General features: G+C 41.9%; 1 protein-coding gene across 2 annotated transcripts; it reads left to right on the top strand.

Annotated features, from left to right (window-relative positions):
• Positions 1-24885: 24885 nt before the first annotated feature.
• On the top strand, positions 24886-71802 carry LOC134571754 (palmitoleoyl-protein carboxylesterase notum2-like). Of its 2 annotated transcripts, none has more exons than XM_063430327.1 (12): positions 24886-25091; positions 32664-33021; positions 33184-33236; positions 33986-34081; positions 56075-56135; positions 56802-56860; positions 57892-57991; positions 60559-60750; positions 62569-62669; positions 62970-63117; positions 68379-68426; positions 70887-71802. In XM_063430327.1, the coding sequence occupies exons 2-12, from the start codon at positions 32711-32713 to the stop codon at positions 71188-71190; spliced, it is 1473 nt and encodes a 490-aa protein (XP_063286397.1). In that variant the 5' UTR covers positions 24886-25091; positions 32664-32710; the 3' UTR covers positions 71191-71802. The 2 variants fall into 2 exon arrangements, with proteins under 2 accessions (XP_063286397.1, XP_063286396.1); XM_063430326.1 differs by having other exon boundaries at positions 24887-25091; positions 32689-33021.
• The last annotated feature ends 287 nt before the right edge of the window (positions 71803-72089 follow it).

The raw sequence follows: 72089 nt of genomic DNA, 5'->3' as shown, positions 1-72089 counted from the left end.
ACATTTTCGTAGCTATATCCAAGGTGAGAAAATAATTGTAGAAACAGCTCACCAACCTCTACAGTATCTGCAGAGTGAAAGAATTAGAGACGGTAATCTCTCTAACAGTCGGATTACTGCATGGACTCTATCCTTACAGGGATGGCCGTTAGAAGTCCGTTATAAACATAATAAGAGAAGCCCAGTTGCCCAAGGTTTAGCAGAATTACATGACTGTACTGCTCCATCTCTGGATGATAATGACTTCCTAGAAGAGCAATTGCTATCCCCTTATAAAGTTTATGACGAGGAATACTGTCGACCACTACCGTGGGTATACATTGATGGTTGTTCATATCACCACGTCGCTGGTGCTGAACGGAAGTTAGTTGCAGGTATCGGAATCGCCTGGATAGGTGATTATCCCAATGTATCTATAGGATACAATATTGGTCCCAAAAGCAGTCAGATAGCCGAACTCTGTGCAGTATATAAGACCATTCAAAAGGCAATAGAATATGGCATCAAATAATTTGTTATCATAACTGATTCCAACTATGTTTGCAACAGTTTCGTCGAATATCTGCCTAGCTGGAAACGTAACCAAATGCTGAAAAGCAATAACAAACCTGTTAAACATGGGAAATTGTTTTGTAAAATCGATGAGTTGGTTAAGGAACATGGTTTAACCATATATTGGAAGAAAACCAAAGGCCATTCTAAAATAGAAGTTATTGACAAGGATGGTAATGACTTAGCCGATTCACTGGCAAAACAAGCAGCCATCAATGGTGAAACCCTAAACATTGATGATCTTATGGGTTCAATTCATGTTGAAGCCATAACTAGACAACAGGCTAGGGATAATGCCGACTTAAATGTCGTGCAATGGAGTCAAGAAGCTCCTAGTGAGGACCTGATTACCAGTCAGAAGAATGATCCTGTCATAGGCATATTCTATAAACATATAGAAGATCCTACTGCCAATCCCATCACAGATGAGGATTGCAAAGATAATGAAGATTTACGAATCTTGATGAGATATAAAGTCCAATTTAGTATCATGGATGGGTTGCTGGTCAGAACTTCTAAACATGGTATTCAACAATGGGTAGTCCCAACTGTATACCGAGGGTTAATGCTCCAACACGCACATGATGCACCTACATCTGGGCATCGTGGTGATAAGATCACATATGAGATATTGCATGATTATGCATATTGGCCACACATGTTAAGAGATGTTAAGACATACTGTCAGGGATGCTTGATTTGTCCGCAATATCAACCCCAAGGTCCAACCCATCGTGCACCACTTCAGAAGAAGGGGGTGTCATTACCCTGGTCTGATATTCAAATTTACTGTATAGGTCCTGTAACAAGATCTTCAAGAGGTAACAAATACATGTTAACCGTTACATGTATGTACACAAAGTAGATAGAGTGTTTGCCTTGTAAAGAGAACACGAGTACCGTGTGCGCCACTTTGTTGATTAACCATGTCTTTTCCAGGTTCGGTCTGCCTCAAAGAATTGAGTCAGACAGGGGTAGTCATTTTACCAGTGAAGTAATGGCTAAGATGTGGGACATTCTAGGTGTTAAACGAAAGCTACATATTGCATACCGCGCTGCGTCTAGCAGGGAGGGGTTCGGGGGGGGGGGGGGGGGTAGAGCGATATAACCAGTCTATCGTTAATATTCTGAAGAAGTATGTTAAGGAGTCTGGTAAAGACTGGGACATTAAATTGCCCCTAGTTTTAATGGCGATTAGAGCTACACCTAGCACTGCTACCAAATTGTCACCTTTTGAATTGATGACAGGAAGAAAGATGGTTTTACCACAGCATTTACTATATCGTACTTCGGATCATAACTTGATCAATGCTGCCACTACGCATCAGTATATCGAAGATTTGCACAAGCATTTACAGCATGCGTTTGCTTTTGCACAAAATAATCTAGAAAAAAGCAGCGACAGGGGTTAAGACCTAGTACGATTTAAAAACCACGAAAAAGGAATATGAGATCACAGATCAAGTCTATCTGTATAACTTTGCGTGAAATCAGGTCAAGGAAAATAAATTTTTACCTTCTTGGAAAGGGCCATATATCATCATTGACAAAATTTCCCCAGTAGCGTACAAGATAAAAATTCCTAAGGATGGTGATTTTATTGAAAAGTGGGTTCACATTAACCAGCTGCGTGCTTCTCATCCTAAATCTCAATTAAGGATTATAGGTGTGGATTCGGATGCAGAAGGGTGAACGACTAACCTGGATGAATGCTTGATTCACGTGGTATCGTATGATGTGAAATGTTGTGATGTGCCATGATCTCATGTACGTTAATGTCATTAACCATTTCCTTGCCATCCAATAACTCCATTTTCTAAGCAGGTTACTAGATTGTTTAACTGCCATAGGCATATTGCTGAGGAGTCAGTAATAAATGTAGTGAGGGATGAAGTTATAAAAATAGAATTAGAGAGAATACATATGTTGATGAATCGTAATAATGTGTTGTCCTAGACCAAGTGATGTCACACTGTTATAAGTTTGTATGCTTAACAAACCTTGAATCATTAGTAGATAAGTCTGAAACGAGATCCTGATCCTTGACTGTCGAAAGATGTCCAAGAAGGATGTGGCGTGTTTCTGGATCGTACTGCTCCTGTGCCAAGAGCTACGGACCGACCCGATCGCAGAGATGGGACCATCCTCTGGCATCCTGATTCAAGAGACACCAGGGTTCATCTTGACAGAGAAGAGGATCCTGACCCGACGTGTGTTCGTCAGCTTGGACCCCAAGATTTCCATCGAGAAGGCGTACAACATTTCATCGATGCAGCTTCCTGAGTTACAGACTTGGTACCAGATGCACCTCCAAAGAGCACAGGAACGTGTGCGAAACATCTTGGAGCAAGCCCGGAAACCATTTGTATCCACTTCTATTTCGATGAGCAACCGACCCAAAAGGTTCCTCACCGCTATAATTGTTGCATTAGTTTGTGCCACTGTCGGTGCAGTTGTCACAACTGGAATGTCTGCAGCCAACTCTATTACTGTCCAAAAGCTGAATATGGAAATCTATGCGCTAAAGCAACACATTAACGATATTCATCAGGTGATAAAACAGTAAAGAACACTTCTCCAAGACGTGTTAACTATTGTGGAAGACACAGTTGTTACAACAAATTTGCATTCAGAGTTAATTGCCAAATCCACTGAATTGCACCAAAGTCATGACTTATTTAAGCGTGAACTTCTATTTCTGCATGACCCAATATTGTTCCACACACTTGCTTTTCTTGACGAAGTGCAAACTGGAATGATCGAATTGGCAGGGGGACGCATACCTCTGTATTTTGTATCCAAGGATATTGTTCATGCGATGCTTGCCAATGTGGATGGAGAAACAATTGAGCCTATGCAATTAAATCTGGCTTTTGAGATGGGGAGCGCTATACCTCTCTTAATTGACCCGGAACGTATGGAGATTTGCTTTTTATTGGCCATACCATATGTAACTCCTAAAAACATTTTTCAAATGAAAACAATTTACAACGTTGGTACATAGAAGGAAAATATCCATGTAAAAGTCCAAACCCCAGATGTTTTGGCTTTTCAACCGTGGATACCAGATTGATATTCAATACCCATTTTGAATGACTGTGAAAAATTCAAAGACAATAATTTCCAATGTGATGGAAAACCTTTTGTGTACGATTCTACCAATGCTTTGTGTGGGATTGAGTACCTTAAACATGGCTCTGAAACATGTCAAGTAACTATGTCAAAAACCGACAGTAATGAGATAGTACATGTTATCTTAGTAAAAGATAAATGGTTGGTAAGCACGTGTTTTAAAAACATGAGTGTTTTTCGCAGGGACCAGGTGACTAATAAAGTAATTGCCTTACCAGCACCTGTCTCACTGATCAAGGTACCCCACGACTCTTGTATCACCATCGGTGACGTTACGCTATACCCGGTGTACACTGACGTCATTGAAAGTGCTATTGAGATGGTGGATCCCTTCCAGAATCTAGAGATACCTCTAGATCCTAATCTAAAGTTCTTGCTGGACCATAAGCCCAACCATACTATCCAAATGTCAATCAGGAAAGATAACATTTCTGTGGACACATTTAAATACTCTGAGTTAGATACTGACCTTATTGCTCGTGTTGACTGGTTCATCCATGTTAAGATTGTTATTGGGTGTGCTATGATAATAATGATATTATGGTTGATTGTACTAAGTGTAAAGTTCAAAACACTTACAGGTACAAAAATATACAAAAATGTTTATTCCACGCACGGGCCTACGTTAGAAATTATGTGATTGCACAATGTCTGGTAACTTCCGTAGTGCTTATTCATAAGCTAAATTAATTTTTGCTATGAAATGCACAAAAGGGGGGTTATGTCAGGGTATTTATATCGGCAGACATTTTTTGCTATGATAGAAATTAAAATGTATATTGTCAGAGTCACTCTGAACAGAGCAGACTCCATTTTGTTATTTTCAAGCTAACAAAAGACACAAGATTTCTATCCCTTCTGTAAAACTAACTACTGAGCTGGGAGCTTAGGAATGTTTGTATATACAAATCAAGTGATAAGAAATGAGAATGGGGGATGGACAGACTGTCTAAATGCTAATGGAATAGAATAAATTCTAATCCCAGACATTTGTGACAGAGAAGATTAAATAAATTAATTTTACTTTCGATATTGTATAAGGTCCCATTGTAATTTAGAGGTGAAACTTAGTTTACGAACTGTCATATTAGAAATTATAGCAGAATTTGCCAGATACATAGTCTGAAGAAAGCACAAAGAAACTCTTTGAACTGACAGAAAATTTAAGTTATAGATAACCATAAAGAATTACGTCAAAATAGCTACCAGGAAAAGTTAACTTTTTCCTGGATAGGAATGTTTAGTGGGACGAGACTGCCCTCTATAGACCAAATACCGTATATACTCGAGTATAAGCCGAGTTTTTCAGCCCATTTTTTGGGCTGAAAAACCCCAACTCGGCTTATACTCGAGTCAAGGTCTGTATTATGGCAATTTGCATTGCCATAATACAGACTGGGGGGAGAGGGGGGCTGGCAGAGCTGTAACTTACCTTCACAGCAGCTCCTGTCAGCTCTCTCCTCCTCCGCGCCGTCCGTTCAGCACCTCGGTCAGCTCCCAGTGTAAGTCTCGCGAGAGCCGCGGCTCTCGCGAGACTTACACTGTGAGCTGACAGAAGGAGCTGCACGGACGGCGCAGAGGAGGAGAGAGCTGACAGGAGCTGCTGTGAAGGTAAGTTACAGCTCTGCCAGCCCCCCTCTCCCCCCACTGAACTGCCACTGGACCACCAGGGAAGGAGAGCCCCCCTCCCTGCCATATATCAAGCAGGGAGGGGGGACGAAAAAAAAAAAAGAAATAAAATAATAAAAAAAATAATAATAATAAAAAAAAAGGGGTATAAGGACCACTATGGGAGGGGGGGGGGGTATAAGGACCACTATGGGAGGGGGGGGGGTATAAGGACCACTATGGGAGGGGGGGGGGGTATAAGGACCACTATGGGAGGGGGGGGGGGTATAAGGACCACTATGGGAGGGAGGGGGTGGGTTAAGGACCACTATGGGAGGGAGGGGGGTATAAGGACCACTATGGGAGGGGGTGGGATAAGGACCACTATGGGAGGGAGGGGGGTATAAGGACCATTATGGGAGGGAGGGGGGGGTATATGGACCACTATGGGAGGGATGGGGGGGGATAAGGAACACTATGGGAGGGAGAAGGGGGATAAGGACCACTATGAGAGGGAGGGGGTGGGATAAGGACCACTATGGGAGGGGAGGGGGAAGTAAGGACCACTAGGGGAGGGGAGGGTAAGGACCACTGGGGGAGGGGTGAGTCAGGACCACTGGGGGGGGGAGTGAAGGAACACGGGGGTGGGGAGGTAAGGACCACTGAGGGAGGAGGAGGGGAAGTCAGGACATATGGGGGGGGGAGGGGGCGGCAAAATTTTTTTTGCCTACGGCGGCAAATATCCTTGCACCGGCCCTGCACACACTGCATTCACACACTGCATTCATGCACACACACACTGCATTCATGCACACACACACTGCATTCATGCACACACACACTGCATTCATGCACACACACACTGCACTCATGCACACACACACTGCACTCATACACACACGCTGCACTCATACACACACACATACGCACACACTGCATTCATTATACACACACTGTAAATAAATATTCAATTAATAAATTTTTTTTAGGATCTAATTTTATTTAGAAATTTACCAGTAGCTGCTGCATTTCCCACCCTAGTCTTATACTCGAGTCAATAAGTTTTCCCAGTTTTTTGGGATAAAATTAGGGGCCTCGGCTTATATTCGGGTCGGCTTATACTCGAGTATATACGGTACTTAAATTTCTATCTAGAAGGTAACCACACCTCCAGTTTTCTATTGGTCTAGGACCTAGTGACGAACAGAGAATTTTTCCCTTTAAAAAAAAGTTAAGACAAAGGGAAGGGAGAGAGAAGCGAAGGAAGCAAAGGAGTAAGCAAGGGGAGAAGAAAGACAAGGAGTCAGAAAGAAGCGAGTCAGAGCGAGAAAGAGACCCATGACAAACATTCCTTGACACTTAGCTACTTGAGAACATCTGATGAGAACATCTCTTCAACTGGTAATTATACTCATTTCATTTAATTAATCTATATTAATTAAAAATTTTCTAATAGCATGATATATGGCTGGATAAATCACGATCAGATTTCGATATTTAGAAATCTTAGTTATCTAAGAAGTATATAGTTATAACCATTCCAGTCTGCAGATGGAATTAGAATAATTATGTATTTATGTGATTTATCACATGTTAGCATATCGTGATATTTATCCAGGTGTATTGATTTGCTCTAAAATAAGATAAAATATCTGCTTAGGCAAGTTAAAATTCTGCTTATAGAACATGGTAGATTACTCTTATTGGATGGTTCCAGGAAATGACCAATGAACTGGTTTAAATGTTATTTTATTTAAAATTACATGAGAATAGATCTTAATTACCTAGGAGGTGTAGCCAGCATTGAAAGGGTTATTCTAACTGTTAGCTAAGTTTTATGGCCTTATGCTGCAAGCTGTGTGAAAGAAAGTTTCTCTGTGAAGCCCATCATAAATCTTGTCTTGACAATTGGCTGTTGCCATTGGAATGTGTATTGCCATTGTATTGCATACTCATGTTATACTGAATATTCATTGATTATTATCACGCATGTTACATATTATTATTATTTAATTTGTCACAATAAATTGTATCTATTTTTATAACAAATTGTGATTTTATTTATATGGAATACATTTCACTTACACGATAACGATCTTTGGGATCTGAAAATTGAAATAGTGGGCAATTCTCAACTGTTTACTATTAGTATCCCATAAATATCCCCACAAAACATGACGTCCTAATGCTTAAGTGTCCTGCTACCTATTGTGGTTTCCACCCCCAACCCCCATGTGATGGTTTGACACCTGAGTATTACTTACCTTTCAGCCCCCGTTGCGTGGCAGTCTGATGACAAGTGAGTTATTGGACACAAAGTGAGAACCTAGATCTGCTTGAATTTTACTACAACAGCAGACCCAATGAGAGAGGCTACATGAAACGTATGTGGGAACTATGGATGAATAAGAGACCTTCATCTACCCTAACACCAAAACAGCTGGTTACACAATGTTTGAACATCATCACGAGGAAGCTGGTGTCACAACTGGAATTAGATGAACTACACAAAACATGATACATGAGCCATGAGGAGGAAGACTTGCAGGAGGTTGCCAACCTGAATCCCTGCTCCAAGATGGTATAACAAAAGAAATAAGAAAGATGATCTTTGAAAAGCTAGCAGACAAGACTACCAATGGTAAGCTGCCACCAGACAGTATGCTAGTTGCAGTTAATGAGGCACTGTCCACAATCCCAGCCCACACCATCACAAAGACCAACAGGTCTTATAACATCACGAAAAAGGAAAATGAGAAGGTGGGCAAATACCAAGGACTGAAAGAAGAGCTAGAAAGGATGTGGAAAGTAAAGGCAGTAGTAGTCCCAGTTGTGATAGGAGCAAGTGGGGCTGTGACTCCCAAGTTGGGGTAGTGGCTTCAATAGATACCAGTTGGGACATCTGGGATCATTGTCCAGAAGAGTGCAGTTATAGGAACAGCTAAGATACTGCTGTTCCGACTCCCAGGTCTCTGGTATAGGACCTGAGAATGAGGAATAAATATACCACCCAGGAGGGGTGAGAAAATAATTTTATAGATAATAAAAGTAATTGTAAATTTTCAACCGTTGAATTCAATATCAAGTCACTTCTAGAATGCTACAAATTTACCTAAAATTACATCAATCCCACACTTTTGTGTATGTATATATATATATATATATATAAATTCATTTTTATTGTGAATGTCACAAATATGCATATACAAAATTAAGTCAGAAGACAAATATCAATGAGGGAATGACAGTGTACAGATTTTAACATCAAAATAGAAGTGCGGTGGTCATGAATACATGTACAGAAAATGACCAGAACACTTTTGTATATTTACATATTTATTTAATATCAGTTCTACATAGTGTCATTTATGGACAATATTTCTAAAACCAAATGTCCTAAACATGGCTGTTTCTTATAAAAAATAGTTTTACAACTATCTGCTTATTGTGTAACAGATGTTACCCTTTTGCCGAGTTAATTCAAAACAGTTACAACCAGTTTTGTTACCTTGAATCTGCGAATAGCTTTCAGACTACGAGATCTGACAAATGGAAAACAGTTGGTTTGGAGTCATAAAAAAACTGTTTAAGAAATTAAAATCAAATGGCGCGACTCATTTAATTAGAAAAGGTCATTTCTGAGATTACAGATGTTTCGGAATAACCTTTTAAAAAAATGTATAACTGTAATTATGGATTTTAAATACTGAACAGAGGTAGAGCTTGGTATTCTAATCCTTAAGGCAATATTTTGTATGGAAGTCTCTTTATAATTATGCCTGGGATAATGGGGTGACTCGTCTCCTGCTCAGAATGTAGACCTGTCCCTCTTACTTTGGGGTAACTCTGTTTACTGATCTAGGAGGTATTATTCCCTCTGTCCAAACCTTCTTCCAGACAGGTATTAGCTTTTCTGCCAAGACATCACCCAACACTGTATTTACAAAAAAACACTATTGGCTCATAGTTGAGTAAGCTCTTAGCAAACAGGTCCAGATTATCTTTTGGCCACAATCTCTTCCTGAAGACCTTTAGGGCAATCGACCCTGCCTTCTGCGGTACCAGAGCCTTATTGAGGCCAAGACAGAGCTATGACAGAAGGCACCACCTGTGTATCTGAGCATCCTGTCTGGTTTTACCGGGCTAGATAGGAGAGTAATAGTGTCAGCTTCAAATGCACAGGTGTAGAGCTCTTTAAGACCGGACCTGGCTAATCAAAAGTAACTCTCACACTGATGTTTGATGTCACACAACAGTGTCCCGAACAGTTCGCCGGGAACTATTCGCCGGCGAACATAGCTTGTTCGCGGTCGCCGCGGCGGGCGAACATATGCGATGTTCGGTCCGCCCCCTATTCGTCATCATTGAGTAAACTTTGACCCTGTACCTCACAGTCAGCAGACACATTCCAGCCAATCAGCAGCAGACCTTCCCTCCCAGACCCTCCCACCTCCATGACGAATAGGGGGCGGACTGAACATCGCATATGTTCGCCCGCCGCGGTGACCGCGAACAAGCTATGTTCACTGGCGAACAGTTCCCGGTGAACTGTTCGTTACATCTCTACTGCCCAGTATAGGGTATATATACTTTCTTGATTGTCCTTGTTTTCTTGCCCTGTTACGGTTTTTGTTACTCTACAGTGCGTCTTTACTGTATAGTGGAATTCCTGTTTATTGCTCAGCTTGTTTGACTATTCTTGTTCTCTGTTATCCTGACCTTGACTTGCCTTTCCATTCAGTGTACTTCTGTTATCCTTGGCCTTGGCATGTTTACATTTACTCTGTGTACACTTGCAGACATTCTGTTATTTTATACTCTGTGCCAGCCCAGCCACTCTAAGTCTGTTACACATACAGGTGTCTCTAATCCTCACTACTTACCTAGTTAATCCAATCATAGTCTATTCTGTGTCTGCAATGCCCTAATTGTCTGGCCATTGGTTTCATACTCACCAGAAGCCTTTCGTGTCACGTTCTCTATGCTCCGTAGCAGTGGTTTCCAATGATTGGCTACCAGAGAGTACCCAGTGAGGTGATGCAAACATATTTATCTCCTGAAAAACCTTATAAAAGGACTGCAATGGACCACATTGTAATGGCCTGAAGGATACCTCTGCACTGGGAGGATTTATAGCTATTCCACATCCACCAGATGCTTTAAGGATGCTTTATCAAAGTGTGAGTTTGGTCCTTGTGCTGTTACAGCATGCTCTGCTCCCTATATAGCCGCTGCAAAGAATGTGTCCCGGCAAGGTTTTGTCAGATGGCAATCCATAGATCGTTCTGCTTGGAAAAGTATTACATGAATGCTCTAAACACAAAAATGTACTCCAGTGTGAGAGTTTGTTTTTTCTTTCATTTTATAAATCTGATTTTAAAAAGTGCACTTTTCTAAATTAACCTTGATACACCCCAGACTGTCAATCACAAAACCGGCCCTGCTACTTCTTGGTACTTTAGCCCAGTGGAGCTAAACTCAAGAGGCAGGAAATTTCCTAGAGCCCCTGCCTTGTAAAGACTTCTCACTGAGCTGTAATATACCTCACTGAAAAATACAAAAATGCACCAAGTGGCCATACGGCCATAAATATTCACTTTAAAAATGTTAGTAAATTAACTTAGTACAATATTCAGATATTTTTCCATATAATTACATGTATAAACAGAAAAAGAAACATATACATAGTGCAATAAATTTAACAAGGCAGAATCACTGCTTCAATACTGAATAAAATAATTTACTCCTAACAGAGCCTTCAGTCTGGCTCTGGAGAAAAACCCTTAAGTTTCTAGATGGGCCACAGTATTTCCTTCAATTTGCACTCTGTTAGTCAGGATAAATGGAAACAATACGCTATTAAGAAATCAATTTAATAAATGTAATCAAAACGTACATAGTACCTTACCTTTAAAAGGGAATTTGGATCCATATCAGCGGTGAACTGCCTTTTGTGTTCCGTAAACAAGATCACACCATTTGTGCCAAGAACGACCTCACCGAAGTCTAACGAAATGCCAACCTGAATGGCACTAACATTACTTCAGTTGTATTATTTTTGTCTTTTAGTTTAGAGTGAATTTTCTTTATAGTTTTGTTACAAATCTGTCTACGCAAGCAGATGTTAAATCAGTGTCATATTGCTTATTTCTATGTTTTTTTTGCCTTTGATGCTGATCCACATACTATAGTGCTATTGCTGCAAGAATGCGATCTCAATAAAAATTTAGTCATATTAGGGATGTGCATGGGCAAAAAATTTGGTTCGGCACTTCTGAAATTCAGGACTTTCGGGAATTCGGCAATTCGATTCAGTTCGGCACCTCGGAAATTCGGCAATTCAGCAGTTCCGACATTCGGAAGCATCCGCATGTCCGAATTGCCAAAATTCTGTCCTTTTGAAGAGCTGGCTTATAGCAGTGCCCTGCAGATCCAAACTAGAGAGTCCAACCATTGAAGAACGATTTCACTCCTTACTATGGGATGGGGTTGGTAAGGCACTCTTAGCCCCATAACCGCTACCACAGTGGTAATGGTGCTTGGAGTGTTCCTTTAATTAAATAATGCTCCTTGTATTTACTGAAAGTCCATCATCCAGTGTTTTGTTGACTGAGTTACCTTTAATTCATCTACTAATGTCTCTAGCCTTTTATTGCAAGGGTGGGGAACGTCCGGCCCCGGGCCAGATAAGGCCTGTAACGGATCACCTGGCACCCCGACGGTGAAATGTCTGTGTGTTATGTGTAAATGTGACTTTATGTATTTTAAAGTGTTTTATGTTGTTTTGCAACCATGTGGTTAATGGAGTCTGCCTTTAGTCCTGGGTAATTGGATTACTTCTCCAATTAACTCCAGGGCAGAAGGGAGGAAACCAGGGTGCATTGTGGGGATGTTTTTCTGCCAGCCAGAAAGGAACAAAAGATACTTTTAGTAACTTTTGAACCCCTGGTCGGATTCATGCCATTTTTTAATATGTTGTTCCCCTGAATGGATTGATTGTGGATATGTATTTTTATGTGAATGTGATGTATGGTTTTAAAGTTATGAAAGTTGTGTAAAAGTATATTTTACACTGTATGCATAATGGGATTGTCACACTAAGGGGAGGGGATGTGTGGGAGGTAACATCTATGTCATTGGTTCTTTTATGCCTCCCCCTGGGTGTGGCCTGTATGTGTGAGTTGGAAATAAAAGCCAGGCTGGATGAGCCAGTCCAGAGTTCCTGTTTTACCCTCAAAGTGATGTGTCGTCTCATTATTGGGGGAAGGATTTATTGTATGCTGTTCCAGTTGACTGCTAGGAGTACAAGCCTATTCGTATGGTTCCTATTCAATGGTCTACGGCATTCATACGCTTGGGAGAATTTAAAGGTTTTCTCGGATTCGGTGATTGTGGTGTCTGCCAGAGTGCTTGGAGTCCTCAGGAAGCACTAGGAGCATCCATTAACGGAGGTACCAAGTCGGGGTGCCAGGTGATCCGTTACATTGGTGGCAGCGGTGGGATGGTGTCCTAGTGCGAGGTAAAGCAGCTCGGAGACACAGTTCGTTTGGATTACAAATTGAGGGCAACGCTAGCAGTCGTGCAGCACCCCTGGGAGCAGACAAGTATGGAAGGTTCGGGCTCTGGAGATGATTGGCTGGCCGAGGTGAGGCAGCGAGTGGCCGAGTATGGGGATGATATACCCATGGAGACACGCCGGGTGATCTGGAACCAGGTCATGGCCGAGCGAAACACAAGGCTGGACCGAGAATTCCGGCTGGCGAAAGAGAGGAAGTATGCTCAGCAGCAGGAGCGTTACAGCAGCCGAGTAGAGGCTGCATCCAAGGAGGTTAGCCGTCTTTCCCTGAGGCGGCGGGAGGAACCCGAAGTGGGGGTCCTCATAGACTGGTCCTGTGAGGAACCACAACAGGCAGGTAGAGATGGGACCAAGGTCTCTCCACCGGGCCCACCGGGATGCTGGGCAGCCGGCCCAGATCCCCAGCAGCAGCCAGAGTTGTCAGGTGGGGAAGCAGGTGGCCCTTACTCACAAATTTTGAGGGGCCTCACGGATTGGTCCTGGGAAGACCCACAGATGGCAGGTGGAGATGGGACTGCGGTCTCTCTACCGGCCCTACAGGGATGCTGGGCAGTCGGCCCAGATCCCCAGCGGCAGGTTACAGTTCAGAGAGAGGAGCTTGTTACACCCTCTCTCCAGCGGCAGCCTAACCCACCAAGGGGAGACCGTAAGCCCCACACCAGTGCAGATGGGACCGTGGTCTCTGCGCCCAAGTTACAGGGAGCTGAAGGAGCCGTCCTCCCTCCCAGCGGCAGTGTGATTTGTTGGGAATTGGGAGCCCGGTCTCCATTCCCCAGCGGCAGAGTATCCAGCAGGGAATAGAGAGCCCAGCCCCCTTTCCCCCACAGCAGGACTCTGTGCTGGGAGGAGAGACAGTCGGTCTCCCTCCGCAGAGACGGGAAGTATGCATGGGAGAGGAGATTGTTACCACCTCTCCCCAGCGGCGGATCATTAATGTACAGGGAATAGAGAGCCCAGTCTCCATTCCCCAGCGGCAGAGTGTTCTAATGGGAGAGGAGCTGGTTACCACCTCTCCCCAGCGGCAGCTCAATGTACCAGGGGGAGACTGTAAGCCCCACACCTGTGCAGATGGGACCGTGGTCTCTGCACTTCCAGCACAGGGGGTAGGGACGGTCGGTCCTGCCCCCCCACAACAGGGCTGTTTAGCCAAAGGGGAGACAGTCTGTCTCCAGCAGCAGAGCTGTGTAACTAAAGGGGAGACAGTCGGTCTCCAGCAGCAGAGTTGTGTAACTCAAGGGGAGACAGTCGGTCTCCAGCAGCAGAGCGGTGTATTTAAAGGGGAGACAGTCGGTCTCCAGCAGCAGAGCGGTGTATTTAAAGGGGAGACAGTCTGTCTCCAGCAGCAGAGCTGTGTAACTAAAGGGGAGACAGTCGGTCTCCAGCAGCAGAGCTGTGTAACTCAAGGGGAGACAGTCGGTCTCCAGCAGCAGAGCGGTGTAACTCAAGGGGAGACAGTTGGTCTCCAGCAGCAGAGCGGTGTATTTAAAGGGGAGACAGTCGGTCTCCAGCAACCAGGCTCCAACCAGACTACTCCCGTGGTAGTGCTGGCAACAGGACAGAGTACCGCTGGTCTCTGCCCCCTCAGCAACCTACCAAGGCAGCCTACCAGTCCCCCACACAGCCGTGGTGAGGCACCTGAACATGGACAAGATTCTCCCTCACCCAGGTGTAGTAACTGTTTATTGTGGGTGGGCTGCTCTGCTGTTTCTGTCTTGTGGGTGGGCTGCTGGACTAACAAGGGCACTGACCGGCAGGAGGTCAAGTACCCTGTTAGTCTGGGGGGTAAAGGGGAGAAGTGTGGCGAAACCGACCTCGCCACGTGTCCTTGGAGGGGGCTGATTGCCCGCCTCTTGCCTTTGGACTATGGACCAGACTTTATGGGAATGTGATACCCCAGATAGCCATACCATGGAGCCTATTCATATAATGAAAGACTATGGGAAAGACTTTAGCTCCATGGCAATTGTACTGTATGAGTAGGATCTGCGCGCTATTCGGTAGTTTTGTGCGTGCAGATCCCAGCTATCTGGGGATAGGTGAAATGTCTGTGTGTTATGTGTAAATGTGACTTTATGTATTTTAAAGTGTTTTATGTTGTTTTGCAACCATGTGGTTAATGGAGTCTGCCTTTAGTCCTGGGTAATTGGATTACTTCTCCAATTAACTCCAGGGCAGAAGGGAGGAAACCAGGGTGCATTGTGGGGATGTTTTTCTGCCAGCCAGAAAGGAACAAAAGATACTTTTAGTAACTTTTGAACCCCTGGTCGGATTCATGCCATTTTTTAATATGTTGTTCCCCTGAATGGATTGATTGTGGATATGTATTTTTATGTGAATGTGATGTATGGTTTTAAAGTTATGAAAGTTGTGTAAAAGTATATTTTACACTGTATGCATAATGGGATTGTCACACTAAGGGGAGGGGATGTGTGGGAGGTAACATCTATGTCATTGGTTCTTTTATGCCTCCCCCTGGGTGTGGCCTGTATGTGTGAGTTGGAAATAAAAGCCAGGCTGGATGAGCCAGTCCAGAGTTCCTGTTTTACCCTCAAAGTGATGTGTCGTCTCATTATTGGGGGGAAGGATTTATTGCATGCTGTTCCAGTTGACTGCTAGGAGTACAAGCCTATTCGTATGGTTCCTATTCAATGGTCTACAGCATTCATATGCTTGGGAGAATTCAAAAGGTTTCTCGGATTCGGTGATTATGGTGTCTGCCAGAGTGCTTGGAGTCCTCAGGAAGCACTAGGAGCATCCATTAACGGAGGTACCAAGTCGGGGTGCCAGGTGATCCGTTACAAGGCCCATGAAATCATTTGGACAGGCCAGTGGAGAGCCGGCCTCCGGGCAGCTTGTTAAGCAAGAGGGAGGGAGCTAGGACCTGGAAGCCTGCTAGACAGGAGGAGGACCAAGAAGACTGTGATCCTCCCGCGAACATACAAGTCGGAGCGTTGTGCGTTACCATGACAACACTCCGACAGTGTTTTGCTCGCGGGGAGAAAATAGTGAAGTCAGCCTGCAGCTGGAGGAGTTGCAGGCTAAAGTGCACGCGAAACCACTGGACCACCAGGGATTGCAGTGATATGTCCCCTCCTTCCAGGCCAGAGGTAAGAAGGAGGGGGAGAGGGTAGGGTGCATATCGATTTTCTCCCTGATCCCCCACCACAATATAGACCCCTGACACACACTAGACCATCTGACACACACACTGCACCCCCCCACACACAGAACTTCTCACACAAACACACTGCAACCCCTCACACACAGAACCCCTCACACAAAGACAATTCACCCCTCACACACACACAGAACCCCTCACACAAACACAAAGCCCCCACACACAGCACTCCTCACACAAACACATGTAATGCACCCCTCAAACACACACAGAACCCCTCACACACACACAACCCCTCACACAAACACACAGCATCCCTCACACACACTGCACCCCTCACACACACACTGCACCCCTCACACAAACACAGCATTCCTCATACACTACACCCCCTCACACACATACTGCACCCCCTCACACACACACACACACTGCACCCCTCACACACTTTGGACCACTCGCACAGCATTCCTCACACTCACTACATCCTCTAACACACATACTGCACCCCCTACACATCCCTCACACAAATACACTACACCCCACACATAGAACCTCTCGCACAAACACACTGCACCCCCCACAGCACGTCTAACACACACAGAACACCTCACACAAACACACTGCACCCCCTCACACACACACAGCACCCCTCACACACACACACACACACTCTGCACCACACACACACACTCTGCACCCTTGACACACACACTGCATGCCACACACTCTGCACCCCTCACACACACACACACTGAACACCACACACACACACACTACACCCCTCACACACACTAAACCCCTCATACACACACACTGAATCCCTCACACACACACACACACACACACACACACACACACACACACACACACACACACACACACACTGAAAGTTGCAACATCATCAATGCCAGCTTACATTACACCAAGAGAAGCAGTTCCAGCCATCACATTAGGAGTGAGTTAATTAAATGTTTGACACACTGCACCCCTCACACACAACAAAACAACAATCCATCATGGGACTTTTACTCAACTGATTTATGTAATTATGTATAACATGTATTTCCCTTTCATTTATTTGTGAAGGTGATTTGGGAACTTTTACAATTATTTTACTTTCTTTTGGGAACCCAAACAGACCCCGTAAAGTGTCAAGGAGGTTAAAACAAGTCAGACGGCAAAACTTGATTTTTTTTATCATCCCTTCAAGTCAGCTTGCATACCAGGTCACACGAGTCTCATTCATCTCAACATATGACATTCAGCCAGGAAGAGGCAAGCAGCGGGTGATGTCATGGGGTATAGGGATAAGAGTGCACATACGGAGGGCTATGTTTTCAAAGCAGAGCAAAGCTGTTAGGCACCTCTTGGCTTAGAACAGCTTCATATATATTGACCTATGTGTTTTAAATGCTGCCAAAAATGACATTCTTCTAATTCCAATGTGACATTGACAAAGGTCTGACAGTACTTGATGCAGCTGCTCCCAATGTAGCTATCCTTGAACTCACCACGTTACAGAAGTTTTGATTCAGAAAACGTACCTTATTAGTCATCATTTCCTGGAAATAGCAGAAATACGGTAATTTAGAAAACAATAACATTTTCGAAAAATGCTGTTCAAGTGCAAAATATGTTTACCAGCAAAGAGGAACAACTACATGTTAGCTGCAGGTTATTGACAGCTATGGAGCTAACACTCAACTATTTTGTGTCCATTCAGTTCTCCACCTTTGGACCAAATCTATCCTTCAGGTATCTCTGCAGTTCTTTTCTTTTTTTAATAGTTTTTGTTTTTACAATGGTAGAAATATATTTTACTTACACATATTTGACAAAACAATATAACAAAAACAATATAATTAAAATAATGAAATACGGGGGCGTGGCCTGGACACGGAGCGAGATGGACGTGTTCGCCTAGAGCTCCGCTCCGATCAGACCACTAGACAGCCAATATAAGCGTGCAATATTCATAAAATATCGGCGATAACTCACCAAGATGGAGAAAAAAACGGCCAAAAAACAGCCGAAGAAAGGCCAGGACACAGGAGCCTCCGTAGTGGAATACTTCTCGACGCCACGCGCCGGATCCGCAGGCCCACAAGATGGCGGCGACAATGAGGAGGAATCCGCGGGATTACACTTTCTACTCGGCCCCCCATGGGACGTATTCTAGAATTGATAATTTCTTGGTAAATAAAGTGGGCATGACTAGAGTGGTCGATTCGATGATAGGGTCTATAATGTGGTCAGACCATGCTGACATCTCATTAAAGCTGGGAAATCTCAGTACAGCTTCACCATGGAATTGGAGAATGAGCCCCCATCTGTTGATAGACAGAGAATCCCAAGAAGCAATCCGAAAAGAACTTCGAGACTACTTCACCCTGAATGAAACAGAGGATATGACCCCAGGCATTATATGGGCCGCGCATAAGGCAGTAATCAGGGGCACATGCATTAAAATAGCCACACGGAAAAAAACACAGAGACTGACCCAGCTACTAGAAACGCTACGAAAGGCAGTACTACAACATAAGTCCTCACCGACGCCACAGATCCTGGTCCACCTAACAGAGACGAGAAGATCCATCACCGAGCTACTATTGGAAGACACGGCGAAATCCCTCACTTGGACTAAGAGAAACTATTATGAGAAAATGATCAAGATGGACACTCTACTGACCAGGACATTACGTCCGCGACAGGATAGGACACACATCCCATCGATTAAGCACAAGGACGGCTCCATCAAAAACACCCCCTCAGACATAGCGCAGGTCTTCACAGACTACTACGAACAGCTCTACAACCACATGCCCAGGGACCCCACGGAACAGGAAGAGACGGAATCGCGAATGAAAACCTTCCTGAATAACCTCGACTTACCAAAACTCCCGACAGCGGCAGCTCTGCAACTCAACGACAACATTACGGTAGAAGACATAGATAGGGTGATAACAGGCCTCAAAGGCAACAAAGCCCCGGGCCCAGACGGTTTCGACGGGGCATACTATAAAACTTACAGAGAAGAACTATCACCCCACCCCACTTGGAAAGGCTTTTTAATGACTTTATGAACGGTGGGAACCCAGAGAAAGAGATGTCAATGGCTAACATAATACTACTCCAAAAACCGGAGAGAAACCCTCTACTTCCAGATAACTACAGACCCATCTCCCTTATCAACCACGACATCAGGATCCTAGCGAAAATCCAAGCTGACCGCCTCAAACCCTTCCTGAAAACTTTAATACACCTCGACCAGTGGGCTTTATACCAGACCGACAATTGTTCGAGAACACCAGAAGAAACATCGACCTTATTTGGTGCCAAACGACAACAGATACGCCCACTGTCGTTGTCTCGATTGATGCGGAGAAAGCATTCGATAGGGTAGAATGGCCCTATCTTTTTAATCTGTTAATGCTTTGGGGATTTCCGGAAATATATGTATCTACTATTAGAGCTATGTATAACCAAGTATACGCACAGGTGAAAATTACCGGCGCCGGACCTAAACCATTCAAGCTGGGGAACGGAACTACGCAGGGTTGCCCTCTCTCCCCACTACTGTTCGTACTCACACTGGAACCACTCCTACAAGCCCTACGACAACATCCTCACATACAAGGGATCACGGTAGGAGGACAGGAATTCCTCGTATCTGCTTACGCAGACGACGTCCTGCTGACACTCACAAATCCAATTGAATCCATGCGAGCCCTACAAGATGTCCTAACGAAATTCAGAGTTTTCTCGGGATACAAGGCCAATCTAGGTAAATCTAGCGCCATGCTAATGGGCCTGTCTGCGGAGGACACGGCGGCACTAGGGGCAAACTATAATATTCCCATAGAAAGGGACCACATAAAATACCTAGGGATCCAATTAACGCGCGATCCAACGAAAATATCCCAGTAGAACTATGCACCACTCATACACACCCTGATGCGGGACATGGAGAAATGAATAGATAAACCCATTTCCTGGATCGGTCGTATCCATGCTGTCAAAATGAATATATTACCCCGTATACTGTTCCTCTTCCAAGCGCTACCCATTAAACTCCTTAAATCAGATCTAGCCCCACTACAAAAAGCTATAGGGGAATTCGTGTGGCAAAACCGACGCCATAGAATATCCCGAAATATCCTATACAGACAGAAACAGAGGGGGGGGGGCTAGGACTACCACATTTATATTTCTACTATTTAGCGGCACAGCTCGCACAGGTGGCTATGTGGCACGCACCACTGGAAGTGAGGAGATGGGTGGACCTGGAGTCCCTCCTCACGGGTCCAGACCTGCCCCAATATCACATGTGGGTACCCAAAGATGAAAGACCGATCTTAAGAACCAACTGCCCCGCAATATTAAACTCCCTACGAATCTGGCACTTATCGGCACACAAATACAAATTAGCAACATCGCCGTCCCCATTAACACCCCTGCTGAGAAATAGGGCCTTCCCCCCTGCTATGGCACCTAGAGAGTTCGCAAACCTCAAAAATGTGGGATTGCAAAGAATGTGCCATATGTTTCGGGATGATGAGGTCGTATCATTTGAACACCTCAAACAGAAAGCACACCTCACACCAGCAGACTTTTTCCGGTACCTACAACTAAGAGACTATACACAAAACCTCCACATACAAAAAGCGGGCAAGGGACCATTGACCTTTTTTGAGAAAATGTGCCTTAACGAAACAACACCACAGGGCCTAATAACCATGATGTACGCGCACATTTGCTCCGAAACAGAGGAATGGGGTACATTGACATACACGGACACGTGGGAAAGGGAATTAGGAGAAGTACTGGAGGGGGTGGAATGGAGGGACATATGGGAGGCAAACTACTCGGTATCCATCTGTGTAGCCCTTCAGGAACAATCCCTCAAAACAATGCTCAGATGGTACACCACCCCGGTCAAACTATTCCACATGAAACAAACACCATCAGACGACTGTTGGAGGGGTTGCGGCCACAGGGGCACTTACCTTCACATGTGGTGGGAATGCCCAAAGGTACAAATTTATTGGAAGAAAATATACAACATAATTAAGAAAATATTTCAGAGGGCTCCGGAGCTCAGCCCTTGGACATATTTACTAAACAGACAAATAGATGACTGGACAAACAGGGAACAGAGATTAATCCAAAAACTGACATTAGCAGCTAGGAGAGCGTTAGCTCAGTCATGGCAGAAGGTAGACATGCCGCCAATTAAACGGGTCATATCCAATATTAAGAAAGTTCACCTAATGGACAACCTTACAGCTAGGGTACGGGGATCCACAACCAAATTTGAAAAGATGTGGGAACCCTGGGTAAACAGTGTGTACGCCTGACGCACCCCATCCCACCCCACAGGGGAACTGGAAAATGTCTGGGGGCCCCCCATAGGGCAGTGAACACAAAGATGTAGCACGGCCGTGCTGCACCCTGTACCACACCGGCGTATTCCCCCTCCCTCCCTTCTCTCCTGCTCTCTCTCCTTTCATCTTCTTCTTTCTTACTCTCCTCCCTCTAGTTAACCCTTTCTCACCACTGGTCTATACACTTTCACCATCCCTTCCACGGGAAGGGACATGAACGCAGAGCCCACTACAAAGGCTCCCACAACAGCCCTTGGACACTAGACAGGGTCCACATCGAAGGGCCTAGTAATTTTAGTCCCAACCCACATACCAAGCATTACCACAGCCACCACAAGCTGCTCAGCACAGAAAGTATGTTGAACTGCTCACTGCTGTTTTTTCTCCAAGTTATACAACAAAAAAAAATGAAGGATCTTTGTAACAACTAGTAACAGAAATGTCTTACCTGATACAGAAACAAAATGATGTTGTTATCATAGAGGCAAAGTTACCTGTATGTCAAATATCACTGGTCTGATGCATATTGTATTGTAACATCCCCAACAAGATTTTTCATACAAAAATAAAGTTTAAAAAATAATAATAATAATAATAATTAAATACATATAACATACAAGACAGACACCCCATCATGAGGTATGTTAGACCTTAGCATAATTTGTATCATAAATCTAATAGTTCGAAAATCTATTTGATTGTGCAGTAGATGGACAGGAGAAGGTTTTTACGCTTTCAATCAATTCGTCATACATCTGGGAGACTGAGAAGTTCTTGTTGATATAACTAATATGTTTTTCATCATCTAACATTATCTAACAGCAAATCTGCTAGCACAATGTATCATTTAAATTTTATGCTTTCTCAATAGAGGTGTAGGTAGCATGGCATCTACCCTTTAATGTCTCACCTCTGGAAATATACAATCATGCTAGCATATTAGATATCCAAGATCAGTATGCTATATTGGACAATTTGTCTCATGACCTTTCTATACCGGCAGGGCAAAGGGTCTTGTTATTCTCTATACGTTTATTGTGATTTTTAAAGAGGCCCCATAGCACATAGTATTGGTCACGATAAGTACTCGCAAAAAATAAAATCCAGATAGAATATGTTTTGATCCTAAAACTAGGAGTTACAAGTGAACTCTTTTCAGGTGGTTTACTTAAGTTGCACCCAAAAATACTCATTCAGGATTATTCACTAAACACCAGATTTTGCCCGAATGAACTAAATTTGGAGAAAATGATCTGCATTATAAATTCGCAGATTTACTAAAGCCTAATGTGGTAAGGATTTGGTGAGTCTGACTGATTCTGTACCATTGGCTCTGATGAATTCGGAAAATCACTAATATCCGCATCTGAATCAATTTACAACACTGGTATCGGAGATTTATCAACCGCCGCATGACGGCTGATGATTAAACTGAATGCATCTGGAAGGGTGCACATTCGCAAATTATCCAAATTATCATCATTGATCATTTAAAAAACTCTTTGCCCGCTGGCAATGACAGCAGCTTTTTTTATTTGAATTTATAACATCGGTTATTATGGATTTTTATTTGTCCTTTTTTGGGGCTGAAGAACAGAAGAATTATAAGAAGGAAGCCTTCTGATGGCAAGTATCTGCTAAACATTAAAACATTTAGCATATTATTATGTTATTATTTATATAGCACCAGCAAATTCCGCAGCGCTTTACCTGCTAAACATCAAAAACTAGTGACCGGGCAGCCATTTCTGCCCAGACGCTAGAATAGACCCCATGCTGTTTGGATGTGGCCTAAGAAATAAAGAGGAGGATATTCCCACTCCATCACTGTAGCCCTCCCACCTCGCTATCCCATGCAATATTATATATTTTCCCTGCCCTTCCTGTTACTTTTTTTCTCTCTATTCCCCCCTTCCCGACAAAGAGCAATGGACCAATCAAAGGTTTCTATATGAGAAGTCTTTGATTAGACCTCGGAGCAGCTCCCGTGACGTCACATGAGGCGCGGCGAGCAGCGTCAGGAGCTTCACCCGGTGCTATATGAAGGTGAGTAAAGGCTTCATTGAGAGCACCTTTTGAGCACTTCATTTAGAGCCTATAGGGCATTATTCACAGGTTCAAAAAAGGATTGGAGAAACCATTTAACTTTCGCGCCACATAGTGGTTTTAACTATTTGCAAATAGTTCTTGAATTCCAAAATCCGGACATTGATGAATTCCATTAACAATGTCTGCAATTTGCAGTCGGAATAGCCCTATATGCAGCCGGATGGTTTGGCCCCATTCCGTTCGGGGTCTGCAAGTGTAACACTGCTTATGAATTATAGAACGACATAATATTTCTCTTTGCTTTGTCTGGAAGTTGTATAGAATTACAGGGATGTCTCCTTGGTGATATTTATGTAAAAGAATGTTATCAATGTAAGCAAAGACATTCCAGAAATTGTTATAGTAAGTTTGTACATTGATCATTACCTTCGTTTAATACACGATTTCAGTCTCCAGTTTATAGTATGGCTACAATAATACTACTAATACCCATTCTATTCTATAGCATAAAATGCTACAATCATATAAATACTCAACCGAACGAGGCTTCTGCTGCTTGTACTATGACTGCTGGAATTGAATACACTGTCTGCTTACAAAGGCCCCTGCCCGCACATGATACATATTCAGGAACTCACTAATAGTCATGATGTGCGGATACATCAGTTGAAGGTGATACCACTCTGACTACAATAGCATACTGACTCCATAATTGTACTAATATTTGAGTAAAGGTCAAAGTCAAATGTGGTCAAATGAAACAAAATTAGAATATCATTTCATGAATGCCTTTGATTTAATATTGGGTAGTACAATATATACATTAAATGCAATTCTTTACAATTCCCTACACAGGGCTGTCCACTAATGTGTGTATATTCGCCAATTCCATATTAATTCAAGGGTAATTTCACATAGGCCAAAATTGATAAAACTGAAAATATAGCTGACTTGTGGAGTTTTTCAAAATGGGCTATTGTGGCCTAGACTTTGAAACTCACTCCGAATGCATTTGGAACTACTGATATTTCACACTTTCATGAATATCCTTAGGAGCCGTCATTGGCGGGATATGTACACTTTATATATCACTTAGTGATATAGATATTTGTTTACCATCCTGCAACATTTTTAGAAAGTAAAACAAAAGTTTTATATAGAAATTACTAGGAGAATCTTTTTAAAAGAAAGATGTTGTGGATGCATTGAATGGTTGTCTTGAACAAGGGACATTTAAACCACGGAGTGACATTCCTTGGGATGCAAGTTTAGACTGCGTATTACTAAGAAGTATTCAAAATTGTTCTAAGGAGCTTAACCTTGGCCTTAGACACAATGTCTGGTATTCAAGCCTCCCTAGACTGCAACTCCCATTATGTTGAAGCATCCTTTTGACGAGGCTTGTGGTGGATGGCAGCTGGTGTTCCAGAGGTTGAAACTCCCTAGATATGTCTCTTTGAAGTCTGCGGATGTCCTGCATTTCAGAGAAGGAAGGGCAGTAGACTTCTAATCCCCTTTACAGATCAATGAGTCACTCAGCTGCCATTCAGAATATATTATATGTGCACCTCTTTCAGAAGGCGAGGATATTCTTTCACTTAACTCCTGACGACTGACCGTGCTTCCAGTGCTCCCTTCAGCTAAACTGCTGTCACTAAAAGGAATTAAGGTAAATGAATTGGAGTGTGCTTCATTAATATTTTACGATGGATAATAGAATAGGGAAATAATGTTTTAGAAACAGCAGAATACGGAGTAGAAAAATCATGTAAAGAGAAATATTTATAGTGAGTCTACAATCAATCTTGGCCATTGGTTAAATAACCATGATTGATTGTGGACCCACTATAAATATTTGTGGAATGTCAATCCCTATGTTGATAAAGGTTCTTTCCATTCATTATTTAGCAGACATCGCTGTAATTCTGAGAAACTGCTAGACCTAGTCAATAAATTCTGGCTTATTTATAAAAGGGTGACTTGTCTGGAATTAAAAGAGAATTCAGACTGGAATTTTAAATTTAAGTTCAACAATAGCCAAATTGATAATATAGCTGACTTGGTGATTTTCTTTTAAAATGTGGATATTGTGGCCTAAAATGTTACTTTGCTTGGAATTCCCCAAAAATGTACACTTTAGTGAATAATCCTTATGGTGTCATTCTACAAATGATATGCAGTGTTATTAGAGGATTTAACCTGGGTGTTAATTAAGTTGGCTGCAAAGAGTTAATTTCTTATCCTACAGTTTCTGGTCCAAAACCAGCTCTAGGAGGGCTTTAGATGCTGAGGATACTAATTATGGCAACAGATCTGTACCAGAATTCCTTTTAAAATGGCAACTGACCCTATAAGAGAAAACAATGACCTTTGCCTTGACATTATATGATATATTGTATAATAAAGAACTAATCTTCCAAACATGCCATGATGAACTTGGTCACATATTTCTGAGACTCAATAGTTATGCAGATAGTCTCGGTATCTCTCACTGTGCTGAGTTTGGTGCTCGGACCATGGAGAGGTACATTGTCCACCTCATCTTGGGATAAACGTACTAGAATTGAGTTTGTTGCCAGGTGCTAGTTGTGTTGATGGCCAAACTCTTTGTTGAAGTAACAATGTATCAGTTTGTTTCAGCAACTTTTGGTGCATGGGCAATATTCTGCCCAAGTGGACTGAATTGAGACAAGTCTCATTTGCGACAAAGCTGCTAGAACGTAGCAACCAAACATCCTGGTGTTACATTAATAAACATATTATAAGCCCTTCTCTGGAAAACAAATCCTATATTTTTGCACCTCATTTATCACTTTGCCCCAGAAATATGATATTATTTGTACATACTGCCCATTGTGCTACAAGACATTCCAAACACTCAGCCGTGAAGCACCTACACGAGGCGTTTACATAATGTAGAGAAAGGGAAACTCTTCAGAGAAACGGAAAGTGCAGTAAAGAAATGTTGGGTCACGGTTGCAAAAATGGGGGAATCACTAGGAGGAATCCATAGTTTGCCAGTGTGAGCACTCAATATTTAGAATAAAAACCAAAGAAAACGATTACAAGCGCTCTATCTCAAATCCCTATGCACATTTAAATAACTGGAGATTTTTTTTTGGACCAATATTTAGCACTAATTTTCCTGCTGCTTATCCACCCTTGTGTTGCCTCCGCTGATATTGAAGAACCTTGTATCCTTAGACTTACCCACTGCAGAGCTACGGGCTGGTTCATCGACCCTCTGTCTGCAGAGCTGCGTGCCCTCTGTGCTATCTTTTACCAGGCAAACCTGTGATTTGTTGCAGGGTTTGATCTGAGAAGATCGAATGGGTAGCTTAACTACATCGATAACCTGTACAGAGCAAAGTGCAGACACAAACACACTTCCTGGAATATTTATTCTTGCAATCAGCTATGTTTTCAATTTGGATTTGGGCCTAAAATTTTAAACTGACATAATTGCACAAAGAATCGGACACATTTTACACCTGTGTATGCTTTCGGCTAAACTCTGTTTAGTGAACATACCCCACTACATCCTACATTCATCCTGTCTGCCTCCAGCTATGACCGATATATATTTTAAATGAACACTCCAAATACATAAAGCACTTCACTTTTATAATTGGGTGCAGGAACACCGCCCTGGCTGTCAATCACACAGCCAGGAAGGCTTTCTTGCCCTACTTCCACACCTGTAAATGGTGGGTGGGCTGTGGCTAGTGCACAACTGCCTTCTCAATAAGCTGTACTATGGTTGTGGGGAGTGTATATTATGGATATGGGGGGTGGGAAGGCGCTTGCAAGGGCTGCAGCTTTTGCAAACTGTTCTTTTTTTAATAGGAAAATTAAGCAGGAAAAATACAAGCATGCATTCTTTAAGGGTATATATCTACTAACAAGTAAAAAAAAAATTACTGGAGTGTTCTTTTAATTTTTTTGAAGAATATATATACTTAATACCATAGAAGGTATGCCCACAAGGTAGCAAGGCTTCTTAAAATGCTTAGTTTGGAAGCATGATGAGCAGTGGCACAGGCTTGGCTTAAACCTTGAGGTCCCACTGACAGTACAGGTTATTCAAAAAACAAAGGTTAGAAACAGTTTTCACAAAGTTTAAGCACCATGGGAGCAATCTAGCGAAAAATAGAGAGGAGGCATGCTTGTATGGGTTTGACACTTTAGTATATAGTAGTTTGTATTAAGTATCTTAACTTTTCTTTTTTTTTTAACTCATTTTATTTGCTTTTATTTTTCTATGCTTCTAAGTCAAATGGGTCCATGGCATAAGAGGGACTTTCACCAACCGAAAATAACATTAACAGAAAGCTTTGTATATATAGCTTGCATACATAGATTCAGCACACTATAATGACCCCCTGCTCTAAAAAAGATGAGGTGCTAGGCTGTGTATCAGAGCGCTATGTCGCTACCTAAGGTAAAAATTAGAACAAGCTCTGGTTATATATGTTTACCAGTTATACATGAAGCTCTGGCTAAGTGGCTATATATGTTTACCAGTTATACATGAAGCTCTGGCTATATATGTTTACCAGTTATACATGTAGCTCTGACTATATATGTTTAGCAGTTATACATGTAGTAATGTTCAAGAGTCCCTGGGTAAACATGAGAATATCTTTAAATACTGATTTGCTCACCTCACCTCTAAAAATGTATGTCAAATTTCTTTACATTGTAAAATGTAAAAATATGCAGACATTTAAAGAACAATTTTGTAGCACTCCCTTTCTGATGCAATGCCTACACTCTAAATAAAGAATTATAAAAAAAAAACATAGACAAAGAAAACACACATTTACATTGTGAATATTTAACATTGTTGAGCAAAAACATATAGAAAATTAAAATCAGACCCTTGGTATTGTTTGATCTCTCAATGAATTTAATAAAATTCATATGCAGTCCTCACAACCCTCCCCACAATCCCCGTTGAGTACTACACAAATGGAAGCCATGTGATGGTAAGAATGGTAAAAGATCAGAGTCTGAATGGATTGTACCTTGTAGTGATCCATCTAACTATTGTTATTAGCTTATGTTTTACAGCATAGCACATGTACAATATGAAATCAGTGGCACATTGTCATTATACCAACCCATGCTGCTGTCGTTAACGCTGGATGTTGATCTGGAAACAAACAGACAAGATGACGTTAATTTACTAAACATTGAGATGTGGAGAATTTTAACCTTCATTGCATGATCAGTAAACCCTTATTTAGAGTTTTGTTAATAAATCCCATATATTGTAATGGTAAATGTGAATCAACCTAGCCATCTGATATAGCTACTATAAAATCTCAGACTGATTTCACCCATGTTCCCTTCATGTGCCTACTCCTCTTTTAGTACATTGGTATTTTCTCAGCATGACATCAGGACTGGCCTGGTGGCAATAAACACTTATATATTACTATCAGTGCATGTCAGCTTCCGGATGCATACAGCCCAAAGTCACAAACCTGTGTACAGTCCAGAAGTTTTATTCAGACTGGGGTGCATGCCATGAATGTTGTCTCTTGGGTTGTTACGTCTGTAGTTACGTTCAGTAGTGTGTATCCTGGCTGGTTCATGCTGGCATGGTGTATGGCGTCTTAGGAGGGTTCACACACAATCTGAGAATGTTGGGTTTTATTGACAAGGTTAGAACACACCTTTGCATTTATTAATTCTATATACATATTTTTAAGTATATATTTTTTGAATATGAAACCGGAGCCAAGAATGCAATAACATTTTTGGATTGAATTATGTGTTTTACAGTATGACTTCCAGATTCATAATGAATACAGATAGTGTTGGAGACGTAAAACAAATACAATTAAATAAACTGCAGATGAAGTAAATTTTGTGAATATATCAGCTGGACATTACAGGCATAAAATATCTTAAAATTATAAATTGGGTTTCAATAACTGCATATGTATATATGTGTGAGTATATTTCTACTTGCAGTGTATTGTGTTTGCATCTGTGAATATAGTGAGTGTACGCAGCTCTATAAATACATGCAAGGTCATTAATACTGTTAGAAGTGAGGGGAGTATAGGGGGGTTTAAGGTTTGAGAGGAGCTAACATGGGGTGTTTAGTGTTATAAGGATTAGCTGAAGAGGAGTTGTGGTATAACGCGTGTTTACAATTATTCAGTTTACGGGTAGAGTTGCTTAGTGTTTAAGTGGAGATAAACCTAGGATTAAGGTAAAGGGTTTTTTCAGATTTAGACTTTGAGTGCCTTAATGTGGGACTAAGGAAGGGGTCTGTTTGGTTATGGGAGGGGTTTACATTTAGGGTAAGAGAAAAGGAATTTTTTGCAAAGTATTCACTCTAGTGTGTCTTCTGTAGTACAGTCATCTATGATTGATAACAGAGATGCAGAAGTTGTTATACTTTGTGATCTCTTAGTACTGTCTTGTATGCCGTGTGCATCACTCGGTGCTGTCCCTGTTCCTCCTGCAAGACATTTCCTGTGTGAGAGGCTGTTAGTGGGCAGATAGGAAATGATCCCTTATACTTCCTGTCCAGCCTCACACACAGACACTGAAGGAGCTGGGCCAGCACTAAGCTTTACACCCTCCATAACTGTTCCTGCAGCTCCGCTATCAAGTATAGGAGGCTGACTGGACTACAGAGGACATTGGCCAAGGCTCCTGGTACTTATCTGCCCCCATCCACGCACTTGAGTTCCAAAGAGACACATTAAAAGTACTGAAATCATGCCTCCACTGCAGGTGCCTTCTCTACGTAATGTGAAATCTGGCCCTGTGCAAGGGTACATGTATGTATACGGCACTGTGGAAGGAATACCAGCATAGGCGTGCGCACGGGGTGTGCCGGGTGTGCCTGGGCACACCCTAATCCCCGTGGCACGCCTATGTATTGAGTCCTGCAGGAACAGCGTTCCTGCACTTTTATTTGAGCAGGAACGCTGTTCCTGCAGGCACTCAGTGCACCCCAAATGCCCCCTTCCGGCCCCCATGTTCCCCCTATCATGGGGGGGGCAAGAGGTAATGGACCCCAAACCCGCCCCCCCGGTCGGGTGCCAGTCTTCATCTCAGCCGCGGCGAGGGAGCTGTGTGCTCTCTGCTCCCTCTCGCCGCGCGCCGTTTGCTGATGCCGGAGCCGGAATATGACGTCATATTCCGGCTCCCAGCTACAGCAGACAGCCCGCGCGGTGAGAGGGAACAGAGAGCACACAGCTCCCTCGCCGCGGCTGAGATGAAGACTGGCACCCGACCCACTGGACCCCAGGGACAAGTCCACACCAGCACTCCAGGTAGGGAGGCTGGGTGGACATTTTTTTAATAAAAAAAAAAAAAAAATTGTATGTCTGTGTGTGTGTCTGTGAATGTATGTGTCTGTAAGTGTGTCTGTGAATGTATGTGTGTGTATCTGTGAATGTATGTGTCTGTAAGTGTGTCTGTGAATGTATGTGTGTGTGTGTGTGTGTGTCTGAGTGTGTGCCTGTGAATGTATGTGTGTGTGTCTGAGTGTGTGTGTGTGTGTCTGTAAGTGTGTCTGTGTATGTGTGTGTGTCTGTAAGTGTGTCTGTGAATGTGCGTGTCTGTCTGAGTGTGTGTGTGTGTGTGTCTGTAAGTGTGTCTGTGAATGTATGTGTGTGTGTCTGTGAATGTATGTGTGTGTGTCTGTGAGTGTATGTGTGTCTGTATGTGTGTCTGTGAATGTATGTGTGTGTCTGTGAGTGTATGGGTGTGTGTCTGTAATTGTGTGTGTGTCTGTGAGTGTGTGGGAGTATGAGTGTGCACGCGTATATATATGTGTGTGTCTGTGTATGTGTGTCAGTATATATACACACACACACACACACACACACACGTATATTATTTTTTTGGGGGGGTGGGAAAAGAGTTCCCACACTTTATTCCCCAGGACTTCTCCAGAGATCTCCGGATCTCCCCTGTTGGCTCACGCAGAGGCGGCACTATCTGAGTGTCGGCTCTGCTCTTAGCCTTCATGGGCTGGCGGGGAGATCAAAGATCTACCTCACCAACCCACAGCAACATGGAGGGAGGCAGGAGAGGACCAGGGGAGCTCTAGATAGCAGCTCTGCCAGGTTCCTCTCACGAGATCTGAGCATTGCCAAGGCAACACTCAGATCTCGTGAAAGTTAACTCTAGCTCCGCAGGCTAGAGTTCACTCTCCACTGGACCACAAGGGATGGCACATGGCAGCAAGGATCCCCCCTCCCTACATAAGGTAGGGAGGGGGGGTATTTACTAATCTGCCCCCACCTCCACAATCCCTCCAAACATACAGCCCATACACACACAGCACCTAGACACATACAGCACGCTCACACACACCATACACTAACCGCACCCTCACAAATACACACAGCACCTTTACAAACACACAACACCCTCACAGACAGCACACTAACCGCACCCTCACAAACACCCCCACACACAGCACCCTCACACACACATAGCACCCTCACACAGCACAGTAACAGGACCCTAACAAACAGACAAACACCCTCACACACAGCACACTACCAGCACCCTCACACAAAAACAGCACCCACACAAACACCCTCACCCACATAGCACACTGCCAGCACCCTCACACACACATCACACTAACAGCACCCTCACACACACACTAACAGCACCCACCTCACACACTAACAGCACCCTCATAGCACACTAGCAGCACACACAGCAGTGTATGTGTGTATATATATATATATATATATTACATATATACACATGCGGCGTGTGTTTGTGCTTTAGGGTGCACACCCTAATGCAATAGGCTGCGCACGCCTATGAATACCAGGGTGTACATTCACTGTTGCGATAATCTCAAATCAGACGCCTGAGAGTGCTTTCACTAGACTTGTTTTATATTTACTGCTTTTGCGCTCCTCACTATAGTATATGCTTCGATAGTGGCTGAAGGATTGAGAAAGTGTAACTTTCAGAGAAGTGATTGTTCCTGTCTAAGTCACATAATATTACTAGTACTACTCAACATGTCTGGTACTTATTTTCTTGATGTCAGAAGGATAAAAAGCAGAGTAGACCCACAAGAGTCTTTAAACATAGTGACCTAGTTGTTCAATTGTAGTTTTTGTTTCCCATTACGTTCATCTTTTCCAAGAAAAGAACCAATGGCTTTAATGAAATTGGAATTTGATAAATCACAAGTTAAAATATTGTAATGCTATTTTGAAAAAAAATATTATTTTAATAGGGATTTCTGCCCCACTAACTCTCAGCGAGGACAGCCGGGCCGTAAGAATGAAGAGGTTTCTGAAAGTCTTGCTAATTCTTGTCGTGATGGAGGAAGTTGTGTCTCAAAACAAACGTGCTAACAAAGTTAACTCCAGGATTCCAACACGCAACAGAAAACCCCAGCAGACGAACATTGAGGAGGGTCCAACTGGTGTCAAGGAAGAACCAAATGCTACTTACCCTTCCATTGTAAACCCATTGGTTCAAACAAGAATTCCAACATCAGTACCACAGCCTAACCAAAAGTATTCTGAAGATATGAAGCTTTATTTTTTGAAGAACACAATGACAGCCTGCAACGATGGTACAACAGCTGGGTAAGAAATGGATGCAGTCCATGCATATACAATTCTAGCTCAAGTTAACCTGTCCATATCTCAATTAACAATTTTATGCCCAGATGCCAAAAACACTGCCACAACCATATTTACATGTAACAGGAGATTGTATAACATTATTCTATTTTTTATTTCTCCCAGGTATTATTTAAGAGAAGCAAAAGGAAATAAACGATGGATCATATTTTTGGAAGGTATTGCTGAATAACAGAATGAAAAAATAAATTGTTACTTAACTGCCATACTTTTATGACATGTTATATAAGATGTTTATATGAAATATTATATGCTTTTTGAGCCTGCTACATGTATTAGGCTCACAGCGATCACATGCTTTGTTGAAAAGATGTATGACCCATTGATGCAATAATGATGGCAATGGACTCTGCTATCAGACCTTGCACTTAATGAAAAACTGTACTATCACTCTTCTCCAGAAATGTAAAGTTTCAAAGAACCAATGGAACACTATAAATTAGGACTGGGAACTCTTTAAATGTAACATCTCAATTGGTGGATCTTAGGGTGAAATTAGTTTGGTGGTCTTCACTTCCTGGATGAGTTCTCTTAATGTATCTCCCATATCTTTCACACTGTTTTCCTTAGAGTAGCTATCCTTTCACAAGAAAAAAAAAAAAAGAAATTAGTAGTAATTCTGGGGCATAGACCCACCATTTGTCTCAGCTCTTCCCATAATGTTACTGATCTCCCAGTGCAGATCTACTGAACGTGTTGGTGTTCTGGACCTGGTCATTACATGAATTATGTCAGTGGTATATCAGCAATAGACTTCAAGTCAATATTTAGAAAAGAAGGTGCTGAACAACTGTTTTAGTAAAAGCAGAAAAAAATAAAAAATTACATTCAATATCATGCCTATGAACCTATGAGTGTTTTCAGTGTATTTGGCGTTCTATAATTTCAATGTTTTTTTTATAACTAGGAGGTTGGTGCTGTTACAACAAGGAAACATGTGATGTTAGATATAAAAGTGCCAAGCGTTTAATGAGTTCCTCTGAATGGCCACCTACCAGGAAAGGTAAGTCAATTTTACCATTTGATGCATCTGGACTGGATTATTTATGTCTCAATGCCTCAAATAAAAAAGTCAGGTTACTTCCTACCTCCCTCATTATCTCTCCCTATAAGAGGAAAATAATTTTAAAAAATAAACAATTGTCGGCAGAGATGGAAAGTAGGATTGAAATACACTAAACACACAATATAACCCAAAAAGTGTGGTGTCTGCATTGACTGTGTAAGGAATAAGTGGTTCTAAATACAGTGAGATACATTAGAGGGGCACTTCAGACACCCACATGTTTAGTACAGTTTAGATTACAATTAGTTATGCCAGTTGGACTTTTGAAATAGTTTTCATTGCGTTTTACACCCTTTTTGCCCTCCATCACAACTTGGGGTGTTTTACTCCAAAAATTCCAACAAACATGATATCATGACTTAGGCTTGGGAGATGTAGTGAATCTTTCTTTCTGCAGTAGAAAGCTGATAATTGAACTACGTACCATAGAAATTGTTGTTGTGTCCATAAAGTACTACTTTGGGATAGGCTCATCAGAGCAACAGAAAGTTAAATGAGTATTAAAATTAGGTGACTTATTTCTTGGTTTGGTGACAGCTCATTGAGGCTGCAGAGCCTAGGTATTTGCAGAATCTTCATGTGAATATAATTTTTCTGTTTTTGTTCGTTTTTTTATTTTTGTATTCATATACATTTTTAAAATATTATTTATATAATAAATAGAATTAAAAACCCAAAAATAAAAAAACCCCAAAGGGTCAGCTCCAGCCTGGGGTGTCAATTGAAGAGATAATATGGGATAATTGTGTTTCACAGATTACCGTGCAGATGTGTGGACTCTTATTTTACTCTAAAGTGAGCAGAATATTATTTTCACCAGTAAAGAATCATTTCTCAGACTTTTCACAACTGAAGAAGTTATGGAGCAATATCCATATATCATGTAAAATCATTCCACTGAGTTTTAGTCTGCATCCTGTATTGGCATGTGAAGAAATTTGGTTCGTCTGAACCAATTTGTCCAGGAAAAAAAAATGAGTTTTGGGTGAATCAGGTTTTGTGTACGTGGTGTTTTGTTGGGACAAATTTCGTCTACGCGATCATTTCAGGAAAAATTATCCAGAAAAATCTAAATCTATAAAAATGGATATATTTTGCAGTACACTAGATTTGTAAATAAAATCGACATTTACTGGACTCACCTAGCCATCAATCATCTTTTCCATTAATCTTCTTTTTTTTTGTCACCACAGATAGAACTCACAAGAACAAATTAAATGACTTGTCCATTACCTGCCTCTTTTTATTTCGTGATTCGTCCATATAGCATTTTGGAATTTGGACTAATCACCAAACATCAATTAGCAATTCATTTGAAAACAAATGTTCATGTCCTTTGGATACATTTTGCACGTTGTATTATAATATCATTGAGAATCATTGGCTTGGATTATTTATTTATTTTTTATATTTTTTTAAATTCTTTATTTTGGGTGTGCACAGAATAAACAGGCAGCCGGTATGCGCCACAACAGCGACATCCAGTTAAATCGGTATACATAGGTAGTACAAGTCGTGGCATACGTTATACAGGCACAATTTTATAGTTATTATAAAACATCAAACGATTAGACGTCGTGTTTGTAATATAACTTGCTAGGCTAAACATGCATTGAACAGAACTAGTTGCTCTTCAGGTGTTGCGTGTGTATCTTAGTTGTAGCGTGACATATAGGCCTTAAGAGCCCAGTGATTGATTTAACTAGATATGTAGTTAGCAGAGGTAACAGTGGGTGTATGCGTACCTAGCGCTTTAAAAAATAAAAAGAAAACTAAGTTATTAACAGTTGCGTTAACAGGTTAGAGTCAACGAGTTAAGTAGTCAGGGAGGACGGAGACAAGTGCTTAGTAGTGATAAGCGGTTTTGGTCCGCAGCGGGCAGACAGGTATAAGTAGGGGATACAGCCGAAATATATGTGATATAGATATGTGGTATCCTATCCCTCAGTGCGAGTGTGTAGAAGCTGGGTAACGTTAGGTGAGGGGCGTTGAGTATGCGCTGGCACCCCTTTTGGTAACATGAGTAAAATTAAACACATAGCTGCTTCCTAAAAAAAAAAAAAAAAAAAAAAAAACAGAAACAAAACAAAAGAAAAAGCGAAATATATCGGAATATAAGAATATAAGAGGCAGGATAGCGTCTCTTGTGTGTAGCTGGTATGCCGTTCCCCAAATCTCCCGAAAAGGTTAGGGTATGGCCGTTAAGTTCCTCAGGCCCCGCTTAACCTATGCCGTCCCGGATGTAAGAAGCATAGTCCCGTGCCCCGGGGGGGTGCTGCTGACTTTCCCAGCTTGTAAGGGCTTGGCAGGGTGGGCCTCTCTGTTCCCACGTGTTTCCCCCTGATACCTCAATGAGAGTTTGAGACCCAGAGTGGTCCCGCCGTGGCTGTTGCTGTCTGGCAGGCACGGGCTGGATCAGAGCGGTGCTTGGTGCATGGCGCGTGGGGCGCCCCCTCAGTTGCCGTCTGCTCGGTCGCAGTATCGCTTTCCCTTGAGGTCGGTTATAGGGGGATCTCGCTGCAGCCACTCGTACCTTCAGCCGGTGCCTGGAAGCTCCAGGGTGATGGGTGAGTGGGCTAGTACGCCTCTGCATTGGTACTTTCGGGTTCCAGGGGTCTGCCTTCTTGCTCCTTTTGCCGCCAGACGTATCTTTAGATGGATTATTTTAATTAAATCACGCGTCCACAGGTTTCTGTAGTCTGCTGCACAATTTTATAACATGACAGGAGCTTTCGTATTTGCTTAAGTCTCTCTTTACTAGAACTCCACAGCAGCACAGAAAAACAACCAATCAGAAAAAAGTTAGGTATTATAAAACTCCCCTCCCCATGCATCATTTCCTCTTTCTTTGCTGCTCCGCATCAGTACAGGTCAGAGTACCACTGCCTCCTGCTTCTAGTGGGTGGCTTGGGGTTTTATTATGATTTATTTATGATTTATATTTATTATTTATATATTATGTTTATTATATATATATTTTATGTTTCTGGTATTTAGTATATCTATTATAGTTTGCTTCAGATTTTTATTTATCTAGTTATTAGTTATATATTATATATGTTGTATTTAGTTATATTTTATATATATATATATATATATATATTATATTTATATTATTTGATATCATTTTATATTTCTCATATATATTTTATGTTTATGGTATTTAGTTATCCATTATATTTCACTTCATATAATTTTTTTTATTAGTTATATATTGTATTTTGTTTTATATTTGTTATTTATTTCTGGATTACTACCCGTTTTTTACTCCTGCTTCCCCTGTTCTTGGGGATGTTTTTTCCTTCAGGTGGCGGTTTTAGGGGGGTTCCTGTCAGTTTGTTCCCCCCTCCACCCACTCCCTGGCGCCATTCTATTAGCCGGGCTATGGGCGCTCCGCTCGGGGTGTCAGGAGACTAGCCGCTTGGCTGCCTCCTCTGACTCCCCGAGCTCCAGTGTGAGCATGCCGGCGCTTGCGGTCTCTCGCGGCCGTCCGTGAGTTTCCCGGCGGCCGGACGCGCTCGCGCACGTGGCCACCTCGCTGCCGGCTCCCTCACAGAGCCACGTGGATCCGACCGGCTAGAGGAGGGTGCGCCTGCTTGCGGGCTCTCCTCCGCCCACGGTGGTCGGACATTGAGAGTTTTTCTCCCGTGGTGATCATGCTGAGCCAGTTTGCCAGATAGATCGCATTTGGTTTCATATTTAGGTTAATAGATCCACCGTGACTATATCCAAGTGTTCAATATGTTCTATTAAGGCACACTGTGTGTACTTCTTTTACCAGTTGGATAAGACTGAAGCATAGGATGTGTGAAAGTTTTATTTTAGGTTGCACACTTAATCAGGGCAGGTGCAAGGATTTTTGGGTACATAGTCGAAGATGTATTTTTCCGCCCCCCCACCCCCAAAATAACATCTTCACCTATGTGCCTCTTAACCAGCCCCTCTCCCCATCCATTATTGGTCCCCTCCCTTCCCTGTCCCTTAGTGTTCTTCTAACCTCTCCCCTCTTTTCCCTGTCCCTTGGTGTTTTTCTCCCCTCCCCTCCCTGTCCCTTAGTGGTCGCACTCCCCTTCCTGGTGTGCCTCCTACCTCTCTTGTAGCGTTGCCGAGTGGAGGATATCACCTACAGGAGCTTCGATTTTCTGTACCTGGCCAGACTGACAGGGAGTGCTCTCTCAGTGAGCACCTCTGGTCAGTCTGGCCAGGTACAAGAAACTCCTGTACTGCGCTCCGCCACTCTACACTCAGTGGTGTATACACACTGTATACACACTGACAGTCACACACACTCAATGACAAACACACAGACTCACTGATCTGACACACACTCATTCATTGACACACACACACTGATTGATAGAGATGTCGCGAACATAAAATTTTCCGTTCGCATACGGCGAACGCGAACTTCCGCGAATGTTCGCGAACGGGCGAACCGGGCGAACCGCCATAGACTTCAATAGGCAGGTGAATTTTAAAACCCACAGGGACTCTTTCTGGCCACAATAGTGATGGAAAAGTTGTTTCAAGGGGACTAACACCTGGACTGTGGCATGCCGGAGGGGGATCCATGGCAAAACTCCCATGGAAAATTACATAGTTGATGCAGAGTCTGGTTTTAATCCATAAAGGGCATAAATCACCTAACATTCCTTAATTGTTTGGAATAACATGCTTTAAAACTACTCCCCCCTGGCTCCCACCCCTGAGCGGTGGGTGGGGGCCCTAAACAAGAATAAGGGGGGGACCTAATGTCCTCCCCCCTGGCCCCCACCCCTGAGCGGTGGGTGGGGGCCCTAAACACAAATTGGGGGGGACCTAATGTCCTCCCCCCAGGCCTCCACCCCTAAGCGGTGGGTGGGGGCCCTAAACAAAAATAAGGGGGGGACCTAATGTCCTCCCCCCTGGTCCCCACCCCTGAGCGGCGGGTGGGGGCCCTAAATACATATTTAACCCCCCCTTTTTTACTACTGAACCCTGACCTGTGGATGTCTTTTGGTGAAACAAGGATCCAGAGGTGATCAGAAATACCGGCTAGCCCCCCATCACATCGGGAGAGGCACCCTAAGAGCGCTTTTATCGTTTACATCCTGTGAGTGCAAAGATTGCTGCGCATGAAATATTGTGTTTTATAACAATATCACACTATGTTTTGTTTTATGTTTTCTCTGTAGCTTTATATAGCTATATCCCGAATCTTCTTTGTTTCTGGTCAACACTATATATGATATAGGTTGCTTGTTTGGGTAGCGACCTAGGGAGGCTGTCATACATCTTTATAAGCTAAGTACCATTGCTTTTTATATTATTAATTTTCTGTATTTTGTTTGAGACATCAGATACACTCACTAATTATTTTAATAAATACAAATTTTCCACCCAGCCTCCCTACCTAGAGAGCTGGTGTGGATGAGGAATCATTCCCTGGGGTCCAGTGGGGCTGCTGGGCGACGTGCGGCAGTGCTGTGATCAGACGTGGCGAGGAAGCTCTAATCTCACCGCTCTGCTTACTCGCGCGCTGTCTGCTGATGCCGCGGGAGCCGGAATATGACGTCATATTCCAGTTCCCGCAGCATCAGCAGACATGCTTTAAAACTACTCCCCCCTGGCCCCCACCCCTGAGCGGTGGGTGGGGGCCCTAAACAAGAATAAGGGGGGACCTAATGTCCTCCCCCCTGGCCCCACCCCTGAGCGTTGGGTGCGGGCCCTAAATACAAATTGGGGGGGGACCTAATGTCCTCCCCCCTGGCCCCCACCCCTGAGCGGTGGGTGGGGGCCCTAAATACAAATTAGGGGGGGGACCTAATGTCCTCCCCCCTGGCCCCAACCCCTGAGCGGTGGGTGGGGGCCCTAAATACAAATTAGGGGGGGACCTAATGTCCTCCCCCCTGGCCCCCACCCCTGAGCGGTGGGTGGGGGCCCTAAACACAAATTGGGGGGGACCTAATGTCCTCCCCCCAGGCCCCCACCCCTGAGCGGTGGGTGGGGGCCCTAAACAAAAATAAGGGGGGGGGACCTAATGTCCTCCCCCCTGGCCCCCACCCCTGAGCGGCGGGTGGGGGCCCTAAATACATATTTAACCCCCCCCCCAGGTGACTAGGCGTCCCCAAAGCCATAGTCACTCCCTCCCCCCAAAAAATAAACTCCTACCTACCCCCCTCACAAACACACACTGACAGACAGTATTTTATATTGATAAATGGTTATTGTTTTTAATTGTGGTCCCTGAGGAAGTTCTTATAGAACGAAACGCGTAGGACAACTTTTTTGTTACTTATATCCTATGCTGAAATGGTGACTACACCTTTTATTTGAATAAAAAAAAAAAAATTCACTACTGAACCCTGACCTGTGGATGTCTTTTGGTGAAACAAGGATCCAGAGGTGATCAGAAATACCGGCTAGCCCCCCATCACATCGGGAGAGGCACCCTAAGAGCGCTTTTATCGTTTACATCCTGTGAGTGCAAAGATTGCTGCGCATGAAATATTGTGTTTTATAACAATATCACACTATGTTTTGTTTTATGTTTTCTCTGTAGATTTATATAGCCATATCCCGAATCTTCTTTGTTTCTGGTCAACACTATATATGATATAGGTTTCTTGTTTGGGTAGCGACCTAGGGAGGCTGTCATACATCTTTATAAGCTAAGTACCATTGCTTTTTATATTATTAATTTTTTGTATATTGTTTGAGACATCACATACACTCACTAATTATTTTAATAAATACAAATTTTCCACCCAGCCTCCCTACCTAGAGAGCTAGTGTGGATGAGGAATCATTCCCTGGGGTCCAGTGGGGCTGCTGGGCGACGTGCGGCAGTGCTGTGATCAGACCTGGCGAATATGACGTCATATTCCGGCTCCTGCGGCATCAGCAGACAGCGCGCGAGTGAGCAGAGCAGTGAGATTAGAGCTCCCTCGCCACGTCTATTCCGGCTCCCGCGGCATCAGCAGACAGCGCGCGAGTGAGCAGAGCGGTGAGATTAGAGCTCCCTCGCCACGTCTGATCACAGCACTGCCGCACGCCGCGCCGGGGGTCCAGAAGGTGGCCTGGCAGGAGGGAGAGCTTCCCTCCTGCCGGTCACTGAAATCTTGCGCCCCCGGAGCCGGTGCGCCCTAAGGCAGCCGCCTGTGCCGCCTTATGGACGCGCCGGCCATGAATCAGGGGTTTCTTATGTCCCAATCCCTGGGCTTCAGCATATATGTCCTGGTTCATCTCTGTAGCGGAGATGAGACTATTCAAGTATGATATTCACTGTCATTGTCAAAACCTGGCTCTGGCTCAAACTGGTATGGGAGACCAGTCTCTGCTGACATTAATTCAATTTTACCAGGTTTCTGTGACTAAGGGAGTTGGAAGGTGGTCCCTTCCAAGCCCAATAAGGGGGTACATCGAGTTGGCAATTGTTTACCCTACTACTGTAATATACAATGGGTACAATACCCTTCAGGTGGTATGCTGAGAATGCATAATGTTGATGAAGAATATCAAACAGGACAGGTCCGCATGTTCATATGCATAACCAGTTTCGCAGTTAAAAATAAATAAATAAAACCGCACAATATATTGTGATTTAATGGACACTATAATCACTGCCTATATCCACTACAGCTGGAATTTTTTTTTTTTTGCCTGCTGGGCATTTAGGTACTGCTAGTCCCAGTTAAGGTTTATTTGCACAGTTTACACTGTCTAAGAGGGTTGGCATCTGGGGGTCCTAGGTCACAGGGTACCCTGTAGATTTACAGATATTTAGGGGTCTCTGCCCAAACAGGGGTCCCTTATTGCTCATTTAGACGCAACCAGGATTGGCCGGCTATGACTGTGCCCCATTTATTGGCCTGCTATGACTGTGCCCCATTGATTGGCCTGCTATGTCTGTGCCCCATTGATTGGCCTGCTATGTCTGTGCCCCATTGATTGGCCTGCTATGTCTGTGCCCATTTGATTACCCTGCTATGTCTGTGCCCTTCTGGCTGGCTTACTCTATCTGTGCCCATCGTTGGCCTGATCTATCTATGCCCAGCCCCTTTTGGATGCAGGCCTGGGTTAATATCACGGAGGAGAGCTCAGTAACCACTATTGACATGGAGATAGGTGGATGTCTTGGCAAACAATACTGCCATGCTATCCAAGAGGACACCAGTTTACGGGCACCTGAGTATGATTGGAAGGGTGAAGGCCCTAAACCTCATGCCCTGGGGGGCAAGGTTTTTATGAAGATCCCGGGCACACAGCCACGGTTTATACCAACCCGGCGACGGCACATATCCAAGGGGATTCTCGCAGTAGCAGGGTCCAGAGCTCGGACGACGACAGGGGAGCACGGTTTCCCTTCCTTTGAAAACTACCCTTTAGCATCCTTTCCGGTATCCTTCTTAGGTATGGGTTGTTATTCCTCCGTCATGTTTAGCTCCTGGCCCTTTCAGTTGAGTTTACTTGACTTGCTTTTCCGGTCTGCTATTTACCGACTCTCCGAGGTATGTATTTACCTATATCTACATTTTTGTTTTCGTGCCTTCCTATATTCCTAGCGCTCGGGTCGTCGAGAGGCCTGACTTGACCTCCTCCGACCTCCCAAGCTTTTGTCGATCACGGAGAACGTCTCCAGCTTTCCTCAGACTACCAACGGTCATCCTGGATCCCGCGCGCGCGCATGGGATTCGGGCGGTCCGTTGGTAGTTTCCATCATTGTTTCCAAAGATTGAATTTTCTCATCATCTCTTTCTGTTATTAGGATGGATACGGCCGAGGTTGTATACTATTCCATCTACCGTCGGTCTGGTTTATTACCAGCTGATTCCATCTCTCAGGTGAGCGATTCAGAGAGAGGTCTCGTGGTCACACAGAGAGACCCACCTGAGTCTTATGCTGGTGTAAGTAAATGTAAATGGTGTACCCCTGCTGTTGGTCACCCTGAGTCGCTAAGGGACTCTAATCTGGATTACAAGAGGGTGCAGCCCCCATCACCTCAACCCGAGACTGATATCTTTTATTTTCATGTGCAGAGAGCGAACCCCTCTCATATATGGAACCGGACACTGAGTCGTTATTAGAGGGCGCGGCCCTCCCTCTACCTCAGCCCAATACTGAGCTGGATACAGAGGACACGTTTAGTGAGACATTCTCGTAGAGGGAACCGGACACGGATGTACACTCTAATGTTTGGTTATTAACGGGTCCGACCCGCTCATGCTATCAGCCGGACGTTGACATGGAGTTCGGTCACATTATTAGATAGTGCAGCTCTCTCACACACTCAACGCACTACGGTACCGTCCATTTGTTCATCACACAGGCTTGTACCTGTACAGGACAACGATGACTGCATAGGGTGGTGTCCCTCCTGCATTCAATTATACCTAACGGCCGTGCTACCGATTTTCGTTATAGAGGGCTGCCTTATCATGCAGGGTATACATGTTTAGACTGGATCCCTCTATTTCACCTCCTATAATGGATTTACTGGATCCGGACCACTGTATCCCACATGAGAAATAATCTCAGAGGTATTACGGGGGGAGATTTCCCGCGTATTTACACACACTCCGGATGAGCCTCGGGTATTAAGCTAACGGATGAGCCTCGGGTATTAAGAGTGCAGGTTTTCATATAATCTGCACTATATCTAACAGACAATTGCATTCTGTTTAAGATATCCGTACAATTGCGAGCAGACTGCGCAGACAGATTTTCCCATGTCAAGGTGACATGAGTTCCTGAGGCCTTCATGGAGCAAACGGGCACTGCGTGCTCGGGTAACAAGACTAGGGAAGGCCACTACCCGGTCTGCAGGTACACCGTACGCATGGATCGCATGGAAAGTCCGGAACCCCAGTTGACGGGAGTTCCCTGGTCATTACAATCTTGGGATAAAAGGACAGGACTGCCCTTACTCCTCTGAGCACATATTTGCAGAACATGGTTCGGAGATGGAGGGCCCTCCGTCTATACTCTATATCCCTCACAGGAACCGTCTTGGTTTGGGGTATCGATAACCCACCTTTTCAACTACCATCAAGGACACCTACGGTGGACTCTATGGAGGAACCCGGTGTGCTCCCGACTCCTACACGAACGTCAAAGTCGGGACGCAGCCTACCGCTGGAGTACTGCTCAGGATGTGACTCAGTGCGACCGACATTCTCAAACGGGACAACACTTGCTCCGGACAGTTGAAAATGGAGCCTTGTTTTTTGTTATCTGCTCTCTGGAGCCACCTGTCATGAGTGAAGGGACTTTACGCCTTGCCTGAGTATTAGAGAATGCTATGTTTTCGCGGGACTCCAAGCTAGGAAGGGAGGTATCTCTCTATAGGGAGGCCGGGACTTTGGTTCTCGCATTCACATGACTGGGTTCATTGACATAGGGCCTACCCTGGAAGATACGTGCCCGGACAGTCAGGGGTACAGGGACCTAGGGGTCCTACTATATTAGACCTTATCTTGTTGGTGGAGTGTAGGAACCCCTACACAAATTTTGGCAAGTCTGGCATGGAACAGGATCGTACAATGGGTAATCAGGTATTTTACTCTCTCACTACAGCATGTGAAGACTCTTCCTTGTTATACAGGTCCCAATCACCATTGGATCCGGACATCTTATCACTCTTAGACGATGATATATCTAGATGGAAATCTCAACTCCGGTTTAAGTTCCCATCCTTTTGAATATTTCCTGGATTCACAATCCCCAGAATAGTCGTCACCGTTCCACCACACAAGTTCAGTTTGGGACCTTGATTGGACGTCCTTTTAGGAGTCCTTTCTCTACCGCAGCTGCGGATTGCACAGTTCATTTGGAATATTGGAATCACTTAGGATATGGCTAGTTTGACCACACTCTTGCCTGCATAATAAATTTATTCTCGAATGAGACATCTCACCGGGTAAGTCATGAGAGAAGAAAGGTCCTACTCGGTTCTATTACGGAATTGGTGGTGGACTTAGACGCATTCCTTGTGGTTGGAGATTTGCCTGCAAGGCCACGTCGCCTGGTTACCATGGCAAGATCGGAGGAGCCACCTTCCATTTCAAGAGTTGAGACATGGTGGCAGTTTCTTCTCGCGGCCCTTAGTCCGCAAATGGCCTTCAAAATTTTACACTTACAGGGAAATGGTTAAGATGTCAGCTTGGCAGCTCATGGACCTGCTGCTAGGAAACAGGTTGCAACCCCACGTACAATGGAACTATCAGCGGATAGTGTTTTTTCCGTATTTGGGATGCTTCGTCAGCTGGCATCCTCATCGACCCGTCTACTGGCAATTTTCGCAGTTGGAAAGTCCATTTAGAATTGCTCTGATATCTCCTGGAATAGGTACCAACGAAACAAACAGCGTTGGATTTATTGACTGGGCGTTAAAACAGCAAATACGAAGCCTCCTGTCATATTATAAAATTGTAGATTATGCTAGCTTTAGTGTACCTATAATCTTAATTTTATTAATGACAGGAGGCGAGTATTTCCCACCCGTTCTTATCCCTCCCTTGTTTAATTTTAATAGTTTGGATTAATCAGGTACTGTCACGTCCTGCTCTGCTCTGTTCTGATGTCTGGACTTGGCTTCTGGTATCCAGCACTCTTTTTGCTATTCTTGCTTAGTTTTCCTTGGTTTTTTGGTTTTCTAGTCTGTGTCTGGTTTTCTTTATGCTGGGATTTCTGGGTTCATTCCTATAGTTCGTCCCTGGATTTCCCAGTCTCCAGGTTTCATTTAAATGTTTGTTTTATGTTTCCACACCCGTTTCAGTGTTCCTGCAGGCAGCTCCTCAAGGCTTCTGCCCTTTCTTGCAGGTAAGTGCTATATATGTCTTTTGGTTGTTTTAGTATACATTAGGCAGTGTAGGACCTGCCAGATATGGGGTACATTGGCGTTGTTGGCAGGCTTATGCAATGTATGATCATATAGTGTGACTAAATCCCCATAATTTCCATATGTAGTACTTAGTTATTTCTCCTCTTATTTTGCCTATGTTGTCTTGTCTTGTTTTGGTTTGTATCCAAGTCCATGTACAGTCCTGTCTAGTCATGCCCATGTTATGTTTGTTTTCCTCATGTCTTGTGTATATGTTCTGGGTTTAGCTTACTATCCTTCTCTGGTTCTGGGTTCTATTAGTTCTGTCTTGTTTTCATGTTTGGTGCCTATCTCTAGTCTTGCCTTGTTTCTAGTACTTGATACAATCTTGCTGCAGAGGGTCTTGGTATGTGGCTGCATAAACGCTGGTGCTCAACACCAGGGGGCGTGCGGTTACCCTGCACCAGACCCTGCTAATCCACCTCCACGCTGTGACTCCTACTCTGAACATCAGGCATACTGGGTCCCGGTCCTGCACCGCCGCCCGGATAGTGTCTGGGTCCCGGGCACCGGACCGCCACCCTGACAGGTACGTATGCAACTCTGCTTGTTGTCTCTGCTACCTGTCACCTGTTCTTATGTCTGTTTTTTATAAGCAGGGTTGGGATATCTTCTTTTTAAGGGAATTTTGGTTTGCTACATTGAGTACCTACATATTTATTCAGAGTACATTTCATTGGATAATCAACCTGTTCGATTCTGTTTTTCTCTTGTTTCAGTTTACAGTCTATCAACGCTATCTGGTGTGACAGTTCTTCTTGGATGGTGGATATTGTTGTATTCATCGTATCTAGGACTTTGTTTCTTCCCCATTATGTTTTCTGCCTTTTTTTTCTGTTTTTGATGCAGCTTGAAAGAGGAAATGATGCATGGGGAGGGGAGTTTTATAATACCTAACTTTTTTCTGATTGGTTGTTTTTCTGTGCTGCTGTGGAGTTCTAGTAAAGAGAGACTTAAGCAAATACTCGCCTCCTGTCATTAATAAAATTAAGATTATAGGTACACTAACGCTAGCATAATCTACAATTATATATTAAGATGGTTTATATAAATAGATAAAAGAAACACACCCTAATGAGACCTTCTCCTCTAGGAATACTGAAACAAATCATTAAAAAATATATAAGTGGAGCTCTAATATACCTGGGTGGGTACTATAGTTAGAGACAAATATAGTTGGTGGATAGCAAGCACAAATCTGTAAAGAATACAAAACAGTACAATAGTGCAGATAGAATGTACTATAATAGAAGGTATGGGAGAAGAATATTGAACTCACAAGGAGAGAGCCAATAAGTCACCTGGCTCTAGTGTAAAGTGCTTCTGGATCCTTTAGGGAGATCCACAACCGTCTTCCTTATCCTTGTAACCCGGTGGTCGTCAGTAGGGAAAGGCAGGAAACTTGAGGGTATTAGAAAATAAGTACATTTATTAAATTAAATAAAACACATAAAGTAAACTCTGATCGAATGATCAATAGACTTAAAACCAAATGGTAATTCAGACCAAAACGCGTTTCACCAGAAACTGGCTTCCTCAGTTGGTGAATAGTGTGAGTTTGGAGATTCCATCTTTTATACCGTATTGATTGAGAAATCGCCGGCATCTGTGTTCCCGGAAATTGATTCTATGGAAAGCACGTTCTGTCTATTGGATAGCTCGTTTTGTCCGGCATCCAGTCATGTGGGTTGCGTTTCAGTCCATGTTGTTGCTTCCTTCTTTATGGAACGCACGTCTGCGTTCCACTGATGTACTTCTTCAGTGGGAGTGCCTGTCAAATGATTACGATGTTATGTGTGGAATGCATATGTGTTCCATTTGAAAGTTCATAATGCAGCATAAGAATTCATAGATAAAATAAAGGAAATAAAAACCAGATAGAATCACATCTATGTACCATATAAAATAAGATATTTGTAAAGTATGTAAAACAACATATATGAGTACTATATTAAGGAATGATAAATACAAGGACTTCATTAAAATAAGATATTGCATACATAATGGAGGGGAAATTCAGACCACTATATGATATTTAATTATTATATTACACAATTTTATAAATTTTGCATAAAAAAAATAAGATATTGATAGAATACATAAAAATTGAGTATTATGGAGTGCATAAAAAAATGCATATATGAACACTTGGAACAAAACAAACAAATATAAGGGCTGTTTTAAAGTGAGGTAGACAATGAAGGGAGAGATGTGACCACATTATGATATACCATCAATGTGTGTCACACTTTAGAAACTGGAGAGGAAATCGAATATAAAAATGGCTAGGAATATATATAAAAAAATCTATATAAAAAATACTAGTTCTTTAAAAAGGCCTAGAAAAATACTTTACAGTCTAAAAGAAAGGAATGAAAAAATAAAATAAAAGGTTGAGTTAAAAAGTGACATAGTAGCATGGATAGAAAACAGAGCTTAGTAGAAATTGATGCTCTTGGAGAAGACGAATTGCAAGATGAACCCATAAAACAGTCTATGCCACCAAGCAAGAAGGAGAGTGCAAGGCAGTCTTTGCCGACCGTCACAGAGATCCAGGATAATAAACCAAAACGTATTGACCACAACAGTGTTCTACCAGTAAAGACCCATAAAAATAAAACATTGTTACTTCCTACTACTGTAGAGGAAGAGGAGGAGGAAGATGATGAGGTTGATCAAAAAATGATCATCCAAGAAGCGTTTGCTGGAGATGATGTCATTAAAGATTTCCTTAAGGAGAAACGCAATGCAGAAGAAGATGGTAAACCTAAGGAAATCAACCTAGTTCTGCCTGGCTGGGGAGAATGGGGTGGACTAAATCTGAAACCCAGCAAGAGAAAGCGGAGCAAATGTATTATCCCAGCTCATCCTGCGCGCCCGAGGAAGGACCGTCGACTTCCTAATGTCATCATAAACGAGAAGAGGAGTTCAGGGGCTGCAGCCCATCAGGTTAGTGTGCTACCTTTCCATATAATAACCACACACATTTCGAGAGCACCATCCCAGCCCCTGTGGGTAACACTTGAAACACCGAGAGATCTGTGCAGAGGTTGATTGCACCTCCAATTATTACCAAAAAAGTGCACATCATCGAACCCATTACAGAAGAGGCTCTCCAAAAGCACAGACCATCAAAAAAGCCAGATATGGAGCTTAACAAACCAAAACCCGAGTCAAAACGCCCACCTACAAAGCACCATCGCCACAAAAGACTCAAACAAAAGAAGAAACAATAGTTTGTTTGTTTTTTTGTGACAAAGAAATAACTACAATAACGATCCAGCTGTATTTGGTGGCTGAGACTAATGTCTCTTTATTTTGTGTTCCAGTCTGGACCTCACTGTGTTTAGAGTACAAACTTTTAATTGCCAGTTTCAGTGTGAAGAAGCTTCTTTTTAGACGAATGAGGCTGTGCCACCCAATTGTGTAGCTTCTTCATGACCGTTTCTGTTAACTGACTCTGAAAGGTATATTACAGAAATTGTGGACAGTTTATCTCCTAAACCATCTTTTAGTACATTTCCATTAAAAAATTAAGTTTGGGGAACATATTGTTTTTCTAGGTAACATTTAAAATTTCAAGTTGAAATGTATCTATCAAGTGTGGGCTAGTTTCAGGCCACAGATATGGCATGCCTGAGGATATTGTCTATAATTATGTATGATTTCAGCTGTTGACTAGGCCAGTTTATGACTTGTCAAATGCGGGAATATAATTTTTATGAAGTTCTCGTAATAAAATAATTTCTAGAAACCAAAAAAAAAGTGACATAGTTCGAAATCTAAATTCAAACCATGGGGGCTAATGTATTAAAACTGAAAATAAATTTCATTTCTTCAGTGCCAATTTTTTTTGGTAAAATCTCCTGCATGCCAAACACCCTCCACATCCATAAAAACCTTTATTGCTGTTTAAGAAATTACTTTCTTTGGACGGGTCTTTGAAGTTACTTTTGACTAACATATTCTTCACATTTTTACAATCTCTATATACAATCTCGGGTGTTTTTGGTAGTATGCTCTTAAGAATTGGATCGTCAGAGAGAAGATACCAATATTTTTTGATGGCATTCTGTACTTTTTTTTATTGTTGGCGGAGAAGTTGCAAATGAACGGGATCTCTGTTTTGTTAAAATCCTTACTCTGTCTTTTCTTTAAGAGAGTAGATCTTTTCTTTCCATCCTTTTAACTTCTTCAATACTTTTTGCAAAGCATTTTCTCTATAGCCCTTCTCAGTGAACTGTTCTTTGATTATGTCAGTTTGGCGTAAAAAATCTTTCTCTTGTGTACAGTTTCTTTTTATTTGCATAAATTGGCTGTTTGGTGCGTTAGTAAGCGTAGTGACATTTTTTTAGGTCTATATAACTATTTGAGTTGACCTCTCTAAAAAAAGTTTGTTTGTGTGTGTAACGGACCGTTTTGCACACAAGAGGTTAAAAACCGTTTAGGCAATATTCCCCTTTCCAGATGCACAGACAGCTACTGCAATCACCAATCTCCCGAATTGCAAAACACATGAATACTCAAACTTCGAACCGCAAACACATGAATTCACCAATCTCCCGAACTGCAAACACATGAATTCACCAATCTCCCGAACTGGAACCATGGGAATGCTCCAAACTCCCGAACAGGAAACACACAATGCTGTAAACAGTAGAACAGGAAAAACCATACAAACAGTTTACACTCCTGGCAGTCGCACTGTAACAGCATACAATCCAATTACCCCCAAGAACGAGACGACACTTCGTTTGAGGGTCAAGCAGAACAGATTTACTGGGGCTACACTCCCCTAGGGGACCAGATGGGAAACTGGGAACCATATTGGACATTGACCAATCACAAGCTTACAATCCCACAATGCATGACAATCCCTCCTCTCTGTCCTGGAGATAATTGGGAAGTAATACAATTATCTCCAAGGACAGAGGCAAAACTCCATTAACCACATGGCAGACAAAGGACAATAAAAGACATACAAATACACACTGTTACATTTATCACATAGAACATACACATTCTACCTATCCCCAGATAGCTTAGATCAGAGCGCACATTATTACCGGATGGCGCTCAGATCATATACATACAGTTCAATCGCCATGGAGCAAAAGTCTTTCATACAGTCTTTCCGTATACGGCTGGGCTCCATGGCATTGCTATCTGGGGTAGCATGGCTTTAACAGTCCGCAGAAAGGCACAAACCAGCCTTTCTGCATAGAAAAAGAACAGTGTTAAACATGGGGCAATAGTCCAGTGGCAGGAGGCGGGTGACCAGGCTCCTCCAGTGGCCAGTGGCGAGGTTGGTTCCGCCACAGTGTGTATTGCACCATTCTCCATAAATATAGTGAGGTCTAAAAAGTTTATTTCCTTTTTGCTTTGTGTGGATGTTAGGATAATCCCCCAGTCGTTCGTATTCAGGTAGGTTAAGAAATTAAAAAGACTGGGTTCATCCCCCTTCCAAATAAAAAAGACAGCGATAAGAAACCAAGTTTGCGTGGAAAGTACCATGAAGGATAAACTTTTCTTCCCAGTACACCATGAATAAGTTGGGGTAACTGAATGCGAAGTTGGTTCCCATCGCCGTTCCATTGATCTGTAAAAAGAAACTGTCTTTGAACCAAAAAACTGTTGTTCGTGAGGATTAAAAAAATACCCTTAATAATAAAATCTATTTGTTCTTTTTTTAAATTAGATTTGTTTAAAAAATATTAAACTGCCTTTGTTCCCTTATTGTGTGGGATGATACTGTAAAGGGAACTTACATTACATGTAACCAATATGAAATTATCCTTCCATTTAATACCTTCAAGTATTGTAGTACATGAATTGTGTCTTTCAAATAAGATGGATTTTTTTATTAATATTGGTTGGAGTAGTGTATCAATATGCTCAGATACTCTTGACGAGATACAATCTACTCCAGAAATAATTGGCCTGCCAGGAGGATTGGTTAGGTTTTTATGTATTTTGGGCAGGTAATAAAAAACAGGAATCTTGGGATTTAAAATAGATAGATATTTGGCTTCTGCTTCTGTTAAAATATTATTTTCCAAACCTTCACTTTCTTCACTGGGGTTGGATTTTAGTTTTTTGTAAGTAATCTCATCTAGGTGGAGTCGCTCTGCTTCTTTTACATAATTATCGCTTGCTAAAACCACGACTCCTCCCCCTTTGTCAGCCGGTTTTATTACAATATCGTAATTTTTTTTTGCATGTTCCTCAGGGCTTTTTGTTTTTGTTTGAGAAATATTTTTTTTTTAATATTTATTTGTTTTTTTTTTTATTTTATTAACTTCCTTCATTATCATTGTCTCAAATGTTTTAATTCCTGGGAGATCATATTTTTTGGGGAAAAATGTAGATTTTTCTTTTAGATTGCTATGTATATATGTGGTTGTAGTATCTGTGTATGTTATTTCATTTTTATTATAAAAAAAACATTGTCTTATAAAACGATTAAGATGTATAAAAAAATCAAAAGTTGGAGCAAATTTCAAGCCTTTCTTAAGAATCTCAAGCTCATCTATTTCTAGTGTTTGGTCTGAGAGGTTGAATCTGCCTCTACTTACTACATTCTTCCTCTCTTCTCTTTGTTGAAGGGTTTTGTTTCTTCTATTTCTCCTTCTTTTACTGACCTTTGGCGTTTTCCCAGAGAGTCCCAAGCCTGTGATTCTTGAAGTTGTTTGAATTTAGATTGAGTGGGGCTTTTGCGAAAAAAAGAAGAAAGAGATGAGGGGAGGGGTCTTGATTTTCTAATACTTGGAAGCAATTTCTAGTGGAGATATTCTGATTTCTACTCTCTTGGATCTCATATCTATTAGTTGAGGACACATGTGGCACATGTGTTCTGTCTCTATTTCTGTAATTTCTTGAAGGATTAGTGACTACCCCACTGTAGCTTCTGGTATTTTCATGTCATCTTGTAGTGTTCCTCTGTTTGTCTGACATCTGTTCAGGTGTGTTTCTCATTCTTCCTTCTGGATTACTTTGAGGTGGATGATTTATGATTTATGGATTCCTGTTTGTGGCAAAACACGTTTTGGACTGAATTACCATTTGGTTTTAAGTCTATTGATCATTCGATCAGAGTTTACTTTATTTGTTTTATTTTATTTAATAAATGTACTTATTTTCTAATACCCTCAAGTTTCCTGACTTTCCCTACTGACGGCCACCGGATTACAAGGATAAGGAAGAGGGTTGTGGATCTCCCTATAGGATCCAGAAGCACTTTACACTAGAGCCAGGTGACTTATTGGCTCAGTCCTTGTGAGTTCAATATTCTTCACCCATACCTTCTATTATAGTCCATTCTATCTGCACTACTGTACTGTTTTGTATTCTTTACAGATTTGTGCTTGCTATCCACCAACTGTATTTGTCTCTAACTATAGTACCCACCCAGGTATATAGCTCCACTTATATATTTTTTGTGTGTTTAATTTATTGTGGGGGTCAACGGGATCCCTCACATAAGTGTTGAGCCACTTCTCATCCATTGTATGTTTGCATATTTTTTTTGTATTTTGAAACACGTCATCAGCTCACTCACAAAACTATGCATTGTGGTCAGTTGATTATGTAAACTTAAAACCAATGGTTTACCCAATCCCGGTGCTCCATTTTATTCAATGGGTGTTGAAAATCTCACATATCCATGATCAAGCATGTAGGTGACCATAACTTAAGCTCTTTCACTGTAAACTATGAAGGAGCCTGCGGGGAACGCAAGAACTTGGATCTGTATAAATGGAAGTATGGTGTCCTCGGGAGTCGAAAGCAGGGTGTTCGGACAATACAACTCCTGAACGGACAAAAAGGGAAACACACGAACTAGGCAGTATATTCCGCCACTTATAGTAACATTACAACTTTGATTAATATGAATACAAACCTTTATAGTGTGATCAGGGCCAGATTAAGAGCCCAGTGGGCCTGGTGCTGACAATTATGATGGGGCCTAATTACAGAATCTTATCGACGAAAAACACTAAAACAGTCATACCTCCCAAGCGTCATGTATCTGATAGAGTTGGTGTTGGAGAGAAACTCAAAGGATGCAGCTATAAGAAAACACATGCTAATCTCTTTATCTAATTTATGCTTTCATCTTTCAAGTAAATCCATACCAACAGCAGTGTCCAGTGAAGCAGAAACCAATGGCCTGGGTAAAAGAGTAGGCCACTGATGTGAATCACATGAGCAGAACATGCCCAAAAAGGGGGTATGTCTGTTCAAAGAATTGGAGGGCCAGTCTGGCATCAGTGTCCCTATGCATCACAGTGTCAGTGTCCCCATGTCCCCTAGTCACCAAGTGTCTGTGTCCCCATTTCTCCCAGTGTCCCCATGTCTCAGTGTGTCCTGTGTCACTAGGATATATGGGGACACAGAGACATGGGGACACTGAGACACTTGGAGACATGGGGCACTGAGACACTTGGGGACACTGGGAGACATGGGGCACTTGTGGATACAGACATGGGGACACTGAGAGACATGGAAACATGGGGACACAGACATTTGGGGACACTGGGAGAAATGGGGTCACATACACTAGGGACACAGAGACATGGGGACGCAGACACTGGGAGACATGGGGATACAGAGATATGGGGACACAGACACTGGGAGACATGGGGGCACTGAGACACTAGGGACACTGGCTGGGAGACATAGGGACACTGGGAGACATGGGGACACAGACACTGGCTGGGAGACATGTGGACACTGGGAGACATGGGGACACAGACATATGGGGACAATGTCCAGTGAAGCAGGAAGCCAATGGGCGGGGTAGAAGAGTAGGCCACTGATGCGAATCAAATGACCAGAACTGGGAGCCATGGGGACACTGGCTTGGAGGCATGGGGATACTGGGAGCCATGGGGACACTGAGACACTAGGGACACTGGCTGGGAGGCATGGGGACACTGGGAGACATGTGTCCCAATGTGTCTACCTATGTCTCACAGCATCCCCATGTGTCTGTGTCCCCATGTCTCACAGTGTCCCCTAGTGTCTCAGTGTCCCCACGTCTCCCAGTGTCCCCTAGTGTCTCAGTGTCCCCATGTCTCCCTGCTGCCTTTCCCCTCATCCCTCACTGCCCTGAGCTGTAGTCTGTCTCTGCAGGCTGGGAGCTGCTGTATGGACTCTCTGTGCTGTGTTGCTGTTCCCTGTATCAGTGAGTAGAGAGAGGCAGGGAGGGATATGCTGTAACTTCCTATCCCTGCCTCTCTCCATACACAGTGACGCCTACTGGCCGGTGCTGGTATTGCAGAGTAATCTCTATTTATACTGAGAAAAATATTAGCATTTTTGCCAGGCAGACTCAAATAAATACAGGCTGTGCCTTAAAATACCAGTCAGGAGGAAAAGAGTAGTGTGTAAAAATAAAATAAAAAAAAATAAAAAAATGTTTTGTTTTAAATGTGCCTATTCCATGGGCCTGGGCCTGGGCCTGGAGCTGCAGCTCCATCAGCCCCTATGTTAATCCGGCCCTGAGTGTGATATTACATAACAATGGATCACAAAATTGTAGTCTCTTTTGTTGCTCTTGTCATTTTAAAGCTGTGTGGAACACGTGGCTCTTAGATTCAAATCACTCTATACTAGACTATTTGATCACAGAGGGTCATTCTGGTTCTGATTATAAACCAGCTTCTGCAGCCACCTATATTGTATTGATTAGTTATCTACTAAATGCATTTTGTTTTTCTACTCACCACTGAATTGCACTGCATAGAAAACAGAATTGCAAAGTTCAGGCTAAAATAACCAAACTCTGAGGGTAGCTGAGTTGCAAGGATTTTCTTTTGCACTATGGTAGAGTAACACAGACAGAACATAGAAGGAGGGGGACCGAGAGAGGTTATAAGTGAGAGAGACGATAAACACATAAAAATCACTTAGAATAAGTAAATACCTTGTCAATGACACACAAGTACAGGCCAACTTTCACCTCCCACAGAGAATTGTGGGGAATGTAGTTCAATAACAAATATCCATTTGTGAAGTTTTTTTCTTGAAAGGTTATCCAATTTTCTACTAATATTTTGTATTGGCAGGTACAGGAATTCTGTCAGCTAAACATAGTGAAAATCCTCACTGGTGGAATCTCAATGCTGTGTGAGTCTCAACTACATTTACTTCTCTAAGCTGCAAGAGCATCAAATTATAAGAAATGAGTGAACAAGTGCCAAAATATTCTACACAGTATTAAAGCAATTTGTAGGAATTGCTCGGTAGAACCCAATATTTGTGCACTGTGACAATTGTATACAGTACCTAGATTTTATATATATATATATATATATATTTATTTTTTATTATTATTACTCTTATTATATTATATAAAATTTATATCCAGACACATGCACACATAAACAGGATCTACATTAGTATTCTTAAGTCATGATCTAAAACTCGGACACAAGCAGTTTCTAACGTCGCATTGGTCTGTTTTGTGTTTTTCTTGTCCCTATGTCAATGTCCTTTGACCTTTTATTATTTCCCCCTTGCCCTAGGCACGAATTTACTGGCAGTGGCCCATTGGTCATTATGTCCAGCTCCATTTTCACTTTATCCGTTTCGTAAACAACTAGAAACTAGTATTAAAGTGACCTATCGCTATGCACAGCAAACAAATAATTAACGGCTTGTTGTCGTGAGTTAGGAAAAATAAATTCAGTCTAGTTAGTCATCTTGCTCCAACCCATTAAATGACATAAGTCCATTGTTATCCCTTTTATCTCATTACGTCTAAAATGATACAGGTCTGTTTTTTTTTTTCAGGTTTGTGCCTTACTGCTCTAGTGATATCTGGAGTGGGAACGTATCTAAATCACAAAGCGGTATGTATTATTACATAATGATTTTGCATATTAAAGAGCAGATTATTTTACTATTAAATAAAGCCCCCAGTGTAAGATTATATTGCCAAAGTGGTTTAGTGTTGATTTATATACAACACATTGAACAATTTGACCAATTTCTGACATTCTATAATTTGTTTTTGTTCATATTCAATGGGATGTAATGTCACACCAAGGCACTGAACAGAACTGGTGATGTGCCGGAGTGAAAAGTCTGCCCTCCGGAGCAAGCCCCATTGTCCTAACCTGTTATGGTATATTTCCTAACTTTAAACACTCTGTAATCCTTACCTCTCATGCTACTTCCCAATCGATCTTTAAGCTTTCATTCTATAGTCTAACCAATTGTTTACTCTAACTCTGCATACTATTCCCTAACCCTAGTAGCAATCAGTACTGCCACAGTAAATTTAAGTCACCAAATAGTCAAGTACCATCCAACAGCTTCCTTGGTCCTCTATAGTTTGGTCTTCCTCTTGACCAAATCCAACCTTCTTCTCACCTGTCCTGCTTATTGCAAATCATCTGACCTCACTAACTTCTTTCCATTGTTCCTTGCTCTGCACCATTATATCCATCGCTCTGATCTCTACCTAGTTCACCCACATCCCAATATAAATCCAAGGCGGATTCTACCAGATTCTAATGTTTAATGTGTTCTTTGATAACGATATAATTAATGTGCTTTTATGATCACCTTCTTATTCATAATGTGTAAGTGGTTGCTATTTATGGAAATATAATAAATCAAATAATAAAAGTCATTTTTTTTTGGAATTGTAAAAAGAAAAGAAAAAGTCAATTTACAAAGGGTTGGTGTTAGCGTATAAGTGTTATTAATAGATTAACATTTAATGAGTCTAGTAACTTAATGTAACAATATACAATGTACCAAAAAACATATTTAACCAAAGTGGTGATTTTAATGATTCATAAATGAAAGTACACTTTATGTTTGTTCTTACATTTTAAGAAAAAAAAGATGATAGTTTTTTTCTCTCATTTTGAAGACTATGCTTTCATGGGCTCAATGATCATTCAGGAGGTGATTCGAGATTTAGTGCCAAAGGGTATTAAGCAAGCCAAAGTCATCATCCTGGCTGGATCGAGGTATGTTTTTTTTTAGAAAACAAGACATCAACAACAAACATTAATTCTTTGAAACTGTGATCTGTAAAAGGGAAGCATCACTTCTCTGGTATTTACACAATTGAATAAGGCACTGCAAATCACCTATAGTCAGGAGTAGGCAACCTTTTAGTAGTATTGTGACAAAACAAGATCTTGAAGTTCCTTGGCGTGCCGGTCCTATTTTTTTAAAAAAAATTTGGAGTGTGTATGTTCTGCTTGTGTTATTTATGGGTGCTGCAGTTGCTTGGTAGTGTTGTATTTGTGCATATGTGGGCTGTTATATTGTATATGTTAATGAGTAGTTTGTGATATTGTGTATGATATCTATGAATGTGGGCTGTGTATAGGGGCTGCTTGTGGAATTGTGTGTGTTGATGATATGTCACATTGTGTGTTTGGTGATGTGTGTATGTGTGGGGCTGCTTGTGGTATTGCATGTGAGAGGCTGCTTGTGAGGTTGCGGGCTTGTATGTGGATCTTCAGTGGTGTTGTGTTTGTTGGGACTGTGTGTGGGGGGGGGGGGTTGTTTGTATTATATGTATGAAGGGGAGGATTTTTCTGGAGCTCTGTGTATATCTTGCAGTGTGGGTGGTACCCTTGGGGTCCAGTGGGGAGCAGGTTGGAAAGGTACAGGCCAAGGGCAGGAGCTGCGATAGCTACAGCGGCCCGTTCTACTCTAGTGCGGAATCAAGTTCACAAGTGCTGGGAGGAAGAAATCAGAGATCACTTCCTCTGAGTGCTGCAATGCGTAGCAGGTATCTGAAGTCCCACTTGGACTCCTGATAGGCTAGAGCCTGTTTGGCTCTGGCAGCCTCGAGTGCCGTGCATACCATACATGCCATAGGTTGCTGACCCCTGACCTATAGTTTGTCAACCTTTTTTTTTTCTTGAGATGATCTGATTTCTTTTTAATTTATATTACAAAATTAGCAAATGACATCATAATACACTTCAAACAAGGCAAACATTGTAACTGAAAAGGAGAAATAGAATCATTGTTTCATATCTCCTCTTCTCTGCCTGCTTTCTCTATGCTGATCTTGAACTTACTGTAAGATGATCTTTGGAAAACAAGTGTAACACATCACACTGACGTCATATCCGAATGCTTGAAGTTCATAACATAAGCATGGCAATCTTGTGATACTTATGTACATACGTAATATTGATTGTGATATTGTATTAAAGGCTATAACGTGAAGTCAGATATTATGTAAGTCTTGGACTTTGCTATATGACTGCTCGAATATTCCAAGTAACCCATTGTTACCTGAAAAAACAAATTTCTTGTTTATTCTAACTCTGTTCCCATAACAACCACCAGGTATAAAGGCAATACAACTAGCTAAGATAGATGAACTAATTGGTTGGATAAAGATATGTGTATTGCTATATTTAATTGTATTTTCACACTTCACAAATACATATTTGTTAAATATTGGAATCAGTAAATATAATATTAAAAATTGTGGGAAGTGACAGTCCCTCTTTAAAAAATTTGGCTCATAGTTAAAGTGAGAAGAAAATAATCAGGAGAGGGAAAACAGAGGGAGCAGTAAAAAATGAAATAAATATAGATATATATTGTATGTATATATGTATATATTAAACAGTATATACTTGAAAACAAATGAAGTTCTGGTCTATTTTTATTGATAAAACATTTTTTTTTTATTTCTCTCCATTTGGAAATCCGGTCATGGTACCAATGCACCCACTACTCGTTTTAGCCCTGAATTAGCATACAGAAGACTAGATTAATTGTAACAATACAAAGTACACTGAGTAGGCATCATGGCTATTTACAAATATATTCGGGGCCAATACAAACCATTGCGTAGAAATTTATTCACCAGCCGGACTTGACATAGGACACGAGGTCATGCGTCAGACTGGAAGAAAGACGATTTCGTCTAAGACAAAGAAAAAGTTTTTTTTACTGTAAGAACAATACGGAAGTGGAATTCTCTGCCTGAAGAAGGGGTTTTATCATACTTGCAAAAAAACAGAATATTCAAGGATATCATTTTTCAATGTAGGGTAGTAGCTGCTTGATCCAAGGATTAATCTGACTGCCATTCTGGGGTCAAGAATGAATTTTGTTTTCCTAGTTTGTTGCAAAATTGGAAGTGCTTCAAACTGTTTTTTTTTTTGTTGCCTTTTTTTGGATCAACAGCAAAAAACAAATGTGAGGAAGGCTGAACTTGATGGGCGCAAGTCTCTTTTCAGCTATGTAACTATATAACATTTGGCCACTTGCTTGATACGTTTAAGAAAGAACCTCCTTGCTGTACTCTAGTACACTAAAAACTACTTTTATTAAAGATACCATGTAATACCCTGATAAAAAATAGTTTTTAATAACAAAAATTTGCTATTGCGTGTATTGCATTACAATTCGATTACGAATGACAAACACGTTTAAAGCCTAAGTGCCTTCCTTCATCTAATCATTAAGCAACCACAGAGGAAAAAATATATGACTTACTAATTAATTAATTGAATCCTATCATGTATTTACCTCTTTCTCACTTCCTGCTTTGCAGTGCTGGTGGTGCCGGAGTCCTGATGAATATTGACAGAGTGACTGCCATGGTGGAAGAGCTGACCGGCGATAATGGCCAAGTCCGGGGTCTCATTGATTCTGGATGGTTTATTGACCCTAAAAATGCAAAACCCTCTGATTGTGCAGATGCCACCATGTGCGCTATAACTGATGCCATCAAAAAAGGATTAACGTAAATGACCAATTTATAAAATGTCCACTCTCATTAGAAGTATTTTTACTTGTAATTTTTAGTAGAGATATGTGTATACTAATTAGTGGTAATGGCACACTAATTTGCCTTTCACAGTATATTGGTTATAAATTAGGATTAAATAGGGTATTCAATAGATTTTACTACTGTCTTTTGTTCTGATTCCATTTTCAGACCTCACTTACACCAGTATATAAAAAGGAAAGGAAGCACCACTCATTTACATAGCAAAAAAAAAATTAAAAAAAATAGAAAACTGTTTTTAAACAACATTTTTAAGTAAATAGAAAGGCAAACCAGGTGGTTACTGTGTTTAGTGCACTTACAGATTTAGTTTAACGAAAAGCAGCTACACACTCTAGTGGGATCCTCTTATTCCCACTATATACTGTAGTGAATGAAAACAAGTCAGTTAGATGTGAGTAAAGACCCAGATCTATACTAATAAAGGGAGTGGAGCGCTATATAAAGTACAAAAAATAATACACTTACCCCAAATTAGGGTGTAAGGTTTACATTGACATTCAGTGCATTTAAGGAAACACAAATTAAAATAATATGGTGTAGATCCGTGAGATGGTATAGATACACAATATAGTTGTAAATGTATCAAACTCACATTGATGAGAGCCTCTAGGGGACAGGCTAAAATCACTTCAGCGATAGTGTCGTTGGTGACACTGAACCCTTTAGCGTGGTGTATATATAAAAAACACATCATCACTGGTACACTGTTTAGCAAAATAATTTACTGACATTGAAAACCACCTATAATGTGTGTTAAAGGATCACTATAGTGTCAGGAAAACAAACCCATTTTCCTGACACTATAGTGCGCTAAGGTAGCCCCCACCCTCAGGGTCCCCCTCCCTTGGCGCTGAAGGGGTTAAAACCCCTTCAGCAGCTTACCTTAATCCAGCGCTGGTGACCTCTCCTCCCCCGCTGACGTCAGCTTCCTAGTGGAGCGGCATGCGCATGGGCGGCAAGAGCCGCGCGCGCATTCAAACAGTCCATAGGAAAGCATTTCTCAACGTCCAATGGACGTTCTGCACGTTGGATGCGAATTTCGCATCCAGCATCGCAGATGCGCCTCTAGCGGCTGTCAGGAAGACAGCCACAAGAGATTGGATTAACCCTGCTATGCAAACATAGCAGTTTCACTGAAACTGCTATGTTTACATGTGAAGGGTTAAAACCTGAGGGACCTGGCACCCAGACCACTTCATTAAGCTGAAGTGGCCTGGGTGACTATAGTGTCCCTTTAATACTTTTCCCATAATGTTCTTTTTTTTTTCTTTTAAATTTACATTAACGTTCTAAAAATTGACATAACAATTCAGATTAGTCATGGCACAGTCAGGGCACAAGTTGCATTAACGGAGGACAAACAGAAACATTGCTTCTGCTTCCTCTCCTCTAATATAGAAATATATATAAGTTTACATGCATATAGCATTGATTGACAGGGAATCACGATTAAGAATCAATGGCACTCAGCTCCAGGATATAAGTATTTACACTGTTGTGGGTTTCTACAATTAACTTTAGTTTTCATTCCACACAAACATGTTTGTTTGTTTTTTTTAAATAGAGAGGATAAGTTATATCACAATATTAAAATTGCTGGGAAGTAATCTCTGTAAAAGCCACTAATCCAGAGATCTCATTCTTCCAAGACTGGGTATGTAAATGTGCAGATATGCAAAGTATCATAACATATTAGTTTTGTGTTATAGAAGAATATTTAGATATATACCTTCTGCATTATATAAACATTGAGTTACCTTTTATTTGCAGGCTCTGGAATGGAGTCCTTCCTGAGAAATGTAAAGAGCAGTTTAACCGAGGGGATGAGTGGCAATGCTTCTATGGCCCCAAGTTATATAAATCCATGAAATGTAAGTTACTTGCGTTTAATACGACACAACTTTGCTGCGTACCTTATTAAGGTGGATACATTTTTATTTGGTCAAAGAGGAAAAACTCATCAGGAATGGAACTAATCTGCACTCCAGTCAAACATAAAGAACTTAAGGCAGTTGCGATACATATGTGACATCTTTTAACAATCGGATGCTCATAGTTCAGTATTGTTCTATGTTGTCTTACAGGGATGTTTATTTTACAGCTCTTATCTTATGTGTTGCAACTAATACAGTATTTTTTTTTATCTTGCTGCTCCTTTGTTTGCCTTGTAGCTCCAATCTTTCTCGTTCAGTGGCTGTATGATGAGGAGCAGCTAAGAATGGAAAATATTCAGCCAGAATTCCGATCCATGACTGCGAACCAGTGGAACAACATACAGAACATTGGACGAGAGCTTAAGAAATCACTGCGTGAAGTGCCGTAAGAGATAAACCTAATTTTAGATCAAAGACTTTTTGGCATTCCGCTCACTTGTGCTCTCTGTGTTTAAACTTAGATGACAAAAGATATTGGTCATTGAAAGCGGGATGTATATATCTAGTCACAAACAATGCACATACATGCAAAATTAATAAATCGCACTGGTATACAGTAAGCGTGACCATCTGTGGTCCCCTGAGATCTGCAGAAGATCAGGATTAGATGACACTGGGTTACACATACTAGACTTTGTTGATGTTGTGCAGATATGCATTATACTATTGATATTCAGATACTATATATTCTTATTATTTTAGGAAATTCTAACATTAATGTTAATCAATTGCTAATAACTTTTACAAAACTAGCTTTTCTCAATGATTGGTGTCCCACAGCCTTCAGCCTAACATCCAATTACGATATGGTGAAGGTGAAGTTATGCTCCAGGTCACGCCATAGCCAATTCGTACCAGGTATTGATGGCAGTAAAATTTTTAGTCTATCACTGTCTGCTGTCCCTGGTATGGCGTGAGGCATTCACTACACACTAACACACACTCTGCATTCACTACACTGACGCACACTCTGCATTCACTACACATTAACACACACTCTGCATTAACTGTACACACAGCATCCACTACACAAATATCCTGTATTCACAGTACACACACTACATCCACCACAAATTGAAACACTCTGCATTTACTATACACAGACACTGCGTCTAATACACACACTACATCCACTACAGACACTGCATCCACTAAAAACATTTCATCTAGTACACACAAACACTGACACACACTCTGCATTCACTACACATTAACACACACTCTGCATTAACTGTACACACAGCATCCACTACACAAACATCCTGTATTCACAGTACACACACTACATCCACCACAAATTGAAACACTCTGCATTTACTATACACAGACACTGCGTCTAATACACACACTACATCCACTACAGACACTGCATCCACTAAAAACATTTCATCTAGTACACACAAACACTACATCCACTACACAAACACACACTACATCACTGTACACACACTACATCCACTACTCAAACACACTCTCGTTCACTATACACACTGCATCTGCTAAACAAACACACACTCTGCATTCACTGCACAAACAGTTTCTAATACACACAAACACTACATCCATTACACACATTCTAATTCACTTCCACAATACACACCACATTCAGTCCTGCATCATTGTCAGCGGACTATGTAGGGCGTGGGCGGGCCCGGCTGGAAAGGAAGGGGAGGGGGGCCCAGACCTTGTGCTTTGTCAGGGGCCCCAAAATTTCTGATGGCGGCCCTGAGTGTGTGTGTATGTTGTGCTGGTGTTTGACTGCTTGGATGTATGCACATACACTATCACATACATACATACATACATACATACATACATACATACATACATACTTACACAGATATACATGCACATTAACACACAGATACATATAAATACACACAAATTCATAGACACCGACACATACACATACCTTAACACATGCATACACCGACATATACACACACGCAAACATTGATACATGCACACACCATGACTCAGATACACACAATGACATAAAAACACACACCCTGACACACAGATGCACATACACAGATGCACATCCTGACACACAGATTTGTGCACACACACAGACACATGTGCACACACACACAGACACACAGAAGCACACTGACATAAACACAGATGCACACCCTGACAAACACACACACAGATGCACACCCTGACACAAACTCATACACACACACACTCATACACACACACACCCTGACACACACTCACACAAACAGACATGATATTTTTTTATATCTCCAGCCACTCTCTGTTAGCTTACCTTGTATGTCCAGGAGGGTGGCTTGAAGTCCTGCTGGCTGGTGGGTCTGGAGCAGCTCCTGGAATGCTCCTTTACCCTCATGCTGCAGCTGCCCCCTCTCCCTCCTGCATGATCTCTCTGCACAAAGCTGTGAGTAAGTGACAGGCCCTGGGGCGCCACGGCACACAGTTTGGGAACAGCTGCCCTAACCACTTCACTCAGTTGAAGTCTTTATGGTTACATCAATGTCTCTTTAATGACAAACAAAATGGGTCCATCTTGTATAAAACCTGCTCTTCTGACCCCATTTCAGTCCAGTGATGATGATTATATTGAGTGATGTGTCATTTATTTTTTTTGTTCCAAATTGACTTTGATATACACGTAAGTTTGTTTAAAAGAGAAATTGACACATCCTAGGATTTTTAATGTTATGCTTACTTATCCCCTATATTTAGAAAATATGTATGAAGTGTGAACAATATAATGAGTGTAAAAAGCCTTACCTCTTTATCCTAAATGTAATGCTTTATTGAATACTTATATAATTTCCATGGATGTGATGATTCCCCTTTAGGCATGTCCATATCGGACACTTGGGTTGTAATGTACAGCTATATTTGTTTTATTGATTTTGTTCTTACAGTGCTTATCTGTTTAATTGATTAATGAGGAATTATTAGTAAAACGTGGTTGACCTCGCTTGCAGATGTCATCAGCTGAAGGGAGGTATTTCACTTTTCAGATTTTTTTTAATTTAGCATTTCCTAGAAGAAAGTCAGAATATGATTTGAGAATTTGAGAATTTGATATACATAGTAAATGTATAGATATTTATTATTTTTATTTTCTTATTCAACCCCTTTCCCGACAGCATCTGAAGAATGGCCATACTGAAAGTGGAGGTGCGCTATGTACCCAAACCTCCCAAGTGTTCTGATTTCCGCAGGACAGCCTTTATTTTAGGGTCCTGTACTGCTATTCAGATTTAGTTCCCTGATGTCCCACATTTGGGAGTGAGTGCCTCATTAGAAGCACGCACACTGTACTATGGGCACTTGGACCAAACATAGAGCACTCCAGCAGTGCTCTCTGCATGGTCCTTTATGTTGGATGTTGGAGCAGGCCTGAAGGAGGTCTGTCAGCCTGGCATGCTTGATGACAAGCTGACATGCCCCTTCAGTCGAGCCCAAAGATGATGTAAGTTGTGTCACTGGCAACACCCCTTCTACCCCCTTCCCCCCCTGGGCATGCTAATCTCATGCTGGGAAGTATGTGTGACCAAGGCTGGTACTATGGCTACGGTCCAATTGGTGAGATCAGAAGTTTGTCCCGATTGCCCCACTAATTTAAGTGCATATGGTGTTAGTTCTCTCAACATCTGCTTCTTCCTGATAAATCAAAGAATTGGGATGTGATGTTATTTGCTTTTTGAGCATTCTATAGCATCCAGATGGAACATATGCAAGAAATACAATACCCCAAGTAAGGAGATAATGCGGATGAGATCAATATGTTCATTTTTTCCCAATTATAAAGGACATGGTAGCAGAGGATGGGCAGTGCAGGGAATGGAAAAAAGAAAGTACACTGAAAAAAAGAGGTACCCGAACACACAGGGGAACTTTAAAAGACAAGGAGGGATTTAAAACACTGCAGTGGGCACCTTCTGTAAGACACAGGGCAGGCTTAAAGTCAGAAGAAAAATTAAACGATGGCATGGACATAGTAAGAGAAAACTTAGTGGCTCGCTATAATAAGTGGGGCATGAAAATATGGGATTGGCACTCAAACGCCATCTTTTATATTGAAGACAGAGACAGTAAAATGCAAAGGACACAATACACAAGATTGGTACACTTGAGTGGCTCAAATAACTTGCACTAAAAACACTGAAACATAGGTGTCGCATCAAATGAGACACAAAAGAAAAACTAAACAATACACAAACAGCAAAAATAGAGAACAGTTTGCAGTTTGACATTGAAGAAGCTGAGAATAGAAGGTAAGACACAGAGACTTAAAGACTTAAAAAAACAAAAGAGATACTATACAATAAGATGAGAGCTACAGATAAAAACATGGGTGACAGAGATTGAAAGACATGATAAATATAGAGACTAAAACACAGGGAGATACAAAAAGTAAAAGACAGGCGAGATAAGGAAAGTAAAAGACAGGGGAGATAGGGACAGAAAAAGACAGCAGAGATACAGTAAGAGACGGGAGATACAGAAGATAAGAGAATGTAAAAGACAGTAGAATTACAGAAAGTAAAAAATAGGAGAGATAAGGAAAGTAAAAAATTTGGAAAGTAAAAGACAGTAGAAATACAGCAGGTAAAAGATAGGATAGATAGGGAAAGTAAAAGACAGTAAAGATACCAAAAGTAAAAGATAGAAGAGATAGGGAAAGTAAAAGACAGTAAAGATACCAAAAGTAAAAGATAGGAGAGATAGGGAAAGTAAAAGACAGTAGAAATACAGAAAGTAAAAGATAGGAGAGATAGGGAAAGTAAAAGACAGTAGAAATACAGAAAGTAAAAGACAATAGAGGTACAGAAAGTAAAACACAGTAGATACACAGAAACTAAAAATAAGGAGAGAAAGTCAAAGCAAAAGACAGGAGATAATAGACAGGTGACCAAGTAATAAAACAGAGACATTGGAAAGAAATACAGAGTAAAAGAGGAAACTAACAGAGAAGGCAGAACAGCAAAAGAGAGTTGACATTGAAAAGGGTAAAAGTATAACTACATGAATAAAAATCCTTGCACTGGCCTTGCCTGATCTTCATCATCCATGTCAGTTATAATTACAATTCCCTCAGCAGATTGTGAGTCATTTTTTTCATGGGGTCCCTTTAAATGACAAGATAGGGCTCTACATTAGAAACCGCTGATCTTCCACTCTCAGTATACTCAGCTGCAAGCATTGCAGTGGCAGTCATAATGCACCAGATAGCCACAGCTTACCTACATCTCCATCTATCCAATGAAACCCGCTTCTAAGAAATGTTTAACATTGTCTTACACCAGGGGTCCTCAAACTCCGGCCACCGCAGATGTTGCTGAACTACAACTCCCATGATTCTTTGAATGACATACATAGCCAGAGAATCATGGGAGTTGTAGTTCAGCAACACCTGGGGGGCTGGAGTTTGAGGACCCCTGTCTTACACCAACGAACTGGTTTCTCAGACACATAAATCAAGATATCAACAGCAATTCAGACCAATAGGCAGGGAAACAACTCACAGTATAAGAAGGAATGACAATACAATTTCAACATAATGCTTTTTGTCTTGAACTTTGTTCCGCACTCTGGATAACCAGGTAAAGGGCTAGAGATAAAAATACACCTTTAATAAACACTTTGTTATTGCTTTATTCACAGGGCTGTGTTTGCTCCAGCTTGCTTCTCCCACACACTTATAACAAAAAGGTAAGTTAATTTGGATAAGTGCAAGATAATGCATCTTGGACGTAAAAACCCAAGGGCAGAGTACAGAATATTTGATAGAGTCCTAACCTCAACATCTGAGGAAAGGGATTTAGGGGTGATTATTTCTGATGACTTCAAGGTAGGCAGACAATGTAATAGAGCAGCAGGAAATGCTAGCAGAATGCTTGGTTGTATAGGGAGAGGTATTGGAAAGAGGGAAGTGCTCATGCCATTGTACAGAACACTGGTGAGACCTCACTTGGAGTATTGTACGCGGCACTGGAGACCGTATCTCCAGAAGGATATTGATACCTTAGAGAGAGTTCAGAGAAGGGCTACTAAACTGGTTTATGGATTGCAGGATAAAACTTACCAGGAAAGGTTAAAGGATCTTAACATGTATAGCTTGGAGTAAAGACGAGACAGGGGGATATGATAGAAACATTTAAATACATAAAGAGAATCAACACAGTAAAGGAGGAGACTATATTTAAAAGAAGAAAAACTACCACAACAAGAGGACAGTCTTAAATTAGAGTGACAAAAGTTTAAAAATAATATCAGGAAGTATTACTTTACTGAGAGGGTAGTGGATGCATGGAATAGCCTTCCAGCTGAAGCGGCAGAGGTTAACACAGTAAAGGAGTTTAAGCATGCGTGGGATAGGCATAAGGCTATCCTAACTATAGGATAAGGCCAGGGACTAATGAAAGTATTTTTTAAAAAGTGGGCAGACTAGATGGGCCGAATGGTTCTTATCTGCCATCACATTCTATGTTTCTATGTACCATGTGTATTTCATGAAGGGGTCCTGCTCTAAACATATGGAAGGCTTTTATTATACATAAGTTAATTGGGAAATAGCAACTCATTTTTTACTGTAGTAAGGCATATTTAATCTATGTAGTTATATTTATTCTGGGTGACTTGATCCACAAAGTCAGTATAACATGTACAGTATGTAGCACGGTGGAGCTAACAGAAGAAGAAGAAAATATTGCAGGCTGTATGATTGACAGCTGGGGGGGCATTTTAGTAAAATTTTCTACGGAAATCGGTGCTTTTTAGAACTGTTACAAATATGGCAGACTCCAGACACATGAAGCAGTTCAGCAAGTCCAGACTGACCATCAGGCAGATGCTGAGTCCCTTCCTGGGACAGTGGGGAAATCAACAATATCCCTCATCAGCCCACTGCACCCCTGACAAGAGAGAAGAGGAAGCATTTGATCCCTGGGTGCAGACTAAGTGCTCTGCTCCTGTGAGCTGCAGTCATTGAGAGCGTTGGCACGTGTATCCATGGCAATGCTCTCATTTAGCAATGCTGGGGCTCAAGGGAGAAAACATGGTGTACCCGGCAGGGAATTAAATCTGCGCACTGGACCACAAGGATGTTCCCCCACACTTGGCCATAGCTATCAAAAGGGTTGGAGGGAATAATTATTTCATTTAAAAAAAAAAAATATTGCTCTAAAATCCCTATTCCATCACCACACACTCACTACAGTCCCTATTAAAACACACACAACAACCCTTGTACACATACACTCAACAACTTTTATTCTCACACACACACTACATCCTTTATACCAGGGAGTCGGGAATTATATCTGGGACAAAAATTTGGCCCTGGCATTGAAAGGCATAGCAGCCCTATAGGAGGGCTGGGGCTATAGAGGGGGCGAGTTGTGTCATCACCAATGCAACATACATGTCTCCCCAATGTGGGCCTGTTGGTTTGATGCCCCTTTGGACAACCCATGTGCCGAGCCATGCTGAAGAACTATTGCATGGGGTAAAGTCCCTGTGTTTGTTTAGTACAGCACAAGCTAATATTACAAAATTGTTTAACAATTATAACAAAATATGAAGTGTTTATTACTTAGTATATGAAAGAAAATAGTAAAAGAACACTGATGAATATTTAGGTGCTGGTAAAAAAAAGTTCTACTTTTATTATTATTAGTATTATTATTATTAGTATTTATATAGGGCCAACATATTCCGTAGAGCTTTACAATTTTAAAAGAGGGGGAGATTTAACAGTAAATTAAATAATTACAAAATGTTACAGGAACAATAGGTTGATGAGGACCCTGCTCAAACGATGCATAGCATGGGCAAAGATTACCGCACTCTTAAATACTTCCAATACACTGGACGGCCCTTATCTGTGAATGCTCGTTTATTATCCAAAGTAGTAACACCAGACAGGACAAATACAATATAAGTGTACAAAGAATGTGAATTCCAATACACTGATAATTCAAACAGGGAAGCGAAATAAAAAAAAATAAAAAAAGAAGCTTCAGTAACAGGAACGCGTTTCGCGTCTGTGACATGACGCTTCCCATCTGAGGCTGAGAAAGCGTCTCAAAATTACAGCATAAAATTACAGGTAAACAAAGAGATCATTTATTTATTACACTACACAAGTATCCTTTGTTCTTCTATTGACAGTAATTGGATGGAGGTCCAGGTCAAGAGTGTGTCATTGCCAAGAGCTTTACATTGCTGGGAGAAAAGCCTCCAGGATAACAGAAGTTCCAGAACCGGAATGCGTGGATGTCCCTTCCATCTCATCGACAACTGTCAGTGGCCTCACTGCAACCCCACCTGCCCTGCTCTACACGACCATGTATCACGCCAGGCAATGAACATATTGCAACTAGTCCTTCAAATGGGCATGGAGAACCAGAGAAAGGGATTAGAGTCCAAAGGAGATCTAAGCCAGCTAATAGCAATGCTGAGGAATGCTGGCTAAAGAATGATTTGCAGAACGTTATATTTCATGGTCAGTTCCTGCTGACAAGAAAGGCTTCTTGAATTTAAATACATTGTCATTTAAATATAGCCTAGAACGTAAACATCTGATGAGGATAAGGTGGTTTTAATGTACGTTCAATTGTTCAATTAATTATGGATATTTGGGAGGGGGAACTCTTTAGACAAACTATATTCACTGTGATAAACACTCCAAAGACACCACAAAGAACCCTAAGGATCTACACAAGACATCTTCAAGCATCTGTCTGTGTTCAGGATATAACTTTGTAAGTTTGGCAGCTAATCTATAGCTGGATAATAGTAGCTAAATAGGTAAAACTGGAAAGCTGAAAGGTGCGTTTTCCACTTTTTTATTTTAGAAAATTAAAGTCCAGGTTTTTTTATATAGTGGAGTGGAATTGGGTGAATTTAGTTTACCTCTACATTGTCTATCTTGATTCTAAAATGTATGACAACACAGCTGTAATGGATGGGATGGGCACCTGCACAAAACAAGATTATTTGTATAATATTTACATATACATACACTATTTGTTACAGTGAAGCAGTGCGTCAATATGTACATATATAGTGCTGGATTTAAAAAAAAAAAACAAAACACACAAACACTACATCCCTTACACACATTCTAATTCACTTCCACAATACACACCACATTCAGTCCTGCATCATTGTCAGCGGACTATGTAGGGTGTGGGCGGGCCCAGGGGGGAAGGAATGGGAGGGGGCCCGGACCTTGTGCTTTGTCAGGGGCCCCAAAATTTGTGATGGCGGCCCTGAGTGTGTGTGTATGTTGTGCTGGTGTTTGACTGCTTGGATGTATGCACATACACTATCACATACATACATACATACATACATACATACATACTAACA

Source organism: Pelobates fuscus, chromosome 8, assembly GCF_036172605.1.
Source record: "Pelobates fuscus isolate aPelFus1 chromosome 8, aPelFus1.pri, whole genome shotgun sequence".
Taxonomy (NCBI): domain Eukaryota; kingdom Metazoa; phylum Chordata; class Amphibia; order Anura; family Pelobatidae; genus Pelobates; species Pelobates fuscus.
This window is presented reverse-complemented; position numbering and strand designations above follow the sequence as displayed.

Coding starts and splice junctions, on each gene's coding strand:
- LOC134571754 (XM_063430327.1), top strand. CDS start 32,711: ATGAAGAGGTTTCTGAAAGTCTTGCTAATTCTTGTCGTGATGGAGGAA. Junction 56,861..57,891: donor CGTATCTAAATCACAAAGCG/GTATGTATTATT, acceptor CTCATTTTGAAG/ACTATGCTTTCATGGGCTCA. Junction 60,751..62,568: donor GCCATCAAAAAAGGATTAAC/GTAAATGACCAA, acceptor TTTTATTTGCAG/GCTCTGGAATGGAGTCCTTC.